Below are 51,972 nucleotides of genomic sequence, written 5' to 3' on the forward strand. Positions count from 1 at the left end.
TTTGCTTATCCGAGGTCTCTTTCCTTTCCATATAAAGTTAGTGATCATTTTTTCCATATCCCTAAAGAATGTTGATGGGATCTGGATTGGGATTTATTTTGCCTATTTTGAAATTGATTTGTCTAATTATTGAGTTGTAAGAGTTCGTTACATATCTGGACCTTATCAGATATATAATTGGCAAATATTTTCTCCCATGCTCTGGCTTGTCTTTTCACTTTCTTAATGGTATATTTTGAAGCTCAAAACTTTAATTTTGATGAAGTCTACTTCATCAATTTTTTAAAATGAATTTTCCTTTTGATGTCATATCTAAGAAATCTTTGCCTACCCAAGAGGACAAAGATTTTCTCCTAAAATTTTTATAGTTTTAGTTCTTATATTTAGGTTTATGATTAATTTTGAGTTAGTTTGAGGTGGTATGAGTACGGATCTAAGTTCATATTTTTGCATGTGGATATCCAGCTGTCAGAGTGTCATATTTTGAAAAGACTACCCTGTTCCCTTTGAATTGCCTTGGTGCCTTTCTTGAAAATCAATTGACCATAATAGAAGAGATTATTTTATTTATTTATTTTTATTGTGCTTTAAATGCAAATTTACAGAGCAGAATTTGTTCTACATTCAACATTTCATGTACATTTTGTTTCACTCCCCAATTACCATCCCCAGCCCTAATCCACTCTCTTCCTCTCCCTTCCCAGTAACAGCCCCCCACCACCACCTGTGCCCTTCTTGGTTGTGCTATACACTCATGTCTGTCCAGCTTTTCCTCTGGGTGACTGGTGCCCCTCTCATGCCCCATGGCCAATTGCTCTAAGGAGTGTATCTCCATAGAGTAGGTGGGTGCATCATCCTGTGTTGAGTGTTTTGCATGTAAGTCTTATTTACTGTTGGGCTGAGAGCTAGCCCTTGGGAGTGAGTTTTATCCCAGGCCCAAAGTGTATCCCAGGGCCATAGTCTTGGGGGTCCCACCAGACTCCATCCAACAGTAATTCTGGTCATTATTGTGTTTTTGGATTTTGTTCCATGTTTTTCTCCCATTCTATTCAGGATCTCAAGTTTTGATCCTTTCTCAAGTGGTTGGCATTGGTAGCTGGGTACCATCTAGTTCTTCTGGTCTTGAGGTCCAGCATATCCTAGGGCTAATTGTTTCCAAATGCCCTTGGTTTTCTTCACTCTTTTTTGCTTCTGATGATAGGAAACCATTAGCTGCACTGTATATGGCCGCTTGAAAGCTTGTAAGCCCCCAGTCTCTACTCACCAAAGTAGGTTGTGGAACAAGATTTTTATGTATTTTGTTTTGCCAGTCGAGTCTGGTGTCCCCCAGTACTATGGTCCTTAGTCAGCCAATCCAGTGGATCTCTCTCCCACAGTGTCTGACTGTCTATGAGGGATTGCTCTGTATCTGTCTTCTGTTGCTTCTGTAATGATTGCGGGTATTTTGTATTATTATTATTGTGCAAGATTAGCATCAGCTGAGTCTATCATTGCTCTAGAGTATATTCCTGTTCACTGATACCCATCTGATTTTCTCAGTTGTCTATATGTTTATCTGTAGCCTTGTGTTTGGTGTTAATGGTAATGCAGTATTGTGGATATGCTGGTGTTAGTCTCTGTCATGTATATCGTATGTACACAATTCAGTGTCCTCCCTTTCTCCAGTGTTATCGTGCTGGTCACAGACTCTTTTCATACCATCCTTCCCCTTACCCAACTCAGCATGTGGCCCCCACATGTCTGAAATTATCCCCTCTCTTTCCCTCCCATCTCCAGTAATCTACAAAGTGAGTTCCCGTCTCTAAGTAAACCCTTCCTTTACTTCTTACAGTAATGGGCTCGTACAGTATTTGTCCTTCTGTGATTGACTTATTTCACTCAGTATAATGTCCTTCAGGCTCATCTGTGTTGTGAGATGATTCACGTATTCTTCATTGTCCTTTAATGTAGCATAGTATTCCACTGTGTGACTGTACTGTAGTTTTGTTATCCATTCATCTGTTGATGGGCATTTAGGTTGTTTCCATCTCTTTGCTATATTGAATTGTGCTGCAATGCACATGGGTGTGCATATGTCTGTTTGTGTCCTGCCTCTCACCTCTTTAGGATATATTCCTAGTAATGGAATTGCTGGTTCAAATGGTATTTCTATTTTCAGTTTTCTAAGGAGATACCATACCATTTGCCACAATGGTTATACCATTTTACAGTCCCACCATCAGTGTATGAGAGTTCCAATCTCTCCTCAGCCTTACCAGCATTTGTTATTTTCTGTCCTGTTGAACTTTGCTATTATTTCTGGGGTGAGATGACATCCCATCGTTGTTTTGATTTGCATCTCTCTAACGGCTAATGATCATGAGCAATTCCTCATGTGTTTGTTGGCTGTCAGCATATCATCTTTAGTGAAGTGTCTGTTCATGTCCCTTGCCCATTTTTAAATTGGGTTGTTTGTCTTTTTGGTGTTGAGGTGTTGAAGTTTTCTATAGATTTTGGAGCTAAGTCCTTTGTCAGATATGTATGTCATAGGCAAATATTTTCTCCCAATCTGTAGGTTCTTTTTTATCCTTTTGATGAAATCTTTCAATGTGGATAAGAATTTAATTTTTAAAAGGTCCCAGTCATCCAGCTTTTCTTCTACCTCCTGTGTATTCTGGGCTATGCTTGATAGTCTATTTATGCCATAAATTAGGGTCCCTAGATTTGCCCCTATTTTATCTTTGATGAACTTTATAGTTTTGGGTTTTACGTTTAAGTCTTTGATCCAGCTTGAGTTTGTTTTTGTGTATGGAGTAAGGTATGGCTCTTGTTTCATTTTTCTGCAAGTGGATATCCAATTTTGCCAGCACCATTTGTTAAAGGGCTATTCTTCCCCCATTTAATGGATTTTGGTCCTTTGTCAAAGATCAGCTTTCCATAGATGGATGGGTCTATTTCTGCATTTTCAATTCTGTTCCATTGGTCTATCTGTCTATCATTATACCAATACTGTTTTGTTTTGGCCACTGTGGCTCTATAGTAGGTTTTGAGAACCAGGAGTGTGAGACCTCCCACTTTGTTCTTCATCTTCAGTAGTGGTCTGCTTATCTGAGGTCTCTTTCCTTTCCATATGAAGTTGGTAATTGGTTTTTCCTTATCCCTAAAAAATTTTGTTGGTATCTGGATCTGGATTGCATTATATGTGTACATTTCTTTGGGTAGTATTGAGATTTTCACAATATTTAGTCTTCTTGTCCATGAACAAGGCAGGTTCTTCCATTTATGTTGATCCCTTGTAGTTTCTTCTTTAGTGCTTTATAGTTTTCTTTTTACAGGTCTTTTGTGTCTCTGGTAAGATTTATTCCTAGATATTTTATATTTTTGGTAACTACTATAAATGGTATTGTTTCCCTTATTTCTTTTTCAGAGGTCTCTTTGATGGTGTAGAGGAATTCAACTGATTTTTGTATGTTGACCTTGTATCCTGCCACTTTGCTGAACCTCTCTATTAGTTCCAGTAGGTTTTTCACTGAGTCTCTTGGGTTTTCTATGTATAGGATCATGTCATCCACAAATAGAGATAGCTTTACTTCAGAAGAGGTTATTTTTGAACTCTCAATTTTGCAGTTAGGAAATATAAGCCATCCCACTTTGTTCTTCTTTGTTTTTGTTTTCTGGGTCCTTTGCATTTTCATATAAATATTAGAATCAACTTGTCAATTTCTGCAAAACAAACAAACAAACCAACAACAACAAAACAAAGCCTGGAATTTCTTGTTGAATCTGTAGATCAGTTTGGAGGATAATTACCATCTCAATAATATTCAGACTTCCAACCCATGAATATGGAATGTCTCTGCACTTATTTGGATCTTCTTTAATTTCTCTCAGCAATGTATTGGAAGTTTTAGTGCACAAGTTGTAACAATTAATACTTTTTTGAGAATTTGTGCTGTTCTGTCAGGAATATTTTTGTCTTTTTCTTGAAAGCAGTAAAGACTGTAGCCTATCTTAGGGGCTAACAGCAGGAGGCAGTGTGATTTTTCTAGGGTGTTATCTTTACAGGAGTAGATTACCAGGCCTTTTTCCCACAGAGCTGCAAGGTGGATTCAAACCAGCAACCTTTTGATTTGCAGCTGAGTGCTTAATCATTCTACCATCAAGTCTCCTCGGTAGGGATGATCATAGTGAGCTACTATAAAAAGTCATCTAGTTTTCATATATATAGTAATTGAGATAAAATACATTTGTGTCCAATTTTTAGTGTGACCTCCCCTAAGCACCACATTTCAGCTCACAGCTTCCATTTCCTCAGCTGAGGTAGGGTTAGTGGGAGAAAGGCAGAGCTTGTGGCAATGTGACTTTCCAATCAAGAGCTGTGAATGTTCTCCTGCTGATTGCTCTGAGCCTGCTCTCCAACAGGTCCAAATTATAGTCTAGAGCTGAACTTCTACCGATGATTCACTGGTACCTTTCTTACTTCCCATATGGGAGACTTAGGTGTGATTCCTAATCAATTCTTTCATAGGGCAATATGGAAAGTGCATAGGCTTTGGAATTAGATGAATATTTGTTTCATTTCTACTAGTAGCTAGATTTATGATCTTGGAAATTTTATTTTTCTGAGCTTCAGTTTGTACCTGTAAAATGGTGAAAATAGTTGTCTTAAGGATTAAAATGAAATAATGTCTGAAAAATGCTTATCAATGCCAGGAGTATAATATGTTCTGGACAGCTAGTACACTTTCTCTTTTCCACTGGAGTTTGAAATTACTTGGTTTAGTTTTAAAGAAATTTCACTGTGTACAAGTAAGTTATCAGTTTTTGCTGCAATAAAAAAATCAGCCCTCAAATATCAGTGGTTTATAATCATTTATTTGTTGCTTATGTAATAAGAGGACTGAATTGACTGTGGCTTTAGCTGGGCTCACGTGGGTGGTGATCTGCTCTGTAACTTAGGCTGAAAGAGCAGAAAGTCAGAAGTGATGGAACCAATCCACTGAAGTATATGTAAACTTTTCTTAATGTAGAGGTAGTTAATCCACGCTGAAGGCTGTTGTCTTTTACCTTTATTGGTAAGTGGTTTAAGTCTTCTTCACTTTTGGCATGCAAGGTTCAAGATGGCCAATACCAGTACATTTCAACTAACTAATGCCTAGGGCATTGATCTTTATCCATTCCATTATATATTTTTTATTTTTGAAAATTGTGATTTGGGTGAAAGTTTACAGAGTAAATGGGTTTTCCACTTTAATAATTCATACACACTTTGTTTTGTGACATTGATGGTAATCCCCACAGTGTAACAGCATACTTCCTACTCCCTCCAGTGTTTAGCACTTCCCCTTAGCCTTCTTTCCTATCCTATCTTATGAGTCTTATCCCTGGGCAAATGCTGCTCTTTTGATTTATGTGGTTGAAGGTTCTAATGAGGGTATACCTCCTTGGTGTTATTGTTCACCTTACAGGTCTATTGTTTGGCTGAAAGTTGAGCCAATGGGATGTCATTTCAATTTTGATAACTTCCAATTTTCCTTGATTCATACTTTTACATTTCATGTTCTGATTACTGATGGATGTTTGCAACTGATTCTACTCATTTTGAGTTGTGTCATATCAACAAATGAAGATCCTGAAAGCTTTACTCCACCTACATCACTAAGGTCGACTCTACTTGGAGAAAGCAGCTCTTCTGTACTTGTATTTTGAGTGCCTTCCAACCTGAGGGGCTCATCTCCCAGTAGTGTATCAGACAGTGTTCTACTATTATCCATGATGTTTTTACTGGTTAATTTTTTTTTTTTCCCAGAAGTAGTTGCCAGGTCCTTCCTCCTAGTCTGTCTTAGTCTGGAAGTGCCACTGAAACCTATCCACCATGGGTGACCCTGCCAGTATTTGAAATACTGATGGCACAGCTTCTAGTATCATAGCAACCTGCAAGCCAACACAATATGACAAGTTGACAGACAAATGGTGGCATCATTTTTTACTTGTTAAAATGTTGGCATCCCCAAGGCTATTCCAAGTCCCTTTCTCTCCTCCTTCTATACTCTTTTCCCCAGGTGATTTCATATGTAACTGGCTTCAGTTAATTACTCTCCAGTGAATCTCATTTCAACATTCTTAATTCAGACCATGCATCTGATCCCCAAACCCATGTAGCCAGCTGCCTACTTGACATCTTCACTAGGATGTCCTTATAAAACTTAATACCATAAAACCCAACTCTTGCTACTCTAAGCACACCCTATATGATAAGACCATCCAGTCAGTTGTACATACTGAACACCTACAATTCATCATTGTTACTTCCTTCCCTCTCACTCTTCTATCCAATTCATCTCCAAGTTCTCCTGACTTTACCTCCTAAAGACTTCTCTTATCAACCACTTCTTTCTACTGCCAATGCCAAGCTGTGATCCTCTTTCACCTGGACTCTTACAATACCCCTTCCCCCAAAACAAGTATCTCCCTCAGAATAATAAAGAATTTGGTTGGTCTTTGTTTCTGGTTCCCGGAGGTAATTTCTAAATTCTTAGAGATTTCTCAAGTAGTTGGAATGTATCAGTTATTTATTGTGGGCTCCTTGGGTCACACCTGATGCTAACAACGCAACTCATGGTGGACTCCTTCATAGTTTATGTTAAAGAGATAACACAAGGTGAGCCCTGGACATGCCAGAAAAGCCAAACATGTGATTAGGGGGTTGAGATTTGAGTCACATAATATCAGCCTGACTGAGAAGAAGGAAGGAGTCTGGAAATTGATTTCAACTATGTGGAAAGTGAGTTATTCAATCTTGCCAAGGTAATGAAGCTTCAATAAAAACTCTGGACACCTAGGCATGGGTCAGCTTCCCTTAACGACAACACTTCTTAATTACTGTCATACATTGATGCTGGGAGGATAATGTATCCCTGAGGACATAGAACCTACCTGGACTTCACTCTACATGTCTATCTCTTTGTCTGATTCCTATTTGTGTCCTTTTGGTATGATAAAACTATATAGCACTTTTCCCGAGTTGTGTGTGTCATTCTAGTGAATTACTGAAACTGACGGAGTCTGGTGAAAATGGAGGGTGGCCTGAATTTGTATCTGGTGTCTTAAGTGAAAGCAGTCTTGGGAGGACTATGCCCTTAAGCTGTGCAGTTTGGCTAACTCTGGATGGTTGTCATCAGAACTCATTGTACCCTGCATCCTTGTTTCCCTTCTGTTTTCTGTACCACAGCTACAGCCAGAGTAAACTTTTTTTTTTCTAGCTAGAGTAATTTTTATTTTTAAATTTGAATTTAGTCATACCTTCCTTATGTTTACAACTCTTCAGTGACATAGCTTTATTTTTGCTAAAAAACATTTTTTTATTATTAATTTTATGTTTATTTTTGCACCCTTTATTTTTGCTAAAACATAGCTTTTATGTTAAAAGCTATGTTAAAAGCTCAGCTGCTGGCTGCTGAGGACGCCAAACCCAAGGTTGACAAGTAAAATGGCACAGTCCCAAAAGTATCAAGCAACATGGCAAGCCACTAGTTCAAATCCAGAAACAGTCTCAAGATCAGCAGACAACAGGGCAGGGCACTGAGATGAAGACTTTACCAAATGTAGGGTCCAGATGTGACAAAAAGCTATGTTCCATGTTAACGACATAAAACCTTTTCATGGCCTGAAGAAACCTGCATTATATGGCTTTTTCTGTCTCTTACATTTCATCTTGTATGGCTTTTCTTATTTTGCCATAAGAGCTACAATGCTCTTCTTTAAAATTCTTGATTATGTTATGTGCCACTTACCTTGAGGACTTTGCACATGCATCTCTCTATTTGGAGTATTCTTATCCTCACTTCCATCTTTGAAATCACAAATCTTGTGTTCTCTTTGATGACGCATTCCCTAGCCCCTCAAAGGTGAGACATTTTTCTTCTATGCTCCAAAAAAGTTTATGCATATCTTTCCGTGTGTAGAATGCACCTTATAATGTAATTATTTGTTTATGTGATTCTCCAGCTGAGCTGTGAGGTCTGAGGGCTGAGCTCTTCTCATTTTCCCGACAACATTTATTCTTTTGCTCTTAAATAAAATTGCAAAACACCTTCTGTGGGGCTTAGGAATCCAGAATTCTCTGCTCATAAAGCTACTTTAGACTAAACACCATAATCACAAGCATAACATTTTAGAGGTGGAATGGATATCAGACCTCTTATCCTCACCCTTTATTTTTGCTAATAAAGAAGTTGAAGTCTAAAGAGAGAAAATAACTTAAGGTCATTGAGTTCGTGGGTGTCCAGCAAGGATAAAATTATGGACCTTCTAAGTCCCATCTGAAATGGAAAGTTCTTGTATGTGGGATACTAAGAGGCTCATTCTCTTCCTAATGCCATCATTTTTTGAAGCCCTGCTTTGTGCCAGGGGTTGCATTAGATCCTTTACATAAAGAATCTTTAAATTTTAGAACCATGGTCAGTTTCATTCCCCTTTATAAACTGAGGGATGAAAAGTCACAGAGGTTATGACATGTTCAAGGCTTATAGCAGAGATTCTAAACTTTTTTCATTCTCTAGTGCCGCTGGGAGCTCTGGTAGCATAGTGGCTAAGACACTTGCCTGCTAACCAGATGGCTGGCGGTTCAAACCCACCAGCCACTCCTCGGAAGGAAGGTTGGGCAATCCTACTTCCGTAGTGATACTGCCTCGGAAACCCAAGGAGGGGTCGCTATGAGTCGGGGCCGACTCGATGGCACATAACAACAACAACAACAACAGTGCCGCTGTAACAGACATATCACAAGTGGACAACTTGAACAAACAGGGATTTATTCTCTTACAGTTTAGGAGGCTAGAAGTCCGAGTTCAAATTGCCAGCCCTAGGGGCTGGGTGAAGGCCCTTCTACCTGGGCTTCAGCTCTACCTCTTGCTCCTGTCCACTGAAGCTGGAGGTGTCTCTTCACTCAAGCAGCTGCTGGTTGCTGAGGCTGCCAAACCCAAGGCTGACAAGTAAAATGGCACAGTCTCAAAATTATCAAGCAACATGGCAGGCCACTAGTTCTGGGAGTCTCAAGATCAGCAGATGACATGGCAGGCCACTGAGATGAAGACTCGACCAAATGTAGGATCCAGATGTGACAAAAAGCTAGAGACCTTTCTAAAAATTTCTTATGTACTGGAAGCAGACCACATCCCTAAGGCAGCAGCTATTCAGCTGCTCATGGTAGATTTCACCATGGAGTTGATTACCAGTCTCTTCATGGGGAATAACTACATCCAGCTATCTAGTCACTCAAAATCAGACCCAGCCAAGTTGACACACAACCTGAATTATCACATAAACCAAATCTTTTCCTTCCATTTCACTACAGAGAATGCAATAGTACTGCAGCTTATGAAGAAATAACTCACTGTGTAGATAATACTGATCATTACAATGAATTTTTCTTTACTTGTCATTTGTTGGGGCCAGGGGATTATGACTTTATCAATATAAGTAAATTTTCACTGGAAACTGGAAATCCCTGAGAGGCTTCCTAGAAGGAAAGGAGCTGTGAGGTTTCAGAGCTTCAATGTAAAGTTGCATTAGTTTTCATGGTGATTGTTGCAGTATGAATTGCAGAGAGACTCTAATTCAGGGAGCTTTATAAAGCTCCTACCAGGTATATGCACTCTACCAAGTTCAATGGCAGTAATGAAGAACTCTAAGTCATGGGCAACTTCTGAGGGAGACTGGATCAAAATCCATTTTGCTGATGGGGAAAGTACCCAGAGTTATTTACATGGGTCCAGGGAGTGGTATCCAAGTGGATCCCAAGTTATAGACCTGACTTTATTTTTCTTAAATGTTAATCTCTTGGCCTAAATGATCAGCCTTCTCAAGAAACCAACAAGTCTGCATTCTTCCTCATCTCACCCTTGTCAGACACTTAGCACTGCCTTAAGAGTTCTCCATATCCTTTAAATCTCAGCAATACCAGGGCTCTAATAACCCACCAGGAGCTCTGGTAGCATAGTGCCTAAGGTATTTGACTGCTGAACAGAAGGCTGGCAGTTCAAACCCACCAGCCACTCTTCAGAAGGAAGGTTGGGCAATCTACTTCCGTAGTGATACTGCCTTGGCAAACCAAGGAGGGGTCGGTATGAGTCGGGTGAGACTTGATGACAGTGTGTTTGGTTTTTGGTTAATAGCCATATATGGTCTCTACCTCTGTCTGCTTGCAAAGAATGGATAATCTTTTTAGTATTAACAGTAGTAAATGGTTGACTTGGCCTTATTTTCTGACATTAGCTTTGAGACAGTGTGACAAATCCATAGCTTTTGAATTGAAATACCTGAGATAAAGAGGAGTTGCAGGAAAAAGCTCAGAGAAGGATCATATATAATCAAATTTGGAAAAAGTTATCTTGGTAATTTCCCTAGCCTGTACAGAGAGGGAAAGTAAGGTGGTAAAAGTAAATGAAACTTGGTGTCAAGAAGACACGGGTTGCTAAACACCTCAGCTTTGCTAGGTTCTAGCCAGGTGAAATAGGGTGACTGTTTCAAAAATTAGTTTTCTTATCTATACTATGGGAACAGTGATGTCTTTCAAGGTTGTGGAAAGGCTTTGTGAGTTGGACATATAAAATCATTTTGTACTTTTCTGTGTGGAGTCCAGTCCTCTCTACCTTAGGTGGGCTCTGTGTTTGAGGAAATGAGCTGGGCTGAGTGGGATCGTGTATACTGAAGTAAGTAGAGACTAGTTATTCGCGGTAAAGCATTGCCTTATGCAAATAGCGAATTCGTGAACACTGAACCAGGCTTGCTTCGTTTCACCTGGGAGGTTTTCGCAGCTCTGCGAATGCGCATCTGCGATTAACATGAATGCGCCTGGGAATTTTCAGCGAAAAACTTGCTAAACTTCACCTAATTGAAGGATGAGCTCAGAGGCAACTGCTGAGTAGACTGAGTAGAAGGTCCTTCCCCACAGTCAAGAGTTTGCTTCATCCAGGCATAGACGTGGCAGAAAGTGAGGCTCCAACAGTTGGGCCCAGGAAGAGATGACCAGATGTTTCTTCCCTGCCACACTCACTCCATTTTTAATCTCAAGAACCCAAACCAAAACCCACTGGTATCAACTTGATTTGACTCCTAGCGACCCCCATTGGATTTCCAAGGCTGCAAATCTTAACGGAAGTTGTTACATCGTCTCAATCCCATGGAGCATCTGGGGGTTTTAAACCACTGTCCTGGTTAGCAGCCAAATGCCTTACCCACTATGCCACCAGAGCTCCTTAACCTCAGGGACAGAAGGTTGGATTAATCATGTTGTTGTGTGTTGGGTGCCCTTGAATCTTCCAGTTGATTCACACTCTTAGGGACTCTGACAGAGTGAAACTGCTTCATATAGTGTTCTGGGCTGTAATTTTATGAAAGCAGAGAGCCAGGTCTTTCTTCTGCAGATCCACTGGGCAGGTTCTAACCATCAACCTTTAGTTTGGAAGTCCAGCGCTGAACCATTGTGCCACCAGGGCTCCTTGGATTAATCATCCCATTGCCTCAGAGTAGATCCTGACTTATAGTGACCCTATGGTACAGGGTAGAACTGGCCTATAGGGTTTATGGAAAGGAGCCCTGCTAGAGCAGCGGTTAAAGCAGTTGGCTGCTAACCAAAAGGTTGGCAGTTTGAACCAAACAGCAGCTCTGTTAGAGAAAGATATGGCAGTCTGCTTTCTTAAATATTACAGCCTTAGAAAATTCTACTCTGTCTTCTAGGGTGGTGTTGTAAGTAGAATCGACTTGAGGGGGTGAGTTTGTTTTTTTGGATAAACTTTCCAGAAGCAGACTGCCACACCCTTTACTGGTGCTGAGTGGCTGGTGAGTTGGAACCATACTCCTTAATGGCACATTATCATCATTGCTCCATGCTAAGCTCATCTCTTACTTTATACCTTATACCCCCTGTTTCTACATACCATTTGCCTTATAGACATTCATTTAATGTGTTTAAAAGTGTATTTAAAGTGTAAGTGTGTGTGTTGTAATCATTCATTGATTCAACAAAAATTTAAGTGCCTTTTTTTGTGGTAGACTTTGTTCTAGGCATTGGGAGAAAATAAGTGAACAAAATAGGCAAAAATTCCTGTCCTCAGGGAGATTATATTCTTGTGATGAGGGTGGGGGTGAAGAGACATTTTTGACCACTATGCAATTTCCGTATTATATTTGATTTATTGCCTATATGAAATATAAAGCTGGGTAAGGGGAGCCAAATGTGTGTGTTTGTGTGTATGTGTGTGTGTGTGTGTGTGTGTGTGTGTGGTGTCCAGGCAAAGGGAGGAGCCAGTACAAAGCCTTTATGGCAGCATTGGTGAAGGTGTATTTAAATAGCTCCAGGGAGGCCAGTGAGGCTGATACAGAGTAAATGATGGAGGCAGAGGTGGAAGATAATGTCAGCGAGGTGAAAGAGGTGGTAGCTGGGGGACAGACAGATCATGTAGGGCATGTGGGACATTGTAAGGACTTTGGCTTTTGCTATGAGGGAATTAGGGAGTCATTTCAGGGTTTTGAGTGTTATGGAGGCTGTTCATTATGTTTATTCCTTTTTTTTTTTTTTTTAAACTCAGCATTATATTGTTAAGATCCATCCATGTTGCTGAAAGGACCTCTAGTGGTGTGGTGGTTAAGGTATTTGGCTACTAACCAAAAGATTGGTGGTCCAAACCAACCAACTGCTCTGTGGAAGAAAGATGGGACAGTTTGCTTCTGTTAAGATTCACAGCCTTGGAAGCTCAAAGAGGGTTGCTATGAGCTGGGATTGATCAATTGTAGTGAGTTTGGTTTTTGAGTTTCCTGTGAGTGGGAATCGTTTTGCCTGAGGCAGGAGTGTCAGTTAGTGTAGTGCCTAAGGCACTTGACTGCTAAGCAGAAGGCTGGTGGTTCAAACCCACCAGCCATTCCTCGGAAGGAAGATGGGGCAATCTACTTCCGTAGTGATACTGCCTCGGAAACCCAAGGAGGGGTCGCTATGAGTCAGGTCCGACTCCACGGCACATAACAACAACAACAACGATGAGTGTCAGTAAGTGGTTGTTGGGCAGTACTGGTTCCCTGCCATCTGCATTTCTTTGCAGGCAATAGGGCCACTTGCTCTGATGTGTTGGCTGAGGCCAGTTCTGGGCAAGAGGCCCTTCTAGTCTCTTAGATCCTAGGTGTCATGACTGCTTCCTCCTCCCAGCCACAGTGTCACTGCCTTATTTTAAGATTTTATTTCTTTTTGCTTGACCAGTGACTCTCAAATTTTAGTATGTGTAAGATTCACGTAGAGAATTTATTAAAACGCCTCCCCACCCCAAATTGCTGAGGTTTTAATTTAGAATTGGGAGTTCCTACATTAGCAGCCTGATGTAGGTGGTTCATAGACCTTATTTTGAGGAACAGTTTCTTTAGCTACCCAGTTGGTCTTTTCTTGCCATCCTCTCATCACTAGTGCAGCTTGCCAAACAGAAATACTATTCATCAAACCTACCTCATGTGTCCATGCTTTCATCCTTACCATTCATCTGAAATGTGGCTCCTTGTTGAATTCTGTGATTCTGAACTATCTAGGTCAAACATGGTCTTCTCTGTAAAGCCCTCTCTGAGTTTTTGGGAATCAGTAGGACCCATATGAAGAAATATAGTAGGTAGTATTAGCATCCCATGATCTACCACCAATCATGCAGATGGCACATTGGGAAGCATTTTATTCCATTCTTCATGGGGTTGCCATGAGTTGAGTGCCAACTTAGTGATAGCTAACAAAAACAACAAGAGCGAGCGTATTGCCCTTTAATGTATACCTCTCTGTATAAGGTGGCTAAAGATACCTTTTGGGGGGAAGGTAGCAACATCCTAGACCAGTCTTTTCCTTTTTAAAGCTTTCATTTTTATCAAATATACATGCAGATAGTTTATTGAAAGTTACAGCTGTACAAAATTTGTTATGAAAAACAGCAGTCCTCTATCCATCTTCCCCATGTTTTTCCCTCCCTAGAGGCAAATACTTGCAATTCTTTTGACTGCTTCTTTTGATGTCTCTGAAAATATGCTTATATTGTTCCTTTTGGTTTTCCAGTTTTAGGCATTGTCTATTGACTTTCTACTGCAGAGGATGAGAATTTAACCCTCTGTCCTCCTCCTGTGCCCTCTAACACATCCTTTCCCAACTCCCATGTTTATGTTGCTCAGCTAATTTTTGCATCCAGTATGCCATGGTGATTCACTCTGCCTCAGTGACTGGTGCCACCATCCACCTGGCTCTCCAAGTCAGAAATTTGGGCACCCTCCTTAACTCTTTCTTCTTTCTCCTAATTCTCCTTTCTCCCTATCTTTCCCTGCTTCCTCATATCCAGTCACTCATGGCATTCTGTCAACTTTACCTCTGACAAAACTCAGAATTCATCCACTTCTCTCTGTTCTCACTACTGCTGCCTTGCCCTGCCACTGTCATATCTCATCTTGACTAGAATACTGAAATAATACTAGTCTTCTTGTTTCTTGTCATGCTTCACTTTGGTGTCTTCATCACCTTGCAGCCAGACTGAGCTTTCTAAAACACAAATTAGACATGTAAGTATGAGGCTTAGAGCTCTTGAACGTATCTGGGGACCCACAAGATAAAGTGTAAATTCCCCATCATGATGGAGTAGAGACAATATTTTGTTTACCATAGCATTTTCTCTTTCTGGGCACATAGACTACATTTTCTTGCAGTACAGTTGGGAACATGTGGAATGTGAATGAAAGTGACACGTCATTTTCAGTTAAGAGCTATGTGCCTATAACATCTCTCTTCTCTTCTGCAGTGACTGTCAAGACCTATGTTTTAGATGCTGTGGCTACAGGATGGAGGAGGGATGTCTTACCCTCATTGAACTTTTCATCTGTGAGAAATAAATCTTTGTTGTACAAGGAGACTTTGGAGTTGATCTGTTCCTGCAACTTAGCCCATCATCACCCTGACTAACAGAGTCTGGACTTTTCTCTCTAACATTATTTCTCTTCTTTTCCTTCCCTTAGACTCTAAATTCTAGACATGCCAGGCTCTGTCCCATTTCTGGGCCTTTTCACATACAGTTCTTATTGCTTAGAATGTCTTCTTGTCACCTACCCCCTTTATGCCACTTTGCCTGGAGAACTTAACTTTCAAGCCTCAGCTTAGATGTTTCTTTCCCTAGGAAGTCTTTTGAGACTCCCTACTATTTTGTGGGTGAGATGTCCCTCTTTTGTGTACACTTAGACCCCTGTGTTTTTACTTACCATTATGGCCTGAAATGGCCTATTTATTGTGTCTCTGCTAAACTAGGCTGTGAGTACACTGAGCACAGGGACCCTACCTCGTTCACTGCAGTTTCCTCCAGGCCAGTTGGCGTAGGTGCTCAGTAAATATTTGTGCAGTGAATGAATTATTGTGAGAGGATCTAGGCAGAATCTCAGAAGAGAAGCTATTTCAGAAAGCTGGAATTCAGATTTCTTTTGTCTGAACTTTCTTGGTAGTTTTAATTTTTGAGAAATAGTATCGATGAGTGTTTTGGAGGAAATAGTCTATCATCAGACAGAGCTGGTTTGACTTTTGGCCTTATTAGCTGTGTAATGTTGAGCAAATTATGTAATTTCTCTGTTACAGATTGAATTACATCCCCAAAAAGGTATGTTAAAGTTTTACTCCTTGTATCTTTGAATATGACCTTGTTTGGGAATAGGGTCTTTCTTTGAAGATGTTATCAGTTAGGTTCACATGAAGTCATACATGAGTAGGGTGGATCCTAATGCCATATGAATGGTATCTTATAAAAGAGGAAAACAGACACAGAGAGAGACATACAGGGGAAGACTCCATGTGAAGATGCATCTACAGGCCAAGGGCTGCTGAGAAACACCTGGGATTACCAGAAACTAGAAGAGACAAGGAAAGACCTTCTAGAGCCTCTGAGAACATGACTCTGCTCATGTGCTGAATTTGCAATTCGGGACTCAAGAACTATGAGACATTTCTTATAAGCCACCTACTTTGTGGTATTTTGTTATTGCAATCCTAGGAAACTAAGATACTCTTTAAGCCCCAAATTTATTATTCAATGAGGATAATAATAATTATATTCACCCTATAGAGCTATTGCAATGATTAAATGAATTGATATATATATAAGCACTTAGAACATTGCCTGGCATCTGAAATGTCCAATAAATAGCAGTTATACTATTACTAACTGCAATATTATGGATTGGCTCTTAGAACAGAAAAAGAGCATTAAGCAAAAAACTGGTGAAATCCTAATAAAGTCTGGAATTTAGTTAATAATAATGTCAGTTTCTTACTTTTGACAAAACTGTAATGTAAAAACATAACACTGGGGGAAACTGAGTGAGCTGTATACAGGAACTCTCTGTGCTATCTTTGCAACTTTTATGTAAATCTAAAATTATTCCAAACTAAAAATATTTTTAAAATATATTACTATTATTATTTAATTGGTACTCGTTTTATTCTCAATATCTCTATAGAGTGTAAGCATTGCAATTATTGTCATTTGCAGAGAGAAGTTAAACAATCTGCCCATAGTTACTTGTTATATTCAGTAATAACATTTTAGGAATGACTGATGGGTTAGAACAAACATTGATTGAACTCCTACTTTGTATAAGGCACCACCCTAAGTGCTGTGTCAATAGAGAATAACAGGTAGTTTCAGTCCTCAAGGTGATTTCAAGTAGGACACACACATTCGCAGAGTATTAAGTGCAGAATCAAGGATAGGAGCCCAGCCCTGACTCAGGAGCCCATGATCTCAACCATTGCACCTAACAAACTGTGGGGGGAATGCTAATTAGAAGTACGTGCAAGTTGCTGTGGAAGTACAGAAGTAAAAACACTGGTTGGCAGTAGAGAGATAGTTAGCTTCATGGGTTGGGGCTTTGATCTGAGTTTTGAAGGATAGGTTGATATGGGAAGAGAGAAAGGGAAAACCAGGAATAGATCTTTGAATGGAGGTTGAGTCACCCTTCTCTTCTGCTCCCTTTTTTGGTATCTCTACCCAGTACTGGGAACTGGTGTTCACTTGGCTATTTTGTTTAGCACTTCATGAAAGACTGCATGAAAGACACAGAGAATGGGTTTGGGTGGCCAAGCAGTCTGAGTTCAGCAATTGCTCTATGACTCATCAAAATGCAATCTTGGGTTCCTAATTTAGCCTTACTGAGTTTCAGCAGAGAAGCTCTGCTGGCACAGTGATTAAAGCACTCAATTAACGGCATGAGACAGCGACAGCCTTACCAGCCTATGGAGGAGAAAGCTGGATGCGTCTGGGTAGCCGGTTTCCTGGTGGGAGTGAGTTGCCTTGGGGCATTAATTTGTAGACAAGATCAGCATGAAATGGAGTAGCAGGTTGGCTGGTCTATGGAGCAAGAAAGCTGAGTGGTTTTGGGAGGAAGATTTCTGGTGGAGTGGGTTGCCCTTGGGCATTAATCGGCAGAAGCAGAGAGACCAAGAAAATGGGAAGCAGAGGTGCCTTAGCCTCAAAGTGTAGGACCATGGCCTTTGGGGGTGTAACTACCACAGCCCCCTAGGTTTCAAAGAGCCAGACCTTCACCAACTTGGTTCTGGAATGTGGGGCTGCTTGTTCATGTGAGCTAGTGGGATGGAGCCATAGCTGCTGCCCAAGAGTGAGGGGGCAGGGCTGCCATGCCCAAGAGGGAGAGGAATGGGGCTGCCAGGCCAAGGGGGTGAGGTTGCTACTTAGAGGAACTAGGGGACTGGAGCCACCCAGTGAGAAGAGATATGTACAGATGCCACCCAATGAAGATCTGTACAGAAGCCAAGTTGACAAGGGTGGAATTATGGTAGTTAAGTTTGTGTATCAACTTGGCTAGGCCTGGTTGAGTGGCTGGGCAGCTGGATGTAGTTACTCCCCATGTTGAGATTGGTAATTAACTCCATGGTAGAATCTACTGTGAGCAGCTAAGTAGCTGCCTTAGGGATGTGGTCTGCTTCCTGTATATAAGCAGAACCCTTGGGGAATGGTCTCTAGCTTATGGCACGCTTGGACCCTGTGTGTAGCTGTGTTGTTGTTCAGCAGCCTGCCATGCTCTGCCAACCTTGGGACTTACAATGGACTTAAATTAATGGCCTGCCGTGAGGTTTGGTAACATCAGGACTGTGCCTTTTTACTTGTCAAACTTGGGATTGTCAGCCTCAGCAGCCAGCAGCTGTCTGAGTGAATAAATGCCTCTAGCTCCAGTGGGCCGGGAGCAGGAGGTGGAGCTGAACCCCCTAGAGCCTGGCACTTTGAACTTGGACTTAAAGCCTCCAAACTGTAAGAGAATAAACTCCTGTTTGTTAAGGCCATCCCATGTTTGGTATATTTCTGTCAGAGAGGCACTAGGTAACCAGAACACTAACCAAAAGTTCGGTGGTTGGAAGCTATCAGCTATTCCACAGTAGAAAGATGTGATAGTCTTCTATAAAGATTTATAGCCTTGGAAGCCCTATAGGACAGTTCTAGTCTGTTCTATAGGGTCACTATGAGTGAAATCAACTTAAGGGCAATGGGTTTGGTTGGTTTTGATTTGGAGCTTCAGGAAAATGAAGGTAATAATGATCACCTGTCCTGGTTGGGGGGTTATACTGATGAGAAATATATATATATATGTATATAAAGCTGGATCAGTTGGTAAGTGGTGCGGGCCTCTGCAGACCTTACTCCTCTGTTTTGTCCGAGGCTTATGTGATGAGTTCTTGGTTATGTTGCTAAACATTTCTTAGGTAACTTTGAGTAAAGGAAATAATGTGGTCTTTGGGCAACAGTGCTACTTAGCAGTTGAGTGACCTTGGTCAGTTTAAACTGCCTAGGCCTCCATTTTTCATCATAAAATAATATCGATCTTATAGGATGGCTATGATAATTATGAGATGGTGTCTGAAGGCTCATAGACACATCCAGTTAATGTTAGTTCTTGCCATTATGTCTTGTATTTTTCTCTGTTTCATTCATAATAATCTGACTTCCCAAAAGAATTCAATCTTTGAGGACAGATCTTAAATCTTATATTTCTTGTATTTCTGTCTCTAGCACTTAGTTTAGGGCCATCACAGATGCTCACTAAATGTGAGGTGGCCTACTTTTGGGATGGACATCCTTGACATCTAGATGCATCTAACAGCATCTTTAGGTGGTGCAAATAGTTTGCACTCAACTATTAACCTAAAGTTTGGTGGTTTGAACTCACCCAGTAGCTATTGTCCACTTTGTTGTTGTTTAACTGCCTTTGAATTACCAAATTGGCTGGACTCATGGTGACCCTATGCACAATAGACCAAAACGCTGCCTGGTCCTGTGCCATCCCCACCATTGACCATAGATCAGACTGTTGTGTTTCACAGTAGTTCACTGGCTGATTTTTAGAAGTAAATTGCCAGGCCTTTCTTCCTATCTGCTTCTGTTAAGATTACAGCAAGAAAACATTATGGAGTGGTTTTACTCTATATACATGAGTCAGAATTGCCACAAGTCAGGATCGACTGGACTGGTAATGGGATTCCCCCATCTCCATCCTTTTAAGGAATTTCCTGTAGGCTAGTGAGCAGGAAGGGACCAACCTATGAAATTGCCACTGAAGAGTTAATTTATTTTACTAAATAGTTTTCAATCTCTCACAGCACTGAGAACTGGGAAGGGGAGGGAGGGCAAGAGAAAAAGCAGGAAGCCTGTACGAAGGCACATCAGACAGAGGTCTCTGGCAACTAAATCAGTTGAGGGAACCCATCGTGGACTGACTCATTTCTGTTTTGAATAATCCGTCTACTGACTTCCAACCTTTGCCCGACCTCGTCCTCCGCCTCATCTTCATCTGCCTTGCGGCGAGCGTTCTCGCAGAGTACAGCACACACACCTGTGAGCCAGGCGGCCACCGTACCCGCGGCGAAGATGCAGAAGCCGATAAGAAGCAGGAAGATATAGTCTTGGCGGTCCAGGTGTGTGATGCACATGTACCGAAGTGGGTTCCCCACCCGAGTGATGGGCCACCCTGACAGTTCTGTAGGCTCCACACAGGTGGCATTTTGGTCATCTGTGGGGAAAAACATAGCAGGCATAGTTTTGAAATAGCAGAACTCGCAGGGTCGGAGAGCCAAAGGGGATCTGGAGAGGCTGTCTGATGCTCAGTATGCAAATGTGATCTCAAATTGGACCAGCAATACTGGCATCACCTGGATCTTGTTAGAAATGCAGAATCTTATCCCCCACCCCAGACCTTCTGGTCAGAATCTGCACCTTCAAAAGGTCCCCAGGCGGTTTGCTTGCACACAAAAGTTTAAGAAGTTCTGTGTCTGTATCACTTCTTGTCCACATTTGGGTCACCTCATCAAAGGTGGTCTTTGCTTCTTAAGGATCCCCAAGGAAGGAGAGGCCACAATAGGACTGGGACATTGGAAACTTAAGCAAGACCTCCACCTATGTTCATCACCTCCTGTCCTCCCTCTTCTTGACCTCTACCCTCCCTCTCCACTTTGACCTTTTCCTTCACCTGTGTCTGAGCCTAGCCAGGGATCACCAGTGCCACCCATGGGCATCAGAACCCATTTGGCTCAATTCTAGAGAGGGATAAGCTTCCCTGAAAATGCGTACTGTGTGTTGTCATTTCCTGCCAACACTTCACACAGGGGAAATGGGTAGGAGAGGTTTTAGGAGACTAAAATAAGCGGTTAGGTTTTTCTCCTTTCTTTTTAGGAGAAAAAGATAAGGGGAAGCAGTTTCCCTTCTCAAGAGGTGATGTCGGTAGTCACTGGCTGATCACAAGACCTGCGTGAGTTTCAGTCCTTTTTAGCAGCTGATTCAGCATCCTGGCCACATCCCTGAGCACCACCCCACATCTAGTGTTGTGGACTTCAGGATATAGCAGAAAGAAAAGTGGGTTCTGGAGCCAGACAGTCCAGGGCTCAAATCTGGACTCTGTCACTGAGTAGTTTTATAAACTTTGTTAAGATATCTGATTCTCTCTTTGAATCTCATTTCTTCATCCTATAAATGCAAAAAAATGATAATTATTCTCATGGTAGTTGAGAAGATTAATTGACACAGGTAGGAAGGCCAGTTATTGAGCCCAGTGCATAATACTTGGAGGCCTATCCACAGCCGTAAACTTTTCCAGCTCTATATATTCTGCCATACTGGTATTGAAGTACATGTATGGTGAGTCTAAGTCAATATTTCAGCAGGCATTATTAGATAAATAAGCTTAGGTTCAGGGCTGAGACCAGAGCTTGAGATAATCATAATCAAAATTATAATTGTAGCTAGTATTTATTGAACTCTTACTGTATGCTAAGTGATTTACAAGTATTGTCTCATAAAGGAAGCTAAGGGTCAGCAATATTTCATAAGATGAATGTTTCAGAGATCTGCAAGATCTGGGCAGTTTTGAGAAAATCAGTACTGAGCTATCTGAGTTTGTTTTGCAGAATTAGGAGATGCAAACAGAAGCTAATGTGGAGAGAAGCTTCCCCTAGACTTTAGGGTAGGAATTGCCAGACTATATGAAGACATTGATATTTTTGGTGATCGAAGAAGTCAGGGAAATCAGATTTGGGTTAGAACCAGAAGTAGGAGAAATGTAGAATTGGGTACAGAAACGGGGAGGAGGGAGTTTAGAAAGAGCTGTCCAGGCCCTAGTGTTCTTAAAGTTATTTCCAGTGTAGGCGCTCTTACCTGTACTTTGCTTCTGCATCAGTGAAACTAAAGTGATGTCATTTTTCTTCTTCTCTCTCTTTTTTTTTTTTTAATTTTATTTTATTTATTGTGATTTGGGTGAAGATTTACGGAGCAAATTCACTTTCCATACAGCAGTTCACATATACTTTGTCTCATGTCATTGACCACAGTTTACAATTAACAGCTCCCCTCCCACTTCCTCCCCATAGTTACCTCTTCCCAGTGACCATCCCTCCATACTCTCCTGAGCCCTGAGCTGTCTCCCTGTGCATAAGCAGCCCTTCCTTCTCCCATGATTGGTCTCTCCAGGGCATGTGTCTACTTGAGGTGAATGTTTAACTCACATGCCTGTACATTGTTTGGCTGGCAACCACAGGTGTGGGTTCAATTCCACACCTGAAGGGCAACTAGGGGCCATAGTCTCGGTAGTTCCAGCAGGCTCTATTGGACCAGCAAACCTGGTCCCCACCTTCTTTTTTCTTTTTTTTTTTCCTCCAAATGATTTTGAGTTTTGTTCCACATTGTTCTCCCTCTCTATCCAGGATCTTCTACATCCCTTCCAAATGGATTGCAGTGGTAGCCGGACACCATCTAGTTCTTCTGGTCTCATACTTGTATAGGTTGCAGATTGGATGGTGTACTAGTCACTAGGACTGATTGTTTCCATTAATTTTGTTTTTCTTCTTTCTTCTTTGCTCTTGACGAGGAGAGACCCATCGTTGCATCTAGATGGCAGCTTGCTAGCTTTTAAGATCCCAGTCACTACTCGCCAAAGTAGGAGGTGGAACAATGATTTGTATAGTATGTTATGCCAATTGAGCTTGATGTCCCCTGTGACTATGGTCCCAAGCCCGCAGGTTCAACTACTCGGTCCCTCTGGGTAGCTGGTTATGACCAAACAGTGACCCCAGCCTTGCCCCTTGTCAGCTTTACTATACACTTGGGAATTCTGATCATTCACATGAACTTATAGGACCATTGTCTGCCAACCCTATATATGATCTTGGATACACTCCCCATTTCATAGACATACCTAATCATTTAGCTTGTCCACCTATCTATCCTAAGGTGATGTCGTTTTTTAAAGAAGAATGAACAAAATCGAAGATGCACGGGAACAATTAATCCAAGGGACTAGTGGACCATGGGAACCTTGGCCTACATGATGACCCTGAGACCAGAAGAACTAGATGGTGCCTGGCTACCACTGCCAACCATTTGGAAAGGGATCAATATTGGAGATCTTGGATAGAGTGGGAGAAAGATGTGGAACAAAACTCAAAAGCAAAGAAAAGACTAGGCTTACTTGTCTGATAGAGACTGATAAAACTAATATTATGGCCCCTAGTCACTGGTGGCATAGTGCCTAAGGCATTTGACTGCTAACCAGAAGGCTGGAGGTTCAAACCCACCAGCCACTCCTTGGAAGGAAGGTTGGGCAATCTACTTCTGTAGTGATACTGCCTCAGAAACCCAAGGAAGAGTTGCTATGAGTCGGATCCGACTCAACGGCAGTGGGTTTGGTTTTAGTTTTTTAGTTACTCTTTGGACCTGGAATTGAACTCCCATGGCTTAACTTTCAGCCAAACAATAGGCCTATGATGTGAACGATGACACCAGAGAAGTACACTCCTTAGAACAATCAATGATGGGAGATGAGAAGGGCTGTGCTTGCATGAGGAGAAGGCTCAGAGGGCAGGAATGCATAGGAAAGGACACAGGGAGGAAGTACGAAGAGAGCAGGGGTTACAATGTCATGAAACAAAATGTGTATGAACTATTGAATGGAAAACAAATTTGCTTTGTAAACTTTTACCCACATCACAATAAAAAGTTTTGTTTTTTTTTTTAAATTCCTATTTTTACTTTCTGGAAGATGATGCGTGATGCTGCTGAGTCCTCCTCACTCCTTGGGGCAGGGAAGCCAGTGCAGGGAGTGTAGCCAGTGTTGGATTACTCAATAAGCAAAGTAAATATGTGCTTTCTTGTGCTCATTTATTCATCTGTTAGTGAATAATTTCACACTTTTCACCACATCAAAGATTTGGCTTTTGGGTATGGCTGGCATCTGTCTCTTTCCCAACCCCACAGCACCTTCCTACAGAATCAAAGCCTCTTTTCAAATTTATAATCCCTGACAAGTCATAGTATCCAGTAAGCCAGGTAAGCACGGACTTACTTATGCTTACTTACTAATTGTAGTGAACAGTTTCACATTTTTTGAAACACATCAACGATGAACTGAAACCCATGTGAAATTGTTCACTACATATTAACGAGTAAGCACAAGTAAGCCCGTGCTTACCTTGATTGTTGAGTAATCCACCCTTGAGTATATCACATCCTCTGTTAGAATGATTACAGAGGAAAGGAGAAGAAGCCTCTTTGTGGACTGAGGGTGGGACAATGCTACTGAGGGCTGCCCTACCCTAGAGCTTGCAAAAGGAGGGAAAGGGGCTGGGACGTCTGGTCTCCATTTCGCTCCTTAAAAGGGCAAGAATGCAATTAAGGTTCTAGACTTCTTTCCCATCATCCTGGTTAGAGAACCTCTGGGGCTTGGCCCAGGAGACCCAAGAGTGGAGCTGGTGAGGAGAGGGAGGGTGGGCTCCTGGGAACAATTCAGGGATTCTCTCAAGAGAGGCCTGGGGTCACATGCCAGAACTACCAGAGACACAGGAATATACAAAGACAGGTATGTTTGGGAAAGGAAAACGTGGGTTTCTGAGGGTCTGGGGTGTGTCTGGGGGTTTTATCTCATTCTATTAAAAAAAAAAAGATTGGGCTTTCAAATTGGGGCTTGGGTGGCAGAGATGAGACTAAACATTAAACACACGTTTTCCCATTTTGGAGCATTAACCTTGAAAGGAGCAATTAGGCAGTGATTTTAATGCATTGTTAACTGCTGTTCAGTGAGGGATGTGGGTGGCTCTGTTGGCAGGGAGGCCCGGGTTTTTTTTTTTTTTTTTTTTTTTACCTCTGCTTGTCTCTCTGCCTCCCCTTGCCTGTCACTGCCAAGGTGCAGGCTCTCATCACCTTCTAGCCCCTTGTTTCTCAGCTTTCGTCCATTTCTCCTGGTCCACATTCCTGCCAGACTGTTCTCCAAGCACAACTCTTCCCTGTGCTTTCTGACTCCAAGCACTCTGCTGACTCTGCCATTGCCCTCCGAAGCCACACCCCCTGGCATTTAGAGACCCTAATTATCTGACCCCTTCTACCTTTTCCACCTTACTTCTCAGTACTCTTGGTAACTCACCCTGAGCTCTATCAAATTAAACTACGCATTATTCTTTGATTATATCTTCCCCTTGTCTGTAACTTCTATACACTGCTCTTTTTGCATGGAATGCCTCTTTCCCCAATTTTTGCATAATCAAGTCCTACACACCCTAAATGTATCTTTTCCCAGAAGACTTTATCCAGTCACCCAGCCCTTATAGTTCAGAGGACATGTGACTGGTTCTACTTCTGAACACATCTATAGCATTTCCTTGTATTGTTCTTAAATTACCTATCACATTCTACCTTACATGATAGTTATTTAAGTATGCACCCTTTATCCTCTACTCGGTGGACTTTCAGCTCTTTGAAGGCATAATCTGTGTCTGATCATCACTGTTCTTGTTCTCAATAGGAGCAAACATTCATTGAATGAATTCCTTAATTTTTAAATATTTGGAGATTTTCTAATGATATTTTTATTGTTCAATTCTACCTTAATTCTACTCTATCCAAAGACATACCCTCTATGATTTCCATCGCTTTAAATTTATTGAGGATTTGCTTTGCTGAGTATAAGAGCAATTTTAGTAAATTTCCCATGTACACCGGGAAAACTGTGTATTTTTTGTTGGCTACAGTGTTCTATGTATGTCTGTTGTTAACTGCCTTTGAGTCAGCCTCCGACTATGGCAACTCCATGCACAACAGGATGGATGCAGCCTCATTCTGGGCCACACTCTTGATTGGACTGGACTGTTATGTTCTGTAGGGTTTTCATTGGGTGATTATTGGAAATAGACCACCAGGCCTTTCTTCTTAGTTTGTTTTAGTCTGAAAATGGATGTCAATTAGGTTGTGTTACACAGATTCTTTATAGCCTTACTGACTTTTTATCTATAAAAAGCTATTGTCTATTTGTTACTATTAGGCTATTAGTTATTGGACACAGTATAGGAAAGTGACCAGATATGACTGTGCATTTGTTTATTCTTCCATAGTGTTTTGTCAACTTCACATATTTTGAAGATTTGTTATTAGATGCCTACGAAGTTATAACTGTGTTGTCTTCCTGGTAGATTTGCCTATCATTGAGCAATATCTCTCATTATATCTGGGAATGTTTCTTCCTTAAAGTCTATTTTATTTGACATTGGTATGGCTATATTGAATTTCTCTTGATAAGTGTTTTCATTGTGTATTGTCCCCATCCTTTTACTCTCAATCTTTCTATGTTCCTGTATTTAAGGTGAGTTTTTAGAAACTGTATATGATTGGGTTTTGTTTTTCATACAATTTAACAGTTTTTTTTATTTTAAATAGCTCCACTGACATTTAGTGTAATTAGTGGTATATGCCTAAGGCACTTGACTACTAACTAGAAGGCTGGTAGTTCAAACCCACCAGTCACTCCTCGGAGGGAAGGTTGGGCAATCTATTTCTGTAGTGATGCTGCCTCGGAAACCCAAGGAGGGGTCGCTATGAGTCGGGTCTTACTCACTGGCACATAACAACACCACCACCCTACTATTTGTTTTCCATTTGTCCCACGGCTTTCTGTCCCTTTTCCTCTCCTTACTTGTCTTTTCTATTATGACGTTTCCTCTTCTTTAGCTTGTTAGTCAAACATTTCCCTTCTTACTCTTGTGTGACTTTGGAGATTGTATGTATATCTGCTAATCATGGAGTGCCTGATATGTGCCAAGAAACATGGTAGTTTCTTTACAAAATTAACCTATACTCTTGACCATCCCACAGGGTAGTTTTAGATATTTCTGTGCTACAGTAAGGAGTAAACTGATGCATTAGTTAGGCTAAATAACTTGAACTAATCTTATTAGTGGAAGAGCTGGGACAGGACTCCAGCCTGGGTTCTTCTAACTCAAGAGTCCATTGACACATATGGTTTATACACAGAGCACTGCACTGTGCATACCTCCATGGAAGGAATAGTTTTAAACAAATACTGTCCCAGGGCTTTGTGGTTGGACTGCTGGGTTCAAAGCCTGCCTGCCTCCATTATTAATTATATATGTGTTCCCAAGCTTATTAACTTCTCCAAATCTATTTGACTTCTGTAAAATGGAGATAATAATAGTAGTCAACACATAGGTTTTCTGGTTGAATTAAATGGGAGAAGGCTTATAAAGCACTCAGCACAGTGCCTGGTACTGTGCATTAAGAGTTAGTGCCACTCCTGATGATGCGATGACATGATTGTCTACATCCTGCAGAGCCACCACAACACAGCCCTGCTCATCAATTCTTCTCTTTTGTTTTTTGATCTTGTTGCCTCTCACAAAGGGCTGCCATGTACTGTTGTGCACACTGTGTGCTGCACGACTCCAGAGCACTCCATTTACACCGTTGGCAGGTAACTAGTTCTCATATTGTTCTTCACCTCCGTCTCCACTCTGGTGGGCTCAGAGCATTTGTTCCCCTTAAAGGTCCCAGGTACAATTACAGACGTCACTAATGTTTAACTTCTTCCTGCAAATAGTTCTTAAAGAAACAAACTGCCCTTTGTTTATTTCACACACAGTACTTTTTGCTCACAAGTAGAAAATCTGTCTGCCTGAATCAGATGTGTGGAGGAGCAAGAGATTCTGTGGCCCAGGACCATACTCTTTAGTGGGGAGCCCATAAGACCTTTTCAGAAAACAGGCTTGAACCCAGCAGTTATGAGAGAGATTGCTTCTTTGCTTTGTCTGCATAAGGGACTATAGTTCCACTTAGGGGTCCGCTGCAGGTTCCCAGGTGACTAGTGCCTCAGAGTAGCCAAGCCCTGTGCAGGCTTCTTTGAGTCCCCTGAGGCAAACTTGCTCAGGAAACTTCTGGGCTGAGTGGAGGGGCAAGCTTCCAGGTGGTAGCAATGTAAGGTGAGAGGATGGAATTTGAAGACTCCCCTCTCTCAACTGTAACTCAATATTAGTTTCTATTGCTTTCAACACTTTGTCATAAAACCTCTAGCCCCAACCCCAAACCAAGCCCACTGTCAATTGTGACTCATAGTGACCCTGTAGGACAGAGTAGAACTACCCTATAGAGTTTCCAAGACGATAAATATTTACAGAAGCAGACTGTCTCTTCTTTCTCCTGTGGAGCAGCTGGTGGGTTCGAACCAGCAGCCTTTTGCTTAGCAGCCAGATGCTTTAACCATTGTGCCACCAGGGCTCCTTTCCCAACTCTAGAAAAATTTCCCCATTTCTTCTAAGTCCTGCTTGTGCACTTGAACAGCATTAGATGTACAGTGCTTTGTTCTTTCTTATTTTTCTTCAGTTAAATTATGCACTTGTTAAGAAAATGGATTAACCATCTACTCATTTGTCTGCCTCTGTTGCAGATTGAATTTTGTTCCCCAAAAATATGTGTCGACTTGGCTGAGCCATGATTCTCAGTGGTTTGGCAGTTATGTAGTGATGCAATTTGGCAGTTATGTGATGATCCTCCATGATGTAATTTGATGTGATCAGCAGATGAGTTGTAAGGTGATTAAAGTGGGATGTAGGTCACAGCCCTGATCCATAAGGGGATTTCCCTGTAATTTGGCTTGCATCATCTTTTATCTTTTTTTTTTTTAACTTTTAAATTTTTATTGTGATTTGAGTGAAAGTTTACAGAGCAAATTTATCTTCCTTACAGCAGTTCATATGCATTTTGTCTCTTGACATTGACTGCAATTCCCCATGATGTATCATCTTTTATCTTATGAGAGATAACAGGAGAGAGAAGTGAGCAGAAAAGGAGGGACCTGAATACCATCAAGAAAGAAGAACTGAGAGTGGAGTGCATACTTTGGACCCAGGGTCCCTGTGCTGAGAACCTCCTTGACCCAGCGATGCCAAGACATATGGAGATCTCCCAAGGACAATAGGCCTACAGGTATTGGCCTATACGGCCAGCAGAGAGAGAAAACCATCCCCTAGAGCTGGTGCCCTGAACTCAGACTTTTAGTCTTCTGAACTATGAGAGAATAAATTTCTGTTTGTTAAAACCAGCCACTTGTATTTCTGTTATAGCAGCACTACATAACTAAGACAGACTCCAACTACTAGGTTATAAACTCTAAGAGGACATTGATTTTTGTTGATTTTGTTCAGTATTGCATCTCCAACATATAGAATGGTGTTTAACACATACTGCAGTACTCTTGTTGAAGGAATTAAATGCTATTTATTATGTACTCTTGTTGAAGGGATTAAATGCTGTTTATTATGAACAGTTCTGTGGTCACTGACACTGACATAACCTTTGACCACAGGAAAGAAGGGACGATAGGGATATCAATCTCTGCCTAATTTATACTAGTTTGAGGGAGGATTCAGTGAACTAATGTTGTTGTTAAGTTGGTTCTGACTCATAGGGACATCATGTACAACAGAAGGACATGAAATGCTCTCTGGTCATGCACCATCTTCATAATTGTTGCAATGTTTGAGCTCATTTTTGCAGCTGCTGTGTCAATCTATCTCATTAAGGGTCTACCTCTTTTTTACTGCCCTCTACTTTACCAAGCATGCTGTCTTTCTTTAGGGACTGGTCCCTCCTAATAACACGTCTAAGGTATGTGAGACAAAGTCTTACCATCCTTGCTTCTAAGGAGCATTCTGGTGGTACTTCTTCTAAGACAGATTCAGTGAACTAATGAGTATGAAGTCTCCAAGGAAACAGGAGAAAATGGCCTCAAGGACCAAATAGAGGGGCAAGCTTTGAACTGGGAAGGGCACCTCCTCTGAGGTTCCAGAGAAGGAAACGAGAGTAAGCACAGACTGGGAAGGAAATGCTACAGGTGTGACATCAACAGGTAATTGTTAATATTATTTCCCAATGGACTGAGCACTCTTTGAGAGCAGAGACTGTTTTTGTTCAACTTTGTGTCCACAGTAGGACAAACTGACAGACCAGTGGCTGCCCCAGTGCCTGGCATACAGTAAATACTCAACAAATGTCTGTTGAATGCATCCAAGAACAATAATTTGTCTCATCTCACACACTGTTCTTAAACTCTTGTGTCTTTGGCCTTGCTATTTAGGACTGTTTCCCAAATTGGATTTTGAAGGAATCATTGTTATAGTGTCCTCCTGTACTATGGGAGGCCCAGAGGAGCTGACTCACTAGAAGAGATGCTGGAGTGGGCAGTGCAGCTGCCCAACAGCATAAAAACTAGTTGGCCCTCCAGGCCTCCTTCTCAGATCCTCATGCATGTCCTGTGAGCATTTCTAGTCCCAGCACTGGCTTCTATCTTTGCCTAACTTGAGCTCCTTTTCCTCATCACCCAGCTGTGTTCCCATAATAGTGTAAACCAGGATTCAGCAAACTATTACCCGAGGGCCAAATCTAGCCCACTTCTGTTTTTGTTAATAAAGTTTTATTGGAACATTGCCATACCCGTTTGTTTACATACTTTCTTTGGCTGTTTGCATACTACAAATGGCAGGGTTGAGTAGTGATGATACAGATCATATGGCCATAAAGCCTAAAATATTGACCATTTGATCTTTTACAGAAAAAGTGTGCAGACCTCTGGGGTAAACGATCCAAAGCATCTTGAAACCTTACAGATTTGGGTGATAAGAACTTGAATAAGAGTTCTAATCTAGTACTGAGAACTTTTCCCCTTGGACAGAGTCTATATTTTCCTAAAAGTAAAATATGATGCATAGACTGAAGGTACATTGAAGAAAAGACTTTTAAATACAGCAAGTTCACCTTGATTTTAAGGTGCTTTAAAGGTCTGGTGGCACAGTGCATAAGGCATTTGACTGCTAACCAGAAGGTTGGTGGTTCAAACCTACCAGCTGTTCCATGGGAGGAAGATGAGGCACTCTACTTCCATAAAGATTTGTAGCCTTGGAAACCCAATGAGGGTCGCTATGAGTCACAATCAACTAGATGGCAGTGCATTTGGTTTGTTTTTTGGTTGAAAGGTGTTTTAGGCTACAGGACTGGTCTTTTGCATGAAAGGTTGCATGATTTAGAGGCAGAAAGGCCCCTTCACAATACCTTCTCATGTGATCTTCAGTCTGCAGAATTCTGTCAGCAGGAGGTAAAACCTTTCATTTTGACAGTAAAATAAAGGTTACGGTATAAAGACTTCTGAAAAAGAGGGAAATGACTTAATTCAGACCAAGGGGTAAATTTTGGCCATCACTTTTCTTGAGTAGGTTTTGACTGGGGAAGAGGACCCAGGTATGTGAAATGGGTGGGGTATGGTACTAGGTAGTTCTTGGAAGCTAAAGGCAAACTTTTTCTTTACCATTTGGATCTGTTAGGGCTGACCCTGCTTATAACTATTCATCTGTTCAGAAAAATCCAGAGAGTGAATGGTTGGTTTCATGGAAAATAAGCAATTTAGAAAGCTCAGTAGCTTTTCTCAGTTTAGAGAAGTTCATTCACCAGTTATCCGGGTAGAAACTTAAGGTTGTTAGAGATTGAATTGTGTCCCCCCAAATATGTGTTGCAAATCCTAACCCTTATACTTGTGGATGTAATTCTACTTGGAAATAGGACTTCCTCTGTTATGTTAATGAGACCATAATCAGCGTAGGTTATGTTGTAAACCAATCACTTTTGAGATACAAAAAGAGCAGATTAGGTGCAGAGATGAGGAAGAACAGATGAGGGAAGGTAGACGCCAGGCCGCATGAAGATCGCCAAGGAGTCAAGGAATAGAAACTGAAAAGAGACAAAGACTTTCCTCCAGAGTCAACAGAGACAGAAAGCCTTCCCCTAGAGCCAGAGCCCTGAATTTATACTTCTAGCCCCTTAAACTGTGAGAAAATAAATTTTTGTTCATGAAAGCTACCCACTTGTGGTATTTCTGTTACAGCAGCACTGGAAAACTAAGGCTGGGGGGTCCTTACTTCTTCTCTCACTTCCCATAGTCAAACCATTAGTTTTACCTTGAAAATATATCCTTTTTCTTACCTCTTTCTATCCCCTGGACCATTACCCTGGCCCAAGCTATTGTCCTTCCTCTCCTGACCTGTCATTACCTCCTACTTTGTGTCCCTGGTTTTCCCTACAGTCTCTTCCCCATATAGCAGCCACAGTGAAGTGTAAGTCATAAATCATGTCACTTCCCTACTCAAAACCCTCCCATGACCTCCCATCACACAGAATAAAATCAAAAGCCTCTTCATGGCCTATAGGGCTCTGTATGATCTGGCCTCTGGCTAATCATGTATCTTATTTCTTGCTTTTCTCCTGTTTCTTTATTCTGTCATTCTCACTTTCTAGTACATCAATCTCATCCCACTTCAAGGTCTTTGCATTTTCTCTTCCCTCTGTCTGGAATGATCGCTCCTCATATTGCCACAGCTTTTTCCCTAACTTTTTTCCATTCTCTTCTCCAATGTCACCCCTTAGGACCATACCATCTAAAGTGTCTGCTGCTGCTGCTGTTAATCCCAGGGACACCTTTTGCCTTCTCTGCCTTATTTTCCTCTCTAGTATTATTCTTACTTGGCATTATGGCATGTGTTTTTTGTTTGTTGTCTTTTCTCCCCTGTCCACTCCATGAAAGCATGTCCTGGAGGCCATCTACTCCTGTCTTCTGCAGAATTTACCACCTCAGTTATTCCCCTTCCCCCCTGTATCATTGCCCTTTCTCTCTGCATCAGCTTCTTCCTATAAGCAGACAAACACATGCTTGGACCTTTTTTGTCCTAAAATAGTCATTACTTTTTATATGCTTCTCCTCCATCATCCTATCTCCTCAGTCCACAGTCAAGCCCTCTGGAAGAGTAGTTTACATTGCTCTATTTCTGCTCATTGTTGTTCCATCCATAACAAACCACTAGATCTGCCCTCATCCACCAGCAGGGACCCTGGTAGCTAATATGATGGATACTTTTCAGTCCTTGTCTGACCTGCTCCTGCTTTTTGGAAATCTTTCCTGTCTTAACTTCCATGAATCTACCCTCCTCTCGTTTTCTTTCTCCTTTCTGGCTGCTCCTGCTTAGTGTATTCCTGGGTTTCTCTTCCTTTCTTGACATGATTATCTACCTCCTATAGGCCCGCCAGCTCTCACATGTGAGAGCTAGACAATGAATAAGGAAGACCGAAGAAGAGTTGATGCTTTTGAGTTGTGGTGCTGGCGAAGAATGCTGAAAGTACCATGGACTACTAAAGAACTAACAGATCTGTCCTGGAGGAAGTGCAGCCAGAATGATCCTTGGAAGCAAGAATGGCCAGACTTTGTCTCACCTATTTTCGTCATGTTATAAGGAGGGACCATTCCCTGGAGAAGGATGTCATGCTTGGTAGGGTGGAGGGTCGACGAAAGAGGGGGAGGCCTTCAAGGAGATGGACTGATACGGTGGCTGCGATGATGGACTCAAGTATAGCAGGGATTGTGGGGCTGGCGTGGGATTGGGCAGTGTTTTGTTCTGCTGTTCATGGGGTCACTATGAGTCGGAAATGACTTGATGGCACTTAACAACAACAACAACATAGGCCCGCCACAACCCAGCCATAGAAAATATGTAAGCAAATGTGATAGAAATATGTTGGCATTCCCCAAAGCTCCTGTACTTGACCCTGTTACCTCTCATTCTAAATGTTTTCTCTGGCTGATCTCATCTATTTTTATTTATTTATTTTTAATGAACTTTTCATTGTGATTTGGATGAAAGTTGACTGAGCAAATTGGTTTTCCATTCTCATCTATTATTTGGTTTCAGTGATTATCAGTGAGCTGATGATTTCCAAATATATGTTTTATTCCATGCTCTGGATTCTGAGTTTCAAAGAACATCCAAATGTCTACTGCTACTTAGCTGAGTCCTTGGTACCCCACCCCCCACTCAACAAGTTCAAAATGGGACTTGGATTCTCTCCTAACCTCCTCGCTATCCCCTCTCCGAGAGTGTCTGTCTCACTAATAGTTTCACAGTTGTCCACACCAAAGCTTTGGGAATTGTCCTTAATCTTCCCCTTTCTTTTATTTTGGAGTTACAGCTCAAAAGTTAACTTATTGAGCACTTTCTTTGTCTGAAGGTTCAGACAGGCCTTTTGCTCTCATCAAGCTTCCAGTCTATCAGGGAAGGTAAACATTACATTAATACAAGCTAATTACTTAAGGAGCTCTGGTAGCATAGTGGCTAAGGCACTTGACTGCTAACCAGAAGACTGGCGGTTCAAACCCACCAGCCACTCCTCGGAAGGAAGATGGGTCAATCTACTTCTGTAGTGATACTGCCTCGGAAACCCAAGGAGGGGTCGCTATGAGTCGGCTCCGACTCGACGGCACATAACAACAACAACAACAACACAATTACTTAGAGGGAGCTCTGGTGGTGTAGTGCCTAAGGCATTTGCTGCTAACCAGAAGGCTGGTGGTTCAAATGCACCAGCCACTCCTCGGAAGGAAGATTGGGCAATCTACTTCCATAGAGATACTGCCTCAGAAACCCAAGGAAGGATCGCTATGAGTTAAATTGACTCGATGGTAGTGAGTTTGGTTTTCTTCTTTTGGTTTATTACTTAAAGTTGTGCCAAAAGCTATGAAAGGAAGTACAGGGGACTATAAGAGTGTTTAGTCCAGTCCCAAGTCCTATTGAATCATGTTCTAACTGGTTTCTTCTGACCTGCCGACAACTCCCCATCCACACTCTGCTATAGGCTGCCATCCTCTCTCCCCTGGATGCTTCTTGGAGCCACTAGGACTACCTCCAAGCATGCCTGACTCTCAAATCTTCTCCAGCATGCAGCCTTGTGGTTTAAAATGCTCTGACTAAAAACATTTTTGAAGGACAGTGGTGGTTCAGTGGTGGAATTCTCACCTTTCATACATGATTCCCAGTCAATGGATAGCCACCATCCGTCAGTGGAGATTTGTGTGTTACTATGATGCTGAACAGATTTAAGTGGAATTTCTAGACTAAAATTGACTAGGAAGAAAGGCCTGGCAACCTACTTCCAAAAATCAATCGATAAAAACCCTATGGATCACAGTGGTCCCATCCCATCATGCATAGTGTTACCATGAGTTGTGGGCTGACTCAATGGCAGCTGTCAATAACAACAAAACCCTTAAGGACTTATCATTGCCCTCAGGTTACCTTTTATATTCCCCAGAAAAACATTCAAGGCCCTCATGGCTGGATTTCTCTTTATCTTTCTAGCTGTACCCGATCTTTCCCAGATTGCCTCTAGGCTAGGAAGTTCTTCAGCCCTAAAGATGAGGAAACCAACGTCTGCTGCTTTGCCCAGCCTTATATCGTTGCCTTCCAGAGGCCTGAGTGATGAAGAGGCCATACATAGAGAAGAGGCATTTCTGAACTCAAGGGAACCATAGGTCACTTAGTCTCAGGGATTCCTACTGGGCTGATTTACAGACCATCAGACTCACCTGTGAACTCAATCTAAATCACACTTGCTTGCCACCCCTATCTCTTCTCAGACTTCTCTTTATGAGTTAAAAATCAGTAGCCTTATCTTGCTCCCTTCAGCTGCCTAACTGCCCTCAGAGGCTGCTCCTCCAGCAGTCTGCAGGAAAAGCTGCAAGGCCAGAGTGTGTGTGAGTTACAAGGTAGGATAGCCATAGTGGAAGAGCAGATGACAGCCTTGGAACTGCCTGCTGTCCAACCATTTCTCTTTTTTGGCTTCTGGTCTCTGTTGCAATTTCTCTGATGGAGAAAATGGGTTAGTGTCAATAATGGAATAGAGCGAGGACATGAATTCATTCTGGAAATCTAAGTTTTGGCACAGTTGTGGATGACTTTGTATGTAGTGGGTTGAAATGGGGCCATTATCATATTACAACAGCCTTAAATACAGGGTGAAATAGCCTTGGAATGAAACTAAGATGTTCTCTGCAAAAATGCCCTCAAAATGACTTGGAGCTGAAGCAGCACATGACCCAACCCATCTGCTCTCTGCAGATGTCCCTGAGTGGCTTTGTCCACCTGCCTCTGCAGCACCCTTGCCTAGACACCTCTTTGGTTTGTGGGCCCCACTATTGGGCTCAATCAGGATCACCTATAATTTAAGAGCTGACACAGAGGGACCCACCATCCTCAAACTCCCCACTCCTACCCCTGGTAGCCTGTCATTTTCTGAATTCTCACTGTTTCCTTCCTTACGGTTATTGGGTTGTTGTTCTCTTTCAAAGTGCAGGTGCCACTTAAGGGAGCCATATCAACAACACCAACAACATCAAATGATTATTAGATATGGACAAGTCAGTGCAAATCAATTTATTGGCCAACTGGGGCATCCACTGCAGGTTCAAAACACAGGCCATTGTCAAGAATTTCTCAAAATGTGACTGAAGAACCATCTGCAGCAGGAGTCCACTGAATTGAAATCTCTGGATATGGGGCCTGGAATAATTCTTCTTTCTTTTTAAATTGTGATTTGGGTGAAAGTTTACAGAGCAAATTCACTTTCCATACAGCAGTTCACACACACGTTGTCTCATGACATTGACTACGATTTAGCCCAATGCAACAGCTCCACTCCCATTTCCTCCCAATAGTTACCTCTTCCCTGTGTCCACCCTCCATGCACTCCTGCCCCCTGAGCTGTCTCCCTGTGCATAAACAACCCTTCTTTCTCCCATGATTGTTCTCTCCAAGGAATGTATCTACCTCAGGTACATGTTCAACTCTTATGCCTATCTTTTGTTTGGCTGGAAGCCAGAGGTGTGGGTTCAATTCCCGACCTGAAGGGCAGCTAGGGACCATAGTCTCAGTGGTTTCACCAGGCTCTATCAGACCAGCAAACCTGGTCGGGCTTGGGATTCTTATGCTTATTAGAATTTGAGAATCATTGGTTTAGCAGGCCAGGTCTGGGTGGAAAGTCTAGGGCACTAAACTCCTTGGGGATGAAGGCAGAGTTCATTCTAGTCAAATGGTGGCTGCATGGATCTGGCTCCCAACTCCTGGAGACCCCATGACACAATGGAATAAAATGTTGTCTGGTCTTGTGCCATCCCCATGATCAGTTGTAGATCATACTATGTGATTCATATGGTTTTCAGAAGTAGATCACCAAGGCTTTCTTCCTTGTCTGTCTTAGTCTGAAAGCTCCTCTGAAACCTGTTCACATTCCTAGCACCATTCAAGCTCCTCCACTGACAGACAGGTGATTGCTGTGCATGAGGTTCATTGGCTGGGAATCAAACCCTGGCCTCCTGCATGGAAGATGATATTTCTGCCAGTGAACTATCAAAGCCTCCTTCTAGCAAATAGAGGGTGCTTAAGACAAGCAGTTGGAGAATGTGCCCCTACCCCTTATCACCAGGAACACCTGTACCTCAACACTTACCCATCATGTGTTTACTTGTCTGGGGTCCTGTCTGCTAACCATTGTATTCCTCTTAGTTCATGTAAGTATGTCTTATCTTTCAATTTAGGTCTGTAGACTGCTAGCTAGAAGGAGTTTTAGGAAGGGTCTAATCCAACTCTCTCATTTTAAAGAGAAGAAAAATAAGACCCAAAGAGGGAAAGTGGCCCAGCATCACAAAGTGGCACTGCGGTGACATTGCTGTGGTCAGGATAAGTCTTCCTGGATTTCAACACTACTTTCTTCTCCTTAAATATCTAAATTGTCTTATCAGAGACAGAGATTATAACTTCTGCCTTGGTTAAAAAACCACTCCAGCCTTATAACACAATATTGGGCACATAATGAGCATACAATAAATATGTCAGAGTCAAATAGCTTGTGCTATGCCTGATAGTAAGGACATATCATGGAACTGGGGAAAAAAACATTGAACTTGGATGTCAGGAGACCTCTGAGCTGGTATTGGTTCTATAGCCACTGAGCTGTGAGGGGTCTGGATTCTAAAGTTCCAGCTTAAGCATCCTATATATAAAAGACCACACTAATAAATGCAGTGGCCACTAGCCTCATAGATGGCTATTTAAAATTAAATGGATTGAAATTAGACTAATTTAAAATTCAGTTCCTGAGTTGCACTAGCCAAATTTCAGGACCTCAGTAACCATATTATATGGCTAGGAGTTAACCACATTGGACACACAGATAGAGCCCCATTTCCTTCATCGCAGAAAATTCTGTCAGGAAAAGCTACAAGGCCAGAGTGTGTGTGAGTTATAAGGTAGGATAGCCATAGTGGAAGAGCAGATGACAGCCTTGGAACTGTCTGCACTGGACCAGACTTTTAGGGGTGCAAGGGGAGGGGATATAAAAGACCAGGTTCCTCTTGTCCAAGAGTTTAGAACTGAATGAGTTTTTGAGAGCATCTGAGAGGCATCTGACCGTGTCCCGTTAAGGAGCAACAAATATCCTGGGAAGAGTTCAATTGCCAGTATCACCTTCAAATAGTGTTAATGACTGGAAAATTACAATCCGGCCAGGAATTAGTCCTCCTACTCAGTGACCTGGGCCAAAAAGGAAATGGAATCTGTTGGTCTCTTTTAACTCTGTGTTGATCAGGGCTTACTAGAGTACCCTGGCAACTGGCACGTGACAGCACACTCTTTTCTGCAGTAATTTTCTGTGTTTGAAAAGTGAATATATGAACTCTTTGAAGACTGAATAATTTTCAGTGCATCTGGTGAGTATATCATTGTAGGGTATCTTTTGATTAGGATTTACTTTGATAACAGCACTAAATCTTTTGCCAACTTGGGAATTTTCGATATTCCTATTCAGTGTAGCCTTATGATAAAATAAGGTGAATGAAACTGATTGCCCCCTTTGCAGCTCCCCTGTAGGGATGACCTACATATAGGTCCTACATGTAGGGAAGGCATATAATTGCCCTCATGTCTCATCTTTTAATATCTCTCCACTTCCTTCCTGGACCACTACTTCCTTTAAGATTTCTTGCTGTTGCTGAATTAATCTTAGCTAATTGCCTTTACCACAAATTCACTCCTCCTCTGTTATGAGCTGATGATCGAGGCTTAGGGGTATTTGTATCATTCTTCCCAGGAGTTCTTGTGTTTTTTAGGGTCCTCTTCAAGATAAAAATATCTTTTGGGACCCAAAGAGATGAATTACTAAAGACTAGTGCCTAAGGCACTTGACTGCTAACCAGAAGGCTGGTGGTTCAAACCCACCAGCCACTTCTTAGAAGAAAGGATGGACAATCTACTTCCATAGTGATATTGCCTCGGAAACCCAAGGAGGGGTCGCTATGAGTCAGGTCCGACTCTACGGCATATAACAACAACAAACAACAACAATTTCTGCTCTGTGGTAGGCAGTAAATGGAGAGATATTGGGGTAAAGATCTGGCCTAGTGTACTTCAAGTCACAAAAATAACCAGGTAGGTCAGTTCCCCCCCACCCCCAAGTCTACGTCTGCCTCACAATTGGACTGACTTCCTTTCCCTCATTCCTAAGGCTGCTAGAAAGCTGTCTTCATGTCTGCACTGGAGTGGGACTTCCAGCAGACATCTGGCAGTTGGACTTGTCTTGTCCTTAGGCAGAACTTCAGTCCCAAGTCACTCAAGTGACTCAGGAACAACCTGCTGCTGCTGGTCTGTCCCTGAGTCTCACAGCCCAGGCTGAGACCAGGCCTTGGTTTGGGTCTCTGGTCTTATTTTCCAGGGTCTGAACTCCTGTGTTCATAACATGTGTGATAACTGACTCCCTCTAGAATTTTCCTTGCCATATTTCTTAAAGATTAGAATCCTAGGATCTGCTGTCCACCCACCCAACATCCTATCTACATTCCCACCTGCATCACCACAGTCATGTCTCCTAGACAGGGCATGGTGTCCTTAATCCATGTGTGCTGGGACTTCTTAAAGTCCACTGCTTGTCCAGGCAACCACCTAAGTGATGTCTGCTACTCTACTCTTTTAGTCTTTCTTACATCTACCAACCAACCTACCATATGTTTAGAGTGCTTATGGTGTGCCAGGCTTAATGCTGATGGCAGTTCATAAATGTTCTCATTTCATCCTTCCAAGAGCCCTAGGCAGGTTGGTTCTATTATTATTCCTGCTTTAATGACAAGGAAATTGAAGGGAAGCTAAGTAACATGTCTGATATTCTACAGATAATAAATGGGAGAGCTAGAATTATAATTCAGATCTGTTTCACTGCAGAACCTGAATTCTTTATACTGGGCTCCACTGCCTGTATGGTAGCTGTCCTTCATCTCCTGTAGCTGGGGCTGTGCCAACTACTTGCTTTACTCCAATATGTCCATCCTGTCCTCTTTTGTCCTGCCCCATATTAGGGCATTAGATCTTCTGATTCTGACCAGACCATTGGACATGTACAGTACAGATGACCTAGAATCATGTGAATTTTCTTACATAGATCCACGCTTCTTGGTTAATTCCTCCATGAGCACTTGTTTGGCACATAGCAGGTGCTCAATAAATATTTAAATTAATGAATAGATAAACTGAGGGGTAGCATGGAAGTCCCTTACTTTCTTGCCTCATTTTTAAAGAGATATATACTGGAGTCCAACTGTAATATCGACTTCCATATTGCACCACAGGTAAACTTTCCCAATACTAAGGTCTAGTACTTCCTGGTCTAAAATGAACCTATTTTTAAACTGGATTCTTCTTTATAACCAACTAGGTTACTCAGCTTATTTCACAGAAATTCTTCCTGTATCCTGAAATGTGGGCACGTGAGGAAAGATCTGTTAACCACATCCTAGAACATAACAAAGACCACCATTTTGAGTGTAAATGCAACATAAATAGATAGGCTTAAGACAAAAGAGTTCACTAAGAAGGTTTGTCAATAATCAAGTCACCCAACAAAGACTATGAATCATCACATGAGAATCACATGAAATAAATATATTCTCTTATGATGAGATCTCGCTAAGAGGGAAGAGAAGCATATAATGAATTTTATTGTGTGTGTGTGTGTGTTCACCGTTATGTGTATATGAGTATATGTGCATGTGTGCATGTGTCCTTGTGTGTTTGTTTATGTGTGTATAGTGTTATGTGTATTTATGCATGTGTAAATATGTGGACAGGTATATATGTAAGTAGATGTATATGTATGTGTGAGACTGTGTGGGGATGGCTTTGTATTTATTTCTGTGTGTGCTCATACATATGTGTGTATGTGTGTTTGTTTGCGTGAGTGTTTATACGTGTGTATACAGTAATGGAGAAACAGCTGGAATCATCCTTTTAGAGTTTGGGCAGATTAGAATGAGACCTGGGTCTGCAAGGGAAGTGCAGGCGTATCATAATGAGTTCATGATGTTTAGGGCTTATTATCCAATGGAAATAATCTTGGGTGAATTCCAAATGGCAGCCAGATAGGAAATAAAGTTGAAGTGTAGATGCTATAGCTGTACACTTATAACATGACTTATGTTTATAACAAAACTGACTTTAAAGATAATCATGTGATTATCTTTAAGAGATGGTTTGAGAGATTATCTCTAAGAGATGGTGTAGTCTTATGGAAAATGAACTGAATCTGTAAACAGGAAGTTCAAATCATTTTAGTGCCATTTACTAGCTGTGTGATTTTGGGCATATCTCAGACTCCTTTCTTAAGAAGATGGATGAGGTTAAACATACCAATCTGAGACTTATTCAGGCCTAGGGTCAAAATGTAATTGTTGGCATGATACTCACAGTAAATAAAATGACACACCATGGGTGAAAACACTTAACCACCTGCAAAGCTCTATTCAAATATAAATTATTCTTATGTCTGACCATGGCTAACTCTCACTTTTAATAGATAATAGTAGAAATCTGGAGCAAAGAGACCATATTTCTGCATGAAGTAGCCTGGGAGTTCCTCTGGGCCACCATACAGAGGAAGATTGGCAGATTAGCAGTTGTAGGTATGAGGAGCTCCTATTGACCAGTGGATGAAAGCTTTTTGTACCCCAAAAGAAGGACTTTTTATTCATGAGGAGTTTATGAGATTGACAAGACAGACGTTGTCACCGTCAGTTTGTCATTAAAAGTATGCAATGATGATTCTCTCAGAATCACCAGGCCTGGAGGCTCTGGATCATAGTCTCAGGGGACATCATGCTCAATTGGCCAACATAGTTCATAAAAATTTTGTTTTACAAGTTGATGAGTAGCAACTGAGGTCTTAAAAGGTTTTGAGCCATCTGAGATGCAACAATTGGTCTCCTCTCATCTGGAGCAAAGAAGAGTGAAGAAGATCAAAGTCACCCGGAAACAATTACTCCAAAAATAAGGACCACAAGGACCTCAGCCTCCATGACCTGAGACCAGAAGAACTAGCTGGTGCCTGGCTACCAATGCCAACTGCTCAGAAAGGGATCAAATCTGGAGATCCTGGATAGAGTGGGAGGAAAAATGTGGAACAAAATTAAAAAACACAAACATGACCAGAATTGCTGGTCACAGAGAGATTGGTGGAACCCCCAAGACTATGGCCCCAGGTTATCCTTCAGGCCTAGAATTGGACTCATTTACATGGCTTGGCTCTCAGCCCAGCAGTAGAAAGACCTAGATACAGAACACCTACCCCAGGTTGATGTACCCACCTAGTCTAGGGAGATGCACCCCATTGATCAATCAGCATGCGATTCCAGAGACACAGCACTCACATAGAGGGAAAGCTGGACAGATAGGAATGTATAGATGAGAAGGACGCAGGGAGGAGGTGATCCCAGCAGGGAGAGGGGAAGAGAGTCTTTTTCACTGTTGGGGACAGTAATTGGGCTGTGAAATCAGATGTGCATTAACTGTTGAATGGAAAACAAGTTTGCTATGTAAATTTGCACCCAAAGCACAATTAAAAAAAAAAAAAAAATTCACCTCCTCAGAAACCCAACAGGGGTAACTATGAGTAAAAAATAAAAATAAAAGTATACAATGAAACAGCTCTAGTTTATAATCCTATTCAGTCCTGGAATGAATTAAAGAGTCTCCAAGGTAGTCACCCTGAAAATTCTCAGAAGGCACAGGAATTTGATTAAGGATAGAATTGATGGAAGGTTAAGTGGTAGGCATAGGGGCTGAAATAGAAGCCATATTACCTCACTCACTTCAGTAGGACAGGAGGTCCCCTGGCAACCTGATGGGCTCTGCTTATGGAAATGTGCATGTGTGGTGGTGCAAGGACAGGAGAGGACGATGCTCTTACAATAGTATCAGCAGTTAGGGGAGAATCCCTTTGAGGAATAACATTTAATGCATAAGGAGGATTCATATTTAGCCTTTTTCTCTCTTATTTCTCTTTAGAACAGTTTTCTACATTCAAAGTATCACAGCAATAGTCATTAAAAAAAGTGGAAGATGTTTTTGTCCTTTAGAGAAAGTAATATAGAGAAGCAAGCCAACCTACCCAAGGAAACTGTCTCTGTATTCTTTTGAGATTTTTACTGTGAGGAAGATAGTCTGAAAAGGTTAGTTTCTTTTGATTTATTTTAACAATTCTACATTGAAATACCTGGCAGCAGAGCCAGGTGCTTAGGGCACAAAATTTAAGGAGGCACTCACTCTCAGTGCCTCCTTAAATTACGCATCCTAGGTGCCTTATTTGCCTTACACTAGTCCAGAACTGTATGGTAGACATTTTAAGTGACATGCCCACTGGGGAAGCCAGGAGAGCACAGTTGTACTTGCTGTCATCAGTCAGCTCTCTTCCCTCAAGTTTCCCCCTAATACTGTCATTTTGACCAAGAATCTTCCTAGGATATTCCCACATGGATAGGACTTCATGGTATAAGCTTTAGTGGAACTTTTGTGAAGCTGGATCTGTGGAAACATTTTCAAAGACAAATACTCAGGGAAGGGAGAGAAGACATGTTTTTGAAAGGGTTTGATTTTCTATCCAAGTTAATTTTACCAGAATACATCAGTGGCTTCAGCCTTATATGTGGAGTCATTTATTCTGTAAAGCTCCGATTTCCCTGGGTGGAAGGTGCTATTGGTGGAAGTGGGAGAATCAAAGGATGTAGATAGGCAGGCATGTCCTCGAAAAGAGGAAAGAGGTACTAGGGTGGCCCAGGAACCATGACAGAGATGTTGGGGACAATGGCAGCAACTGGCTTGGAAATGTGCCAGGTAAGATTTGGGAATATGCCTGTAAGACTGGACTCTCCCTGCCTTACATAATGAATACTCATTATTGACCCATTCTCCACAGATTCATACCATTCTCTCCTTCCTTATGTGCTTACCTACTGCCATTGAGTCAATTCCAACTCACAGCGACCCTACAGGACAGTGTAGAACTTCCCCGTAGGGTTTCCAAGGCTTAAATCTTTATAGAAGCAGACTGCCACACATTTCTCCCTGGAGTGGCTGGTAGGTTGGAAATGCTACGCTTTTGGTTAGCAGCCAAGAGCTTTAACTACTATGCCACCAGGGCTCCTCTTAATGACCTTAGAGTCATGCAAATAAAGCAAATATCAAAGGCTTTTCCTTTCCCTTCTTCTCTTCTTTTCATTGTCCAGGGAGCTCATTGCCCCTCTTTTAATCCCTATTGAACTTTTCCCTCTGTACACCATATGACTATTAGACACTCTACAGACTATGAATGACTGAAGTTATTTTTAGACCCCTGAAAAATTCAGTCACTGAATTAAGCAGATTAACAGTCTACCAATGAAATACAGTGTCCCTCTATTACTTTGTTATTTTGCAATTATAATACTTTACCATTTCTACACACATTTTAGTTGACACAACTCTTTATGTTAGGTAATGTTATTATTCCCACTTTATGGATCTAGAAACAGGTTCAGAGAAAATGTGGCTTTTCCAAGGGGAGCCAACTAGTAAGTTGGGACCAGAATTCAGCCCTTTGCATTCCTATTCCAGGGCTCTTTTTGCCAAGCCTTATTGCCTCCCCATCCAAACCCAAAGATGGGCCCATGGAGAGTAACACAAATGTTTTCAATCAACTGAATCCAGATTTTTCTCCTATCCTGACCCATCTTTTGACTTCTCCTTTTCTGAAACCAATTCCTCCTGCTCCATCACATCCTCTTCCCCACACCCAATCAAGCCCTCACCTGGGTGGTCCAGATGGGACACTATTAAGTAGATGGTGAAGTCCAGGAAAGAGCAGTTGCAATTCCAAGGATTTCCACTCAGATACAGGGTCCTTAGCGTTATCAGGTGATGGAAGGCATCCTGGTCCAGGATCTGCAAGCCAGTGTTTCTGAGGTCCAGGTGCCTTAAAGAGGTGGTGTTTGCAAAGGTGTACTTGTGAAGAAATGACAGGTGAGGGTTGTTGGAGATGTTCAGCTGCACCAGGTTGCTGAGCACGGAGAAACTGTATGGGGAGATCAATGTTAGGTTGTTGAAGCTGAGATCAAGGTAGATGAGTTTGAAGATGCCGACGAAGGTATAATCCATCACCTCACGAATCAGGTTGTTCTTACAGTCCAAGTAAACAAGGTCACTGAGGAGACCTAGATTCATGGCTGGCAAATAGGTGATTCTGTTATTGTCCAAGAACAGCCTCCGAGTGTTCAGGGGTATGTCAGTGGGGTATGCAGTTAACTGCCTTCCTGTGCAGATCACTTCTTGGGTTTGACACACACAGTTATGTGGACACTTTGACCCTGATACCAGCCCCATTCCAAAGGAAAAGAGTAACCACCCGGGTCCAGGGCCTGAAGCAAGGGACATAGTAAGAAGCCGCGACTACCCTCCTGCCACCTTCCTGCGGGCACTGTCCCTCTGATCAGAAGGCTGGCGAGGGGGCAGGGTGGGGGAGGGGAGCTGGAAAGAACTGTAGCACTCTAGCTTTGTGCAAAGCAATTTTCCATTACAGGAGAACCGAACAGAAGTTGAAACGCGAGGCCCAATGCCCCGCCGCCAGGCTTGGTGGCTCTGCTGATTGCTCACTCCCAGACTGCTGCTGGAAGCTGGCCCATTTGGCAGCTTTGAAAGGACTCACCCTTTCCCTGTGTTGGAAGTGAAGGGGAGCCAGGGGAGAGCCACATGACAATGAGGTTGCCAGTTGACACCTTTGTGATGTCAGCAGCCTGAGGAGACTGCCTGGCTGAGGGAAAGAAGTTCCTTGTCTTGCCTTCTGGGTGGTGTGGGGGTGTTTTGTATATCTCAGTAGGTAAGCTGGCTGTCCCTGGGGGGAAACTGGGTTTCTTGGGCAGGGGCCTGTAGTGTGTGTGTGTGTGTGTGTGTGTATAGTTGCTCAAGATGTGTATGAATGGCTGGGGTGGGCCTGGGTCTGTCTGTATCACCTCTCCACAGAGGTGTGGCAAAAGGTTAGGTCAGATGGGACCCCTCCCATCTGTAGCTGTAGAGGGCATGTGGGGAGTCTGTAGTTTGACTCTCTTTTTACTGATGAGAAAGTGGCCTGTTCAAGGTCAGTTCTCTGTATGGGTTTTCTTCTTAGGTTTTGAATTTGGAGGGGTGACATGTTTTGGTGTTTCCCAGAGAAGTTAGAAGGGGGAACCTCTTTTGAAATAAAGCAAGAGGAACTTCTCTTATAAGGTTGTTCTTTTTTAATATTTTATTTCTAGGTTGTTATACATCTCTATCTGCATTTAGAATATATGTGTACTAGTATTTTTGAAAACCATTTGAACAAGTATAAGCTGTTCCCTCTCCCCTTCCTCCCAAAACATCAAAACTCAAATGTATTGAAAAATCAGGGTGCAGTAGTATAAAAATTTTCTCACCATTTTTATTCTCTTAGGACTTAAAAAAAAAAAATAGTGCTACTCTGGTACTTCTCCTGTGAGTTTCTATTCATTAACTACATGACAGATGATGGGGGGTTCTTTTGGGGTGTGTGTGGAGATTCTGGAAGCTAAAGAATTAGGATATATCATCCATTCCATGAAAGAAGGCACATTAAGCAGAAATGGAGATAAAGCATCTCAGGACTTAAAATTTATATTTTTGGGAAAATAGGATTTCATTCTTTAAGACATTCATAAACAACCCAGCTGTGTATATCTATAAAATAATGACACCTATATTTGGCTTAGCACAGTGCCAGGCACATGGTATATAATAAATATTTATTGAATGAATGATGCGTGAATGTCTCTGATGGTTTGGTCCCTTTTCTTGCTTCTTTGCCAAGAAAGAAATTAATAAACTCAAGTGGATTTGTGGTTAGTTAGCTAATGTTTGATTATATTTACTTACTCAGCATTCCTAGGGTGAATGGTCATGATTAATATGATGACTTAGGAGTGTTTACCAAATTGAAAGTGACCTTATTTAAGTAGAAATTTCAAATACTTAAAGTAATGACCCGAAGGAAAAGATAGCTGTGTTAATTGAAACACTTTTATTGATGGGGGAGCCAACCTTTCCTGATAATTAAAAAAAAAAAGAAAAAGAAATTCTATTAAAGAAAAGGTTCCTGGCTAGATCTTATATGATTGCCCAGGGGAGGAATTTGGTACATGAGGTCTGTAGAAAAGAATTAATTTCAAAAGAGACCGTTTCCTCTGGGAGTGGAGGTGAGGCTGTGAGTAATTTGTAAGAGGGTTGCAGGAATCCTATTTCAGAGTGGGATGACTGTTGACTAACCTGCCAAGACTTCAGGAATGATTTTATTGATTGTCCACATTTTCCTTTACTCCATTGCTCCCTCCTTCTGACTCTTCCTTTCTTCAAGGACACAGTGATTCCTGGTCACCCCTATTTAATTTTTAGCCACCTTTAAGGTGCTTTTAAGGTGGCACAAATCAACCAGAAGGTTGATGGTTCACGTCCACCTAGTGATGCCATGGAAGAAAGGCCTGGCAATCTACTTCCATAAGATTACAGTCACTGAAAACTTTATGGGGTGCACTTCCACTCTGACACAAATAGTGTCACCATGATTTGGAATTGACTTGATGGCAATTTTTTTTTTTTTTTTTTTTGGTTTATTTGGACTAACTTTCTCAAGACAGTAGCCTCAGGCTACCTATTTGACCATATTATGATAAGTGCTCTTTTAGAAAAGCGTTGGATAAGTAAATCACACCATAGGTTTCTGACCTACACCAGTGTGTTACGTATCTCCCTCTCTAGAGTACTACCATTTTAATAAAACATTATGAATGATGAACCTCAAAGAATGTTCTTAACACTTGAGGTAGCCAAGTACTTTTTGGTCCTGAAGTCTGAAGACCCACAGGCTGGTTTCAGCATTGCCAGGTTAGGCCAGATCCCTAAAATGTGTTCCTCATTTTGGGACTGAGTATTTGTTAAATAAAACAAACAAACAAATAATAGCACCTTAGGCCCTGACTCATAGCAATCTCCATTGAGTTTCCAAGGCTATAACTCTTTACAGAAGCGGACTGCCCCAGCTTTCTTCCACAGAGCACCTGATGGATTCAAACCACCAAACTTTTGGTTAGCCGCCAAATGCCTTAACTACTATACCACCAAAGTTCATTATAGAATGAGTATAGAGAATGCAGCATTTCCCAAATTACCTGACTTCAGACTATCTTTACCCTTCTCCCAAGGAATATCTTATGTTGTTGTTGTTGTTAAGTGCCGTTGAGTCATTTCCGACTCATAGCGACCCCATGCACAGCAGAACAAAACACTGCCCGATCCCGCGCCAGCCCCACAATCCATGCTATACTCGAGCCCATCATCGCAGCCACTGTATCAATCCATCTCCCTGAAGGCCTCCCCCTCTTTCGTCGACCCTCCACCCTACCAAGCATGACATCCTTCTCCAGGGAATGGTCCCTTCTTACAACATGACCAAAATAGGTGAGACAAAGTCTGGCCATTCTTGCTTCCAAGGAGCATTCCGGCTGCACTTCCTCCAGGACAGATCTGTTAGTTCTTTTAGCAGTCCACGGTACTTTCAGCATTCTTCGCCAGCACCACAACTCAAAAGCATCAACTCTTCTTCGGTCTTCCCTATTCATTGTCCAGCTCTCACATGCATACCAGGCGATTGGAAATATCATGGCTTGTGTCAGGCGCACCTTAGTCCTCAAGGAGATATCCTTGCTCCTCAGCACTTGAAACAGTTCCTTCGCAGTTGACTTCCCCAATGCTACACATCGTCTAATGTCCTGACTGCTGCTTCCATTGGCATCGATTGTAGAACCAAGCAACATGAATTCCTTGACAACCTCAATCTTCTCTCCATTTATTGTGATGCTGCTCATTGGTCCAGTTGTGAGGATTTTTGTTTTCTCTATGTTGAGATGTAATCCATACTGCAGACTTATAATATTCCTTATATTTCATGGATTCTACTTTGGGAAATTCTAGACTAGGCCCTTGGCCCTTGGTTAAGTTGTTTAACTTCTCTGGGCCTTATTTTTCTCATATCTATACTACGGCAGGTGAATTAGATAATTTCCAGGTTTCCATTAGACCTCTGAACTCCTTCATAATGGAAAGATTCCAGGCATCCCCCAGCAGGCCAGTTGGGCAAGTATTTTGGGTTCAAGAGGAGAGACTTCCTACTCTTTCTACTCACAGTAGGCTGGTGTTACAAAAACGGATTTTTTTTTTCCACCAGTGAGCCACTTGAGCAGATTCAGCTGTGTAGCTGTTTTATCAGCCTACCTGATTCTGAGGTGGCCAGGGTGACCATCCTCCTAGCAGGACAGGTGGACTATCAGGTGAGCTCAGTGAAAGTCCCTTGTATCAGTACAATCTCACTAGCCCAATTTGGTCTTGGGAAGGGACCTATTTTTAGCTGTGTCTGATAGCACCTCTGCCTTTCCACCTTAATGATTTCTCTCAGGTGCCAGCACATATCCAAATAGCTCTCTTGGTGATACATAGGACAGATTGGCACAGATCCTGATATTATAAAATAGAAGGGCAGATGGCATAGCGCAAAGTGGACACAATCAAGATATTCCAGCTTCTTCACTAGTAATGTTGTGGGACTCTACAATGTCCCAGGGCCTTGGTTTACTTTTTGTGAAACAAGATAAGATGCTCTCTGAGGGCTCTCCCAGTTCTAAAATTCCATCAAGATTCAGTCTATGCAGGGAGAGGACAAACACTTGATGCTTTAAAGCCCATGCAATAGGGACCAGAGATTGACTGAATTATGTAGGGCTTGGCACAGTGGAAGAAGTCCATAAAACCACCTAATAGGACAGAGTAGAACTGCCCCACAGGGTTTCCAAGGGTGTCAATCTTTAAGGCAGCAGACTGCTGCTGCTTTCTCCTGTGGAGTGGCTGGTGCATTCAAACCACCAACCTTTTGATTAGCAGCCAAATGCCTTAACCACTACATCACCAGACCTCCTTTCCTTAAATGTTAGCTATTAAATAGTTCACTCAGATGCAGAGGTGCAAGTAGTAAGAGAAATTTACTTCTGACATACTTTTATTTGCTCAGGAGAAAAATATCAGAAAGTAATGCCTGTGCCATCTTCATAAATTAAAATTACTAATATGCTCATCAGGAGCTCTGGTAGCATAGTGGTTAAAGCACTTGACTGCTAACCAGAAGGCTGGCGGTTCAAACCCACCAGCCACTCCTCAGAAGGAGGGTTGGGCAATCCTACTTCCATAGTGATACTGCCTCAGAAACCCAAGGAGGGGTCGCTATGAGTTGGGGCCGACTCGACGGCACATAACAACAACAACAATGTGCTCATCAGGAGCTTTGGTGGCATAGTGCCTAAGGCACTTGACTGCTAACCAGAAGGCTGGAGATTCAAACCCATCAGCCACACCTAGAAGGAAGGTTGGGTGATCTACTTCCCTAGTGATACTGCATCGGAAACCCAAGCAGGGTTGGCACATAACAACAACAACAACAATGTGCTCATCCACTCAAGACTTAGATAGGGTGAACAACCTATGGCAAGCCAGCGGTAGTGTTCCCAGTCAGGAAATATGGGTTCTGGTCTCAAGAATGTCAAAATTTCAAGGACTTTTGAGTAGGAGCAGCTTCTGGGATCCAATTTCCTTTAGCCTTTGACTCTACCTGGGCCTTCTTCAGCAAGGTCATCTAAGTGGGTTTGGAACTTGGGACAAGTCCCGTGGAAGGCAGATGTAAAGGAACAAGGTCAGGCTGGAGGGAAAAAAAAGTTCCAAAACATGCTGAGAGGGCAGGGCCTAAGGACTGATTATCTATTAATCTGTCTATGTCTCTATATCTATATGTGATCCTTGGGTTTTTTTTTAGTACCAGTTGGTGTGAACTATTTTTGTCTTTTCCCTTCAGCCCACCTGTCCCCACTTAGAAGATTGGACCCTTTCAAGTGCAGGTCACAGAAATCACTCCAATTTGCTGTGCTCCCCAAGGATGCCTTTGTTTTCAGGCTTCATCCACATTTTCATTTCTCCAGCAGTCATTATCCAGGGGAACCCAAGGGAAGCCTTGAAATGGCTAAAATTTTGGGGGCAGAATTTGTGTCTTGCTTTTAGTGAATAACAAGTCTGCATACTACTGCCCATGGCTAGGCTTCCATGAACTCATTATGCCTCAAACATGGAACGGGACTCTGCCAGTAATGGTAGCTGTCTGAGCCCATTGATTTGGGAGGAGAACATGGACTTTGTTTTATAGCTGCCTTGTACATTTCAGAAGGAACTCTGGTGTCATAGCGGGTAAGGCATTTTTCCACTAACCAGAAGGTCAGTGGTTCAAACCCACAAGCCACTGCACGGGAGAAGGATGAGGCAGTCTACTTCTGTAAAGTAGAAGCCCAATGGGGGTTGCTATGAGTTAGAATCGACTTGATGGTAGTGGGTTTGGTTTTGGCTATACAGCATGGGAGACAACTGTAGAGTAGTGTGAGCTCCCAGGTAAGAAGTCTCCTCATTGAGTGACTTTGAGTGAGCCCCTTAGCTTCTATGGGCCATAGTTTCCTCTTTTGGTAAAATTGTTGGTGGTGTTAGTTGCCATTGACTCAGAACAATAAATATTACTTTTCTAGAGTTATCATGAAGATTGTGTGTGATTAAATGACTACCATTTACTATTTACCCTGTGTCAGGCCTATGCTCCTCCCACCAACCCAGTGAGTCAAGTATCATGACCATCATCTTATGAACGAAGAAGCAGAAGCTCTCAGAAGTGCCACTTGCCTAAGGTCACAGAACTGGTGAGTGACGGAGGCAGGATTTGGTCCAGGAAGTTTTACTCCTGAGTACAAGCTCTTAACTACTGAACTCTACCACTACTTAATGTGCAAATGCCTCAAAATGCTAGCTATTGTTTTTTTTTTTTTTTG

At 42.0% G+C, this 51,972-nt stretch overlaps 1 protein-coding gene across 1 annotated transcript; it reads right to left on the reverse strand.

Annotated features, from left to right (window-relative positions):
- Window positions 1–19,723: 19,723 nt before the first annotated feature.
- Window positions 19,724–45,454, reverse strand: LRRC52 (leucine rich repeat containing 52). Its single transcript, XM_007937745.2, has 2 exons — window positions 44,833–45,454; window positions 19,724–20,049 (listed from the first exon to the last, which is right to left on the reverse strand). Exons 1-2 carry the CDS (start codon window positions 45,452–45,454, stop codon window positions 19,724–19,726), a joined length of 948 nt encoding a protein of 315 aa, XP_007935936.1.
- Between the last annotated feature and the right edge of the window lie 6,518 nt (window positions 45,455–51,972).

Source organism: Orycteropus afer, unplaced genomic scaffold (assembly GCF_000298275.1).
Source record: "Orycteropus afer afer isolate SDZICR_OR568_19922 unplaced genomic scaffold, OryAfe1.0 scaffold00044, whole genome shotgun sequence".
Classification (NCBI taxonomy): Eukaryota; Metazoa; Chordata; class Mammalia; order Tubulidentata; family Orycteropodidae; genus Orycteropus; species Orycteropus afer.

What these genes read in the sequence shown, in the direction of transcription:
- LRRC52 (XM_007937745.2), bottom strand. Translation starts at nt 45,454, where the DNA reads ATGTCCCTTGCTTCAGGCCCTGGACCCGGGTGGTTACTCTTTTCCTTT. An exon ending in GTCCCATCTGGACCACCCAG is followed by an intron (nt 20,050 to 44,832) that starts GTGAGGGCTTGA and finishes TTTTCCCCACAG; the next exon opens with ATGACCAAAATGCCACCTGT.